General features: G+C 41.8%; 1 protein-coding gene across 1 annotated transcript; it reads right to left on the reverse strand.

Moving 5' to 3' along the window:
• Window positions 1-29699: 29699 nt before the first annotated feature.
• Window positions 29700-60746, reverse strand: TM2D1 (TM2 domain containing 1; the record flags this gene model as incomplete). The annotated part of the gene is made up of 6 exons (XM_080692370.1): window positions 29700-29810; window positions 39013-39086; window positions 41963-42054; window positions 50828-50936; window positions 58025-58098; window positions 60571-60746. The coding sequence occupies 6 exons, from the start codon at window positions 60744-60746 to the stop codon at window positions 29700-29702; spliced, it is 636 nt and encodes a 211-aa protein (XP_080548496.1).
• Window positions 60747-69519: the final 8773 nt, after the last annotated feature.

Genomic DNA, 69519 nt, shown 5'->3' on the forward strand with positions numbered 1-69519 from the left:
ACTCCCAGACCTATTTTTACATTTTCATTTTGGAAACAGGGTCTCCTAAGCCAGCGCGCGCGGCTGGCTTCAAACCTGCGCGATCCTCCTGTCTCCGCCTCCCAAGCGCGGGGATTACAAGTGTGCGCCACCACGCCCGGCTTTATTCTTTATTTTAAAACAGCTAGTATTTCCCCTTCAATATCTGGAGACCCACTGGTATTCTTTGTGTTTCCTAGTTTGGGCATATTAGAGGAAACATATGTATCTTCTTCTTCTGTGCTTGGCTGATCTCACTTAACATTATGTTCTCCAGGGCTTTCCATCTTCTTTCAAATGATATAATTTTGTTCTTCTTTATGGCTGAATAGAATTCCATTGTGTGTATTTCCCACAGTTTTGCTATCCATTCATCTGTTGATGGTGATCTGGGTTTAGATGGTAAGATAGGAGAGGAGGAAGGCCGGTCTTGATTAATAAGGGTCTACACTTGAACATGTGTAAAATTATGAATAAGATATGGTTAACCTGGACAACCATTGGTGGGAGGGGGGAAGGGAAAATGGGGGCGGGGGGGGAGAGGGCACCAAATATAGTGTAAATGTATACTATTTATGTTCAATAAAAAAATTGTTAAAAAAAAAAATAAAAAAAAAAATAAAACAGGGTCACACTAAGTTTGAAGGGCCTAAGTAGCAAGGCCAGCGATGAACATGTAATCCTTCTGTTCCAGCCTCCCAAGTACTGAGATTACAAGTGTGTTCCACCATACCTGGCCTAGACCTGGGATTTTCTTTAATGAAAGTCTTTTAATTGCTGTTTCTTTGGCTTGCTATTGGTCGGTTAAGGTTTTCTATATCTCCTTGGTTTGATTTAGGTAGGTTGTATGTGTCTAGAAATCTGTCATTTTTCTCATATTTTTCATCTTATTGGAATATAAATTTTCTTTTTGTTGTTGTTGTGGTGGTGGTGGTGGTGATTTATTTTTTAAATATATTTTTATTGGAGCATTGTAGTCAAACATCACAATGGAATACAAGACTTGTGAGGATATACAAGCACACATCACTCAATTAGCCTTTATCCAATCCCCATCCCATTCCCTACCCCTTCCTCGATCCCATGCTTGATTTAGTGATTGAATTTGATATATTTAAGTACATCATATGCTTTTTTTTTTTTTTTTTTTGGTGGTACTGGGGTTCCTGGAAGCCCTTCTACCTCCGGTATACACTCCCACGGGCTACACTCCCAGACCTATTTTTTAACATTTTTATGTGGAAACAGAGTCTCTTAAGCCAGCGAGGCTGGCTCCGAACCAGCGCGATCCTCCTGTCTCCGCCTCCCAAGTGCGGGGATTACAAGCGTGCGCCACCACGCCCGGCACATCATATGCTTTTAAGAGATTCCATCTTCCCCCCTCCCATCCCCTCTGATAGGTCACCTTAATTACTCCTCCATAGGGCCCTTTCTTCAACTAGATTTCCTCCTATTACCCATTTCTTCCTAGTTTTTGCATATTGGGGGAAGCAGAAAATTTTTTATTTTCTGTGATATTTCCCTCTGGATGCCACATTGCAGGCTCTGATCCCACTCTTGAAGGCCCTAGCACTGGCCTCGCCTCATGGCAGGCTCTGATCCTGGCCTTGCTGGCCCCAGCACCGGCCTCGCCTCCTGGCAGGCTCCAAACTTAGCCTCAGAGGCCCCAGTACTGACCTTGCCTCATGGCAGTCTCCTATCCCAGGCTCACAGGCCCTGGTACCGACCTCGCCACATGGCAGGCTCCAATCCTGTTCTTTGGAGGCCCCAACACTGGCCTTGCCTCATGGCAGGCTCTGACCCCAGACTCACTGGCTCCGGCACTGGCCTCACTGCATGGCAGGCTCTGATCCTGACCTCAGAGGCCCTAGCACCAACCTTGCCTTACAGCAGGCTCCGATCCTGGCCTTGCTGGCCCCAGCATCAGCCTTGCCTTATGGCTGACTCCTATCCTGGACTTGTTGGCCCCTGGCACCAGCCTCACCACATGGCAGTTTCCTATCCTGGCCTCACTGGCCTGGCACCAGCCTCACTGTGCTGCAGGCTCTGGTCTCTGTCACTGTGAGCAGGTCGTCTACAGATGTTCCCTTTTTTCTCCATTTTTTTTTTTTTAATATGAGAAAGCAGTACATGTCTTTTGCAAAAGCTGGGAGCCTGAATACCTGGTGGCAATGAATTTTGTCTCCCCTCCAAAGGCAGAGGTCCACAGCTTCACTACAGAGAGTAGGCTCTGCTGTTCCTCATGCACCCTGGCCTCCTGCACTACGCAGAGGAGCTGGTGGCCATGAGGGCCAATGTCTCCCAGAACACACAGCATGGTGGCCCAACCCGGCTTGCGGGGCTCCCTCTGATGCACCTCAAACATTTTTACCACGAGCATGGGGGGCAGGAGCAGTCTACTTTTGGGGAGATTTCCTCAAAAGTTCAAGGAGGATTGGACTCGATCTGCCTGTCTCTCCAAACACTGGTTGCTGCTGCTGCCACCACCACCACCACCATCTCGGCTCTCTCCTGAACACCTTACCCACACAGCATGTTTTCCAGAATTCCTGAGCATGTGTAGGAGTAGCAGTCTACCTTTGGGGAGATTTCTTCAAAAGTTTAAGGTGGATTGGATTGGATCTCTGCCTCTCCCAAATACTGGCCACTGCTGCCGCTGCCACTGCCATCTTGGTTCTTTTCTGAGCAGCTTTTTCACACAGCATGTTGTCCGGAATTCCTGAGCATGTGCGGCGGTAGCAGTCTACCTTTGGGGAGATTTCTTCAAAAGATCAAGGTGGATTGCATCAGATCTCTGCCTCTCCCAATTACTGGCAGTTGCCGCTGCTGCTATCACCATCTCGGTTTGCTCCCAAACACTTACCCCACACAGCATGTTGTCCAGAATTCCTAAGCATGCACAGGGGTAGCAGCCTACCTTTGGGGAGATTTTTTCCAAACTTTAAGGTGGATTGGATTGGATCTCTGCCTCTCCCAACTACTGGCCACCGCTGCCGCCATCTCGGTTCTCTCCCAAACAACTTTCCCATACAGCATATTGTCCAGAATTCCCAAGATTGCGCAGTGGTAGCAGTCTACCTTTGGGGAGATTTCTTCAAAGGATCAAGGTGAATTGGATTAGATCTCTGCCTCTCCCAACTACTGGCTGCCTCTCCCAAATACTGGCTGCCGCTGCCACCCCTGCTGCCATCGCCGTCCTCCTGGTTCTACCCTGAGCACCTTCCTTACATGGTATGATGTCCAGGATTCCTAAGCATGTGCAGCAGTAGCAGCCCCCCTTCCCAAAAATTTTTTCCAAAAGTTCAAGGTGGATTGGATAGGATTTGTCTGCATTTCCTGAAAACTGGCTGCCGCCACCGCCATCTTGGCCCCTGTCCAATATAACTAATAAAAAAAAAACAGTATGTGTATTTTGAAGAGGTTGTGAGATCGAGCACTCAGCAGCAATGAATTTTATCTCACCTCCAGGAGCAGAGGCCCACAGCCTCACCATGTAGAGCAGGATCTGCTGTTCCGAGCATATCATGGCTCCTAGCGCAGCATAGAGGAGTGCTGCGGCCAGGTGTGCTGAGTTCCCTGGGACACACAGCTGGGCTTCCCGTCCAGCACAGCTGGGCTCCCTCCACCACACCCGGATCATTTTTCTTACAAGGTATGTTGTTAAGAGTGCCCCATTATGTGCGGCTAAAGCGGTCTTTTCTCTAATCTCTTCTGGGATGTTCTTCCAAAATGCACTTTTCTTGCGTGGTTGGCGCCTCGGTGTCATCTTGCTTCTAATATCCACTCTCTCTCCTATATTCTAGATAGTAAGTCACGGCTGGAAATGCCTACTAAAGTTGTCCCAATCAGATATTAAAACAAAATCTAGTGTCCAGGGCTTTTCTGAGGAATGCATGTCCTATTTGGCAGCTGCCATCTTGCCCCTCTCATTCTGGAAAATAAATTTTCAAGTACTTTCTTTCGCCGAACTGCGCGTAGCACGCCAGACCCCTGGAGAACTGGGCCCAGTAAGACACTGGGTTCTGGGCAGGGGTCGCGCCCAGCACACGCCAGCGGGGCCTGGGTTGCGGGACTCTAGGCCCCGGGCCGAACTGCGTGTAGCACGCCAGACCCCTGGAGAAACCGGGCCCAGTAAGTAGCTGGGTTCTGGGCGGGGGTCGCGAGGAGCACGCCAGCTGGGGCCCGGGTCGTGGGACCCTGGGCCCCAGGCGGAGTAGGGCAGATCACTCTGGACCCATGGGGAAACCGACAGGGTTACAGTGCTACTGAGTGCCTGATCCCACTACCTCCTCAAACCACATATACTGTCTTCTCTTATTTAAAAAAAAAAAAAGGAACAGAAAAAGAAAAAGAAAAATATCAGAGAGGAGGTAAGAAGGCCGTTATGGATGCCAGGACGCTGGAGATGCAGACAAAACTTATCTAAATGCACTGGAACTTATGGAAAAATTTGCCGTGAAAGAGGACTGCTATTCCTCTATATTGTTAAGAATCTCAAATATCACCTGTAAGGAGAGAGTTTAGCGGAGACCAAGGAGAAATGCGGTGTTGAAAGAGTTCTCCGCGATGGTGGTGGAGACTTGTATTCAGGAGAAGCAGAAATCGGATCCTACCAACTTTATTTTTTTGGAGAAATTACACCAAATGTCGAATGCTACCATCACGCATGCTTAGGAACACTGGACAACATTCAGAGTGGAAAAAGAGCCTGGGAAGGATTTGAAATGGTGGAGGCAGTGGCAATGCCAGTGGCCAATACTCAGGGGAGGCAGAGATCTGATACATTACACCTGGAACCTTTGAAATAATAACCACAGATACAGTGATCGGAACCTGCTGAGGGGTTAGGCGGGCGCCCGGGCCAGTGGCCGACATCGGAGCTTGCTGTGAGGCAAGGCCACTACTGAGGCCTCCGTGGCCGGGATTGAAACCTGCCGAGGGGTTAGACCGATGCTGGGGCCAGTGAGGCCGGCATTGGAGCCTGCCATGAGGCAAGGCTTGTGCTGGGGCCTCCGAGGTCGGGTCCGGAACCTGCTGAGGGGTTAGGCCGGTGCTGGGGCCAGCGAGGCCGGCATCGGAGCCTGCTGTGGGGCATGGCCGGTGCTGGGGCCTCCGAGGCCAGGATAATAGCCTGCCGAGGGGTTAGGCCGGTGCTAGGGTCAACGAAGCCGGCATCGGAGCAGACCGTGAGGCAAGGCCGGTGCTGGGGCCTCCGAGGACAGAACCGGAGCCTGCTGAGGGGTTAGGCCGGTGCTGGGGTCAGCGAGGCCGGCATCAGAGCCTGCCATGAGGCAAGGCCGGTACTGGGCTCTCCGAGGTCAGGATAAGAGCCTGCCGAGGGGTTAGGCTGGTGCTGGGGCCAGTGAGGCTGGCATTGGAGCCTGCCATGAGGCAAGGCCAGTACTGGGGCCTCCGAGGCCGGGATAAGAGCCTGCTGAGGGTTAGGCCGGTGCTGGGGCCAGCGAGGCCGGCATCGGAGCCTGCCATGAGGCAAGGCCGGTGCTGGGGCCTCCGAGGCTGGGATAAGAGCCTGCTGAGGGGTTAGGCCGGTGCTGGGGCCAGCGTGGCTGGCATCAGAGCCTGCCGTGAGGCAAGGTTGATGCTGGGGCCTCCGAGGCCGGGATAAGAGCCTGCCGAGGGGTTAGGCTGGTGCTGGGGCCAGCGAGGCTGGCATCAGAGCCTGCCATGAGGCAAGGCCGGTACTGGGGCCTCCGAGGCCAGGATAAGAGCCTGCCGAGGGGTTAGACGAGTGCTGGGGCCAGCGAGGCCAGCATTGGAGCCTGCCATGAGGCATGACCAGTGCTGGGGCCTCCAAGGCAGGGATCGGAGCCTGCAGAGGGGTTAGGCCAGTGTTGGGGCCAGCGAGGCCGACATCGAAGCCTGCCTTGAGGCAAGGCCGGTACTGGGGCCTCCGAGGCTGACATCGGAGCCTGCCTTGAGGCAAGGCCGGTACTGGGGCCTCCGAGGCCAGGATAAGAGCCTGCCGAGGGGTTAGGCCGGTGCTGGGCCAGCGAGGCCGGCATCAGAGCCTGCCGTAAGGCAAGGCCGGTGATGGGGCCTCCGAGGCCGGGATCGGAGCCTACCTTGAGGCAAGGCAGGTACTGGGGCATCCGAAGCCAGGATATGAGCCTGCTGAGGGGTTAGGCTGGTGCTGGGGCCAGCGAGGCCGGCATCGGAGCCTGCCGTGAGGCATGACCAGTGCTGGGGCCTCCAAGGCCGGGATCGGAGCCTGCAGAGGGATTAGGCCGGTGCTGGGGCCAGCGAGGCCGGCATCGGAGCCTGCCTTGAGGCAAGGCCGGTACTGGGGCCTCCAAGGCCGGGATAACAGCCTGCCGAGGGGTTAGGCTGGTGCTGGGGCCAGCGAGGCCGGCATCGGAGCCTGCCGTGAGGCATGGCCGGTGCTGGGGCCTCCGAGGCCGGGATAAGAGCCTGCCGAGGGGTTAGGCCAGTGCTGGGGCCAGCGAGGCCGGCATCAGAGCGTGCCATGAGGCAAGACCGGTGCTGGGGCCTCCGAGGCCGGGATAAGAGCCTGCCGAGGGGTTAGGCCAGTGCTGGGGCCAGCGAGGCCGGCATCAGAGCGTGCCATGAGGCAAGACCGGTACTGGGGCCTCCGAGGCCAGGATAAGAGCCTGCCGAGGGGTTAGGCCGGTGCTGGGGCCAGCGAGGCTGGCATCGGAGCCTGCCGTGAGGCATGACCAGTGCTGGGGCCTCGAAGGCCGGGATCGGAGCCTGCAGAGGGGTTAGGCCGGTGCTGGGGCCAGTGAGGCCAGCATCGGAGCCTGCCTTGAGGCAAGGCCGGTACTGGGGCCTCCGAGGCCAGGATAAGAGCCTGCCGAGGGGTTAGGCCGGTGCTGGGGCCAGCGAGGCAGGCATCGGAGCCGGCCGTGTGGCATGGCCGGTGATGGGGCCTCCGAGGCCAGGATCGGAGCCTGCTGATGGGTTAGGCCAGTGCTGGGGCCAGCAAGGCTGGCACCGGAGCCTGCCATGAGGCAAGGCCAGTACTGGGGCCTCCGAGGCCGGGATTGGAGCCTGCCGAGGGGTGTGGCCGGAGCTGGGGCCAGTGAGGCCGGCAATGGAGCCTGCCATGAGGCAAGGCCGGTGCTGAGGCCTCCGAAGCCGGGATCGGAGACTACCTTAAGGCAAGGCCGGTACTGGGGCCTCCAAGGCCAGGATAAGAGCCTGCCGAGGGGTTAGGCCGGTGCTGGGGCCAGCGAGGCCGGCATCGGAGCCTGCCATGAGGCGAGGCTGGTACTGGGACCTCCGAGGCCAGGATAAGAGCCTGCCGAGGGGTTAGGCCGGTGCTGGGGCCAGCGAGGTCGGCATCGAAGCCTGCTGTGAGGCAAGGCTGGTACTGGGGCCTCCGAGGCCAGGATAACAACCTGCCGAAGGGTTAGACCGGTGCTGGGGCCAGCGAGGCCGGCATCGGAGCTTGCCGTGAGGCGAGGCCAGCATCGGAGCCCGCCGTGAGACATGGCCAGTGCTGGGGCCTCCTAGGCCGGGAACGGAACCTGCTGAGGGGTTAGGCCGGTGCTGGGGCCAACGAGGCCGGCATTGGAGCCTGCCGTGAGGCTAGACCGGTGCTGGGGCCTCCGAGGCCGGGATTGGAATCCTGCCAAGGGGTTAGGCCGGTGCAGGGGCCAATGGCCAGCATCGGAGCCTGGTGTGAGGCAAATTCACTCCTGCGGCCTCCAAGGCCAGGACCAAAGCCAGCTTAGGGGTTAGACCGGTGCAGGGGCCAGCGAGACCAGAACTGGGGCCTCCCATGAGGCAAGGCCGCTGCTTGAGCCAGCGAGGTCTGGATCAGTCCACTGAGTAGCCAGGCCACTACTGGGACCGTCAAGAGTAGGATCGGTACTTGCAACGCAGCATGCACAGAGAAATATCGCAGAAAATATAAATCAGACGCTTCTCTTAATCAGCAATAACTAGGAGGAAAAGGGCAACAGGAAGAGGTTGAGCTATAGAAAGGGCCCTATAGTGAAGCAACTAATGTGACCAATCAGAGGGTATGTAATACTGGAGGACGGAGCCTCTTTAAAAAGCAGGAGGTACATAAACAAATGTATCAAAGTAAATCACCAAAGAATCGTGGGATGGAGGGAGGGGGAGGGAATGGGATGGGGGCTGGAGGAGGGCTAATTGGATGATGTGTGCTTGTATATACTCTCAAGTCTTGTACTCCAATGTGATTGATATATGACTACAATGCACCAATTTAAAAAATAAATTAATAAAAAAAATCCCTGAGAGCCATAAGGAAAGGGGAAAGGAGAATGTATTCTTAAGAAAAATTGACAGCATCATTTTAAAGATCTTTCTGAGTCTATGCTTATCATCAAATAAAGATGTTAATAAATCCTTTGCTCTCCATACTGATACAATATAGGAATTATTTTTCCTTTAAGCTTAAAAAAAAAAAAGTACTTTCTTTCTTTCTTTTTTTTTTTTTTTTTTTTTTTTTTTTTTTTTTTTTTTTGGTGGTACTGGGGTTCCTGGAAGCCCTTCTATGTCCGGGCTACACTCCCAGACCTATTTTTCTATTTTTATTTGGAAACAGGGTCTCTTAAACCAGCGAAGCTGGCTCCAAACCAGCGCGATCCTCCTGTCTCCGCCTCCCAAGTGCAGGGATTACAAGCGTGTGCCACCACGCCCGGCCAAAATTATTTTCTGATGATCTCCTAGATTTCCCCACGGTCTGTGGTGATGTCTCATTTAGCTAGGGTTTTGTCACTCTTGTTAATCTTTTCAAAGAACCAGCTTTTTGTTTTGTTGATTCTTTGGTTTTTGTTTTTGTTGTTGTTGTTGTTCTCTATTTTATTTGTTTCTGCTCTGATTTAAATTATCTCCTGCCTTCTGCTGGCTTTGGGATTAGACTATTCCTGTTTTTCTAGATCCTTGAGGTGTATCATTAGTTGTTTATTTAGTGACTTTTTATTTTTTTTATTTTTTTTATTTTTTTATTTTTTTGGTGGTACTGGGGTTCCTGGAAGCCCTTCTACCTCCAGGCTACACTCCCAGACCTATTTTATATTTTTGATACAGGGTCTCTTACGCCAGCGCGGCTGGCTTCGAACCTGCGCGATCCTCCTGTCTCCGCCTCCCAAGCGCGGGGATTACAAGTGTGCGCCACCACGCCCGGCCTGTTTTTATTTTTAATGTGGGCATTCAGTGCTATAAATTTTCCCCTTAAAATTGTCTTTAAAGTGTCCCATAGGTTTTGGAACATTATGTCTATATTTTTGTTTAACTCTAGGAAATTTTTATTTCACCCTTATTTCTTCTCTGATCCAATCTTCATTCAAGAATGTATCATTGAGTCTTAATGTATTTCTGTAATTTCTTTTGGCCTTCCAATTGTTGATTTCTACTTTCATTCCATTGTGCTCTGAGAAGATGCAGGGAACTATATTACATTTTTAAAAATTTGCTGGTACTTGCTTTGTAGCCCAGGATGTGGTCTATTTGGGAGAAGGTTCCATGAGCAGCTGAGTAGAATATGTATTCAGCTGTTATTGGTTGAAATATTCTGTGTATGTCTCTTAGGTCCACTAAGTTTATAGTGTTTTTTTTTTTTTTTTTGGTTTGAAGAGTCTTTTGCCTGGAAGGTTGATCTAGTGGTGAATAATTTGTTGAAGTCTCTCAATATTATTATATTTGGATCTATTTAAGACCTGTTGTCCTGAAGAGTTTGTTCTACAAAAGTGGACACACCCATATTTGTGGCATAAATGTTTACATCACATCTTATTGTTAAATTGTTTCTTATATTAATAAGAAGTTATCTGCTTTGTATCTTCTGACATATTTTAACTTAAAATCTGTTTTGTCAGGTATAAGCATTGCTACCCTTGCTTGTTTTCAGTGTCTATTTGCATAGTATCTCTTTTTCCATCCTTTCACTTTTAGCCTATGAATATCTAGCTGTAAGATGTGTTTCTTGCAAGCAGTATATACATGGACTATATTTTTTAAATCCACATTGCCAGTCTGTCTTTTTTTTTTTTTTTTTTTTTTTTTTTTTGAAGGTCTGGGGATGGAATCCAGGGGCATTTGACCTCTGAGCTACATCCCCACCTCCTTTTTTTTTTTTTTTTTTTTTAGTGGTACTGGGGTTCCTGGAAGCCCTTCTACCTCCAGGCTACACTCCCAGACTTATTTTTACATTTTTATTTGGAAATAGGGTCTCCTAAGCCAGTGCACGCGGCTGGCTTTGAACCTGCGTGATCCTCCTGTCTCTGCCTCCCAAGCGCGGGGATTACAAGCGTGCGCCACCACGCCTGGCTTCCCCACCTAATTTTTATTCTTTATTTTAAAACAGGGTCTCGCTAAATTAGAGAGGGCCTCACAATTAGCCAAAGCTGTCCATGAATTGTGATCCTTCCTGTCTCAGCCTCCTGAATGCTGGGATTACAAGCATGTGCCACCACGCCCAGCTTCAGTCTATGTCTTTTAATTGGGAAATTAAGAATTTTAACATTTAGTGTTATTGTGATATGACTTTTGTTTCTTGTCATTTTTAGTTCTATTTTCTATTTGATGTACTGTTATTTCTCCTTTGCTTAGTTCCCCATCTAGTAAAGTCTGTTCCTTCTCTGGTTCTGGTTCATCTTTTTTTTTTTTTTTTTTTTTTTTTGGTGGTACTGGGGTTACTGGAAGCCCTTCTACCTCCAGGCTATGCTCCCAGACCTAATTTTATACTTTTTATTAATTTGGAAACAGGGTCTCTTAAGCCAGCACGGCTGGCTTTGAACCTGCACGATCCTCCTGTCTCCATCTCTCAAGCGCAGGGATTACAAGTGTGCGCCACCACGCCCTGCTCATCCTTTCTTTTTCCTTGTGTCCTATTTCTTTAAGTATTTTTCTCTAGTTCTGGCTTGGTAGTCATGAATTTTTATTGTTTTAACCATGAATGTCACCCATTCTTTTGTTCTTGCTGCTTTTTTCTTTCCTTCTATTTTAGTCATTTTGGTTATTATAGGTCACAGAGAAGTCCTTTTTTGATCTTGTCTTGATGATGTTCTGAATGTCTCCTATACGTGCAAGTCCAAGTCTTTTTCTGTTTTGGAAATTCTCTGAAATTATTTTTCTAAAGAGGTTTCTGATACCCTTGGTTTGTGCTTCTAGACCTTCCTCAACACCTATTATCTGTAAATTAGGAAGTTTTATATTGTCCCATATGAATTTAATGTTCAAGTTGTGTTGTTGTATTGTCTCCTCTTTATTGTTGACCCTGTTTTCAGGCAAAAATGAACTGTCTTCCAAGAGTGATACTCTGTTTTCCATATGATCTATCTTAGCAGAGGTGGTTTCTATTGTGGTCTTAAATTCACTGACACCTTCATTTCACTCAAAGCCTCTTTTGGGGTCTTTATTAAAGGGCCCCAGTTTCTCTATTGATATGCTCTTTCTTTCCTGTACACTTTCTGTGAGGTCTTTTATTATATTTAAGATTAAAATTCAGAATTTTTCTTGTGGCTTTTTTTTTTTCAGGTCTGGGGATGGAACCCAGAGGCATTCGCCTCCAAGCTACACCCCTTTCCCTATATTTTATTCTTTATTTTGAAACACGGTTTCACTAAGTTATGAAGTGCCTAAGTAGCTGAGCCTGTCCCTGAACCATGATCCTCTGGTCTCAGCCTCCTGAATGCTGGGATTATAAGCATGCACCACCATGCCCAGCTTTGTGGGTTTTTTTTTTTTTTTTTTTTTTTTTTTTTTTTTTTTTGTTGTTGTTGTTGTTTTGGTGGTACTGGGATTCCTGGAAACCCTTCTACTTCCAGGCTACACTCCTAGACCTACTTTATACTTTTTTTTTTTCTTGAAACAGGGTCTCTAAAGCCAGTGCGGCTGGCTTCAAACCTGTGTGATCCTCCTGTCTCTGCCTCCCAAGTGCAGGGATTACAAGCGTGCACCACCAAGCCAAACCTTTGTGGAATTTTTTAAAGATCAGTATCAGTGATCTCCCTTGTTGAGTTGTGGGAGTTTATTGTTGCCTTGCTGTTCTTCATTCTTATACTTTCAGAGTTCTCAAGTTCAGATTTCTGTTGTATTGGCATTTTCTTCCTTTTTGTGTGGATTCCTGTGCCTAATTGTTATTCCTTTAAATAAAGTCTACGCTGGGGGTATACATTTGGCTCTACCAATCTAGCTCATATAATCAAACTTTTGAATTTGTCCCCCCAGAGCATCTTTAATAAGATATAGCTCTTAGTACAGGTGAACAGGAGTCTCTAATGGCTGCAGGCCATCATGCTCTCTAGGTCAAAACTTCACATGGGCAGAGACTATGATCTTCTTTTTAGAGCCTGCAGCCTGCTGTTTGGGATTTAATGCCCCCACAGACACAACTATTGTTCTGGTGATTATGAGCCTGTGAAATTGCAGAGCGCTGCTCTTCGGCCTTTGTAGTTGGTGGGCTTAAGCTCAGCAGGTCCAGTAATTGCTATGTTCCTAGCTTGTGGCCCCACTTGCTGAGTATGCATGGCCCCTGAGACACCACTCCTGATCTGCTAGTTACAATCAAATAGAACGCTGTCAGTCACTGGTAGACATGCATGTCAGGCATAAACTCTGACACCTGGTGAGTCTGTTCATTGCCACAAAAGTCCCTGTGGTCACATATGGAGGTCTCCCTGCACTGGGACAGCTTATCAACTCATGGTATTGATGAGTGCTACTTGGGTTACTGAAGGCAGAGATGGGTTCAGATGCAACTGCAGCTGCAGGATATAGCTGGGTGTCTGGGTAGTTGGGTCTTTGTCAAGCATGGAGAGAAAAGTCAACTGCTTTAGACAATGGTCTGTAGTCACTGGCTTCACAAAAATCTGCTGCTTCTTTGCTGTAGGTCTCTGGCCATGATGGCACCATCATTGCCACTCTCCACTCACCAAGCAAGATGCAGGGAGCTCTTTATGGGCCTCTGCAATCTCTTCTGCCTTTAATTTCACTGTATTTTGACTGTCACTGTTTTGTTCAGTGTTGGCTGCTTTTTTTTTTTTTTTTCCTTGTCAAGAAGCAGTCAGCCCGTTGGTTGAGTTCCAAGTCTTGGAGCACTTAAAACACCCTGTCTCCCTCTATTCTGCCATCTTTAATCTCTATAGGGATCTTATGTTTTATTTTGAAACAGGATCTTAGAAGTTGCTGAGGCAGGTCTTGAACCTGCAATGCTCATGTCTCAGCCTCCCAAGTATTGAGATTAGAAGTATGTACTACCATGCCTGGCTTTAAGTTCTGCATTTATACTAGAATGTTTAGAGCAACCATGAAAAAAATATGTGTGGTATAATGCTCAAAACATTACAAATTAAGAAAAACTGTTTTATTTTAATGTTCAAGTAATTCCCAGAAGGAAAAAAGAATGAGAAATAGAGAGAAAACAAGTAATAAAATGGCAGGTTTAAGCGCTAACATATTAGGGAGGGGTTTAGGAAGTAGCTTAGTGGTAGAATACTTGCCTATCATGCATAAGACACTTGATTCAATTCCCAGCACCACAAATATATAAATAAAATAAGTCCTAAAATACAATAATTAATTTCAATTCCAATAGTCTAAAATACCAGTTAAAAGAGACTAGTAGAATGATTCAGTGATTCAGTTTGTTAAAATACTTAGTTTGAACATAACAGCTATACTAGTTTTCTATTGCTGCTATAACAACTTACCATAAATTTAGTGGATTTAAGCCACACAAATTTGTTATTTTATAGCTCTGGAGATTATTCACCTTAAAAAGGTCTTACTAGCTGGATGTGGTGGCGCACATTTGTAATCCCCGTGCTTGGGAGGCAGAGACAGGAGGATAGCGCAGGTTCGAAGCCAGCCTAGCTGGCTTAAGAGACCCTGTTTCCAAAAATTAAAAAAAAAAGGTCTTCCTAGGCTAAAATAACAGTATTAATATGACTCTGCTCCTCTGCAGGCTCTGGAGGAAAACCCAGTTCCTTTCTTTTCCAACTTCTACAGACTATCTACAGTCCTTAGCACATGGACCTTTTTTCAGACTTCAAAACCAGCAGCACAGCATCTTTAAATCTCTCCTCAGCCAGGCATGGTGTCACATGTCTGTAATCCCAGTATTTGGGAGGCTGAGACAGAAGAATTGCAGAATGACAGAAGGATCTCATCAACCTAATGAGATCCTGTTTTAAAATAAAAATATAATAAGGTTGGGGGTATAGCTCAAAGGTAGAATGCCTCTGGGTTCAATCCCAGTACCAACATAAATAAACAAATTAATTAATCTCCCTCTGACCTCTTCCTCAGTCCACTTTAACACACATACTAGTGATCATATTGAGCACTCCTAGATAGTCCACAATACTCTCCCCTTGTCAAGATCTGCAATTGAACCACATCTGCAAAAAACCCTGTTGCAGATGTGGCTGCAATCCACAAACCCTGAAAACCCTGTCACTACCACGGTAATGAACACATATGTTCAGCTTCTAAAGATTCATATGGGAGTATCTTGAGTCGGGGTTACTATTTTGCCTACAGAATTCTAGGTAGAAAAGATAGCAAGATCAAGGATCCTTTTCCAAATATAAGCTCAATAAGTGAGGTGTAGGCTGATGTTTCATCAGACATTCATGGAGCTAAATCTTCTCTAGGGACCTATGTTCCATGGGGATGTAAATAATGGACATTTCCAGAAACCACTGTTCATTGGTATGAAGCCACTCATGCCTTCCAGGGTCTCTCTTGTATTGGCCCAAAGTTTGGCTCAGATTGAACCTTCAAATAGCATATTTTATCTCAGGCAGCAAAAGCAGTAAGGGGCTCATACTTTTAAGTGGGGAAAATCTGAAAGAAATGTCCGATATTCTTATATACTGGTTGAAAAGCCCAGTGTAGCAAGGAAATCATAAAAATTTTCATTTGCGCAATAGGAAGAACAACAAATAAAACTGTGTAACTGTGTGTATGTGTGTGTGTGCAATGTGTGTATGTGTGTTTATACAATGTAGAATGTGAAATAACTAATTCTAGGAAACAACAAACTAATCTTCCAACAAGATGCCAATCTGGGGATTGGGCAGGTCAGGTCATTCCAACCTTTCAAAAGAAATCTGGCATTGTTTTCATAGGAAAAAGCAATGCCTTTCATAACTAGTGGAGGAATTCATGCAAAGAATCACACAGGGCAAGGCACCAACAACTTCTAGAAAATAAAGAAGAGAGCTAACTTAAACATTTCTTCCAGCTAAATAGTTTTGATAGTCCAGTCTTTGAGACAAATAGTGTTTTAAGATGGGTGCAGTAGCACATGCCTGTAATCCCAGTACTTGGGAGACTGAGACAGGAGGATAGCAGGTTCAAGGCCAGTACATGGTAACTTAGTGAGATCCTGGTTAAAAATAAAATATGGGTGGGGGTGTAGCTCAAAGGTAGAATGCCCTTGGGTTCAATTTCCAGCACCAAAAAGAAATGTTTTATGTAGATAGACTCACAGTTTTATGAAGCAAAATACCTTGATAGCAAGTGTTAACTTTTTTTTTTTTAATTGGGAGGACATCAGGCTGGGATAGCCCCAGAATTTTATACTCATATGTAAACACCATGTACATGCACCAAGATGAAACTAGAAGTTACCAATCATAATTAGCCAACTAACCTTTATTTTATTTTTATTTTATAATTGTACTAGTGCATTATACATCATAGAATGATACATTTATATATGCATACATCAATTGATGTGTTTCCCTCAAGAAATCACCTGGTCCCCTCCCCTGTCTCCTCCTACCCTATGAGATTGGAGTGATATCTTCATCTATGAACATAGCACTATTTGATCTACACTTTTAATTATTTATTTATTTATTTATTTATTTTAGTACTGAGAATTGAACCTAGAGATGCTCTACCACTGAGCTGCATTCCCAATCCTTTTTATTTTTATTTTGAGACAAGTTTCTTGCCAAGTTGCCAAGGCTAGCCTTGATGTCCTCTTGCCAATCCTCTCAGGTAGCTGGGATTACAGGCATGCACCACTGCACCTGGCTTAAATATATATTTTTTTTATTTTACTTCTGTATTTTACCTTTAAAAGCTTGATTCCCAAGCTAGATGTGATGATACATACCTGTAATCTCAGTTTCTCAGTTATTTGGGAGGCTGAGACAGGAGGATTGAAAGTTTAAGACTAGCATGGGCAACTTAACAAGAACCTGTCCCGTAATAATAATAGTAATAATAATTATTATTAGTAGTAGTGGTACTAAGGGTGGGACCTAGAGGCTTTCTACCTCCGAGCTATACTCCCAGACCTATTTTATATTTTATTTGGAAATAGGGTCTCACTAACTTACTGAGAGACTCACTAAGTAGCTGAGGCTGGCTTCAAACCTGTGCAATCCTCCTGTCTCAGCCTTCCAAGTGCAGGATTATAGGCATGCACCACCATTCCCGGCTCCAAAGTTATTAATGTCATCAAACTTCTACTGGTTTCCTTCCTTCCTTCCTTCCTTCATTCCTTCCTTCCTTCCTTCCTTCCTTCCTTCCTTCTCTTACCTCCTTCTCTCTTTCCTGCCTTTTTTCTTTGAACAAATGACTTTTATTTTTATTTTATAATTTTACTACTGCATTATACATCATAGAATGACACATTTGTATGCATACATCACTTGATGTGTTTCCCTCAAGAAGCCACCTGCATCCCCCCGCCCACCTCCTCCTACCTTACTAGTGAGATTGGGAGTGATACCTTTATATATTAACAGACCATTATTTGATCTCTTTCCTTTCTCAATTCTCCTTTTTCCTCTCCCTTCCCCCTCTTCATCTCCTCCCACTATTCTGCTGGTCTCCTATTTATCTGAAGTCCCTTTTCTTTCTTATTCTCTCTAGCCACCACATATGAGAGAAAACATACTTCCCTTGACTTTCTGAGAATGGCTGATCGCTCAGCATAATGTTCTTAAGTTCTGAGTGCTTACAAATTCATGAAACCTCTAATTCTCAAATAATCACTGTTAATTTATTCTGTCTAAAGTTTCTTTCAGCACAAGAGACCCCTCTAAAGTGATGTGGTAAATGGACTGTCAGCCTTTGCATAAACCTCTTGGTGGCAGAGAGAGATCCTATTCATGAACAATCAAATGGTAAGAGACACCTCCTGTGCTGAACTGACACTGTGCTGCAACTTCCACCTACTGGTGTTTTTCCTCTTTAAGCCACATTGACAGCTTCGTTCCACCATCTTTAAAGAAGGGAAGCCAGCTAATGTAAAAAAGCCTAGCAATCTCAAGTGTCGATGAGGATATAGACTACCTAAATTCTCACATTTTGGGGTAAGGATGTATAGTTCATGGTAGAATATTTTCCTAGCATGCTCTAGGCCCTAAATTCCAACCCTAGCAACACACACACACACACACACACACACACTCCTGTATCTTGCTGATGGGACTGTTAAGTGATTAAATCACTTTGAGATATTGTTAAACACATTGTGTACTAAAGCTAAATTATTGCTTACAGTATGATCCAAAAATTCCAGTTCTGCACAAATATGCAAAAAGGAGCGTAGGTCTAACAAAAGACATATACAAAGAGGCCCATAGAAACTACTCTTAATAGCTCCAAATTAGACACAAACTAGATGTCTGACTACAGAATGAATAATTTTGCATATTCAAATAGTGGAATACTAAACATAATGAATAAAAGAAGCCAAACACAAGAGAGGTATACCATGTGATTCCATTTGCTTAAGAAGTTCAAAAACAGGCAAAACTAGCCTGGCATGGTAGCCACCCCTGTAATTCCATATTTGAGAGGCAGAGAAGGAGGATCACAGGTTCAATACCAGCCTTAGCACTTAGTGAGATTTTCAGCAACCTAGCAAAACCCTGTTCAAAACAAAAATAAAAAGGGCTCGGATGTAGCTTGGAGGTAGAATGCCCTTGTATTCAATTATCAGTACCACAAAAACAAAATAATAAAAAGGCAAAAATAATCTGTGGTGATAGAATATGTCCCTAGGTTCAATGCACCTGGGTTCAATCTCCAGTACCACAAAAACAAAACAAAACAACATCAACAAAAAGGCCAAAATAATCTGTGGTGATATAATAATAGAAGAAAGATTATCTATGGGGGGCAGTACCGACAAGGAAAGTACCAGTGAACCTTCTGATCCAATCTGATACAATCGTTTTTAGCTTAAAGTAGGTCATGGTTAAATAAGTGTATGCTCATGGAAAAAATTCATCCAACTTTAGAGTTAAGATTTGGGCATTTGCCGGGCATGGTGGTGCACACTTGTAATCCCCACGCTTTAGAGGCGGAGACAGGAGGATTGCACAGGTTTGAAGCCAAATGCGCTGGCTTAAAAGATCCTGTTTCCAAATAAAAAGTATAAAATAGGTCTGGGAGTGTAGCCCAGAGGTAGAAGGGCTTCCAGGAACCCCAGGACCACAAAAAAAAAAAAAAAAAAAAAAAAAAAGATTTGGGCATTTTAAGCTCAGCATGGTGGTGCACTCTTGTAATCTCAGCATTCAGGAGGCTGAGACAGGAGGATTATGATTCGCAGACAGCCTAAGCTACTTAGTGAGGTACTCTGCAACTCAGTGAAACCCTGTTTCAAAATAAAGGAAAAAAAATAGGGCTAGGTATGTAGCTCAGACATAGAATGCCCCTGGGTCCCATCCTAGTACTGCAAAAACAAACAAAAAAAGATTGGGGCATTTTATAAATACTTTAATAGAACTTGTAAAAATGAGACCATTTTAGGCCTTTGCAAATTTGTCTTTCCTTTCTGATTAAAAAAAAAAAGCAACTCCAGCAGGACAGTTATAAAAGAGAAAGATAGGTATATAGGCAAGTTGTCCACCTGAAGCTGGGTGTGGTACGCACCTGTAATTCTGGTGCTTAGGAAGCTGAGAAAGGAGAATCACAGGTTCGCAGTCAGCCTCAGCATCTTTTTGAGGCCCTCCACCACTTAGAGCCTGTTTCAAAATAAAAAAACAGAACTGGAGGTATAGTTCAGAAGTAGAATGCCCCTGGGTTCAATCTCCACTACAAAAAATAAAAAGACTAGATATATTCATTAAACTTGTGTCTTGTCTCTGATGAACAGTTCGCCTCAATCACAGAACACATAGAGAAGATATACTATTTCCCCCAAAGTTTCTATGCTGCAATAATAAATGGAGTTTATAATCCACTCATACATTTAGTCAAATTGTGAGTTTTTTTGAGAATCAAAGATGGGACGTTGAGCCTTCATAATTGTGCCCTCTAAGTGCCTGGTATGGTGGCACACACTTGTAATCCCAGTACTTGGGAGACTGACACAGGAGGATTGCAAGTTTATGGCCAGCCTCAGATACTTAGTGAGACCCTCTGCAACTTAATGAGACCATATTTCAAAATAAAGAATTAAAAAAATAGAGCTGGGGGTATAGCTCAAAGGTAGAATGTCCCTGGGTTCAATCTCCAGAATAATAACAACAATGACAACAACAATAATAATAACAACAACAACAATAAAAACAACAATCATACCCTCTGAAATATAAAATTTGCTCATATGATTAAAGGTTCCAAACATTACACTTTCTAAAGGGTTCTGGTAAAACGATGTTTTTCTTTGGAGTATGCAGTCCAAATAGCTGTACCCTCAATCATTTTTCAAGTTTTAATCTCCACATGCTTGGCATATTCTGATAACACTGACAGGTTAAAAGCAACATTGTGTTGTGTACATAGTGATTGCCTGCAATTAACCATAATTTAGGCTGAAAGTAGACTGATCTGCTGCCTCAAAGAAACATTTCTAAACTTATTAGATAAATATCTGCAGAGAACTCCAGACTAAAAAGCAGCAACAAGATGTGCAACATTTCAGCCTTCCTCCACCTAAGGATAGTCTTAAAAGAATGGAGTTGCCGATAAGACTAATTCTTGAGAAAAGAGAGAAGTTTTGGGCCCTTATTACACCAACTAGCTGCAGATAAGAATAATGGAGATAAGAAAATAGAGATAAGAAAAGCATAGGTAAACAATGTCCAAAGAACGGTCTTTACCCTCCTTCTGTAAAAGGGTTTTGAACCCAGTGATATATACTAGAGGGTTATCCACAGGAGTCAGTGTGAAGAATCACACTCAAGTCTGGCGTGGTGGCACACACTTGTGATCCCAGTACTTGAGAGGCTGAGACAGAAGGATCCGGTTCGAGCACAACCTCAGCTACTAGTGAGGCCCTCCACAACTTAGTAACACCCTGTTTCAAAATAAAGAATAGAAGCTGGGGACTTCCAGGAAGATGGCGATGGAGAAAAGCAGGGCTTATGAGCCCCGCTAACAACCAATCTCTATTACCACAAAATCAGCGCCTTTCATAGCCAGAAAACACCATCAGCAGAGAAACAAAGAATGTAAATACAAGGGACAGAGAAAAAGAGGGCTGGAAAAACAAGACACCAGAAAGAAACCAGACTGCAGTGCTGTGGCTGGAGGCGAGGGCACCATCTTCCCTTAGAACACCAGGCCCCATGGAGGAGGGGAACTCAGAACGGAGCTTAGAGCCAGAGAGGAGATACGCCGACCTCACAGCTGAGGACGCGGCAGCAGTGCCATACTGCCAACAGCGCAGCAAGCTCACCGGACAGCACCAGACCAACGCACTCAACAGCCCACCAGGCTCCAGAGAGGAGCAGCGGACAGCGAGCCGAGGTGAGCAGCTACAAAACAGCCGGTCGGAATTCGGCAGATTTCTAAGCACAGGGAGCGTCTAAAGCTCTAAGGGGCTGGGCTCAGCACACACTGCAGGGGCTCAGAGCGGAGCTCAAAAACAGAAAAGAAATACGGCAGCCTCACAGCTGAGGGTGTGGCAGCGGCGCCATATTGCCACTGGCGGCAGCAGCAGCAAATTCACCGAGTCCACTACAGCTCCATCAGTGCACTCAGTAACAGTGAGTCAAATTGCGGCCCCTAGAGGAGAAATCCCAGTACTGTACTCCCAGGGACTTGACCCAGTGGGGGAGTGGTGATGGAAGAGATATCACACCATAGGAGAACGCCCAACCTGGCACCCCCCATGGTCTAAAGCAGCCTCGATTTAATCCCTGGGTCTGAGACTTTGCGATACAACCCAGTAAAGGAGTAGTGGGGACTGAGATACCACAGACTCGAGATCCAGAGCACCTTAAGTGAAGTCATAGTGACCCAAGGGAAGAACCCAGAGAAGGTACAAACTTCCGAAATCATGGGAAAGAGGAATAACAATGGAACAATGAATGCCTACATCCCCACAACATCAGAACCTGATAAAACAGAAAATCAGAGATTTCTAGAAGATCAAATCAGGAAAATAACTGTAGAAATAATAGAGGTGTTTCAAAAAGAATTCAGAGAGCCAAAAAGAGATAAAGGATGTAATCAATGAGGTAAAGGCCTCAATTCAAAGTATAAACAACCGATTAGAACACATGGAGAATAGAATCTCGCTCCTAGAAGATGATCACTCCAAAAAGGAACGCATAGTTTCTAATCTAGAAAAAAAAATACGACAGCAGATATCTGACATTTTAGAAATATGGGCCCATTTTAAGAGAGCCAACCTAAGAATAATTGGAATAGAGGAGGGAAAAGAAGGTGAAACCAAAGGGATCAACAATCTCTTCAAGGAAGTAATAGCAGAAAAATTTCCAAACATAGAGCAAGAGGTCCAGGAAACTTATAGAACTCCCTTTAGACAGGATCGGAGAAGAGGATCCCCACGCCACATAATTGTCAAAATGACCAATGTGGAACCCAAGCAGAGAATCTTAAAAGCAACAAAAGCAAAAGGCCAAGTGACATTCAGAGGCAAACCAATTAGAATCACTCCAGACTTCCCAAACCAAGTCATGTAAGCCAGAGGGCTTGGAGTAACATATTCCAAACTCTGAAAGAAAACAACTTCCAGCCAAAAATTTCCTACCCAGCAAAACTTTTTATCAAATTAGATGGGGAAATAAGAAGCTTCCATGACAAACAGAAATTGAAGGAATTTATGTCTTCAAAACCAGCGCTAGAGAAAATACTCAAAGAGATTAACTAAAAAAAGAAATAGGTAACACACACCAGAACCAGAGAAACAAGATTTTCCATCCAACAGACAACTAAGATTGGTTATCTATGGAGATTCATTATTTATGTTAGTCTTTTACCTATCTCTAAAGTGTATTGTTTGCTTTTATTATTGCTAATTTTTAGGATTTCTATTTGGAATATTAATATACCTTCAGATATAGCATTTGGAAATATTTTATCCCATTTTATCAGTAACTTTTAACTCTGTTTACATTATCTTTGGATATACAATATTTTTATTTTTTAGGGAGTTTGTTTACCCTTCTGTTGCCTGTGCCATTGAAATCATATCCAAGAAATCACTGCCAATTTCAATGTTGTGAGGTTTAATGACCCAGATTTTCTTCTAAAGTTATAGTCTTAAGATTTATATTTAGGTCTTTTATCTATTTTGAGCTAATATTTGTATATGGTGTTAGGTAAGGGTCCAATTTTATTCTTTTTCATGTAATTATTATTTTTCAACAATATTTAGTTAAAAGATTATTTTTTCCACCACCAAATGTTCATGGAAACCTTGTCAAAAATAACTTGACAATATATGGAAGAATTTAGCTCTAGGCTTTTATTTAACTCCAATGGTTTATATATCTGCCTTTATAACAGTACTACACTGTTTCAATTATTGTAGCTTTATAAGGTTTGAAATCGGAAGATATTCATCTAGCTTTGTTCTTTTTCGAGATTGTTTTGGGTATCTAGAGTTCATATTTCATATTAGGATAGATTTTTCTGAAAAATAAATAAATAAATGTATGATAGTTTCACCTAAAAAAAAATATTCTCTGGTAAGAAAGAAAGCAAAAAGAAATATTGAAATGTTATCTTTAAGTCATCAAAAGCTTGGTATCAGACAAATGAAACTGTTAGTGAGATTATCATTGTTAATTTTGGATAAATTGGTATAATACTAGATGTCAACCACTAAGCCAAGCATGGGAAGGAGGGATGGGGAGGGAACGGGGTGGGAATCGGGTAGGGGCTAACTGGGCGATGTGTGCATGTATGTCTACAAAAGTTTTTTTTTTTTTTAATCCCAATACAATGTATGAATACAGCGCACCAATAAAAAAAATTAAAAAAAAAGAAAAATTCAAAACAAAGTTAAAAAAAAAAAGACTCATTGTCAGGAGGTGAGGAAACAGAACAAGACAGAGGCTGTGGTTGCATTGTTAAGTGTGCTAAATTATAAATGGTTACATTTATGTTATATGCATTTTGCCTGAATAAAAACTATTTAAAAAAAAAAAAAAGAATAGAAGCTGGGCGTGGTGGCGCACGCTTGTAATCCCAGTATTTGGGAAGCTGAGACTGGAGGATCGCGGTTCGCGGACAGCCTCAGCTACTTAGTGAGGCCCTTCGCAACTCAGTGAGACTCTGTTTCAAAATAAAGAATAAAAAATAGGGCAGGGGGTGTAGCTCAGAGTCAAATGCCCCTGGGTTCCATCCCCAGACCCACACAAAAAAAAAAAAGACTAAAAAATTGGGCAAGGGGTGTAGCTCGGAGGTCAAATACCTCTGGGTTACATCCCCAGACACACAAAACAAACAAACAAAAAAACCTAAAAAAAAAATAAAGAATAAAAAATAGGGCTGGGGGTGTAGCTTGGAGGCAAAATGCCCCTGGGTCAATCCCTAGCACCACAAAAAAAAAAAAAAAAAAAAGTAATCTCTCCCACATTATAGATGGACCTCACCACCACCTGATGACATCATCCCACCCCTTTAAGCTATGCTTAGTCAATGGCAACTATTATCTATGTCCTTTCACCTCTCACTATTACCTTGTGTTGTTAAGCTTATCTAGAGAGGACAGAGGAGTTCAGAATAGTTGTACACTCAGTCACAAGTGACAAGAGGCAGGCTGCACATGCAGGACTCCTGGATTCCTAACTGCTATTCCCATGGCAGCCTGAATGTTAAATCTGTTACCATTGAATTCTGCCTTTTTCACTTAAATGTTATCTATAGCTATGTCAGGATCCTGGCAGAAATCAGGGAGTGTGTATATTGGGGAAGGAGAGGAAGAATAGCTTAAGGTTCTCTTGGGTCCCTTTTTCTAGCTTACTCATATTATTTGTTGTGTCAAAAAATGCATACAAATAATGCAGCTTTACTGTAGAAAAACTAGAAATTTCAGATAAGCCAAAGGGAGAGTCAACTGCAAACCTGGGTTCCACCCCCAGTACCACCACCAAAATAAATAAATAAATAAATGTATTTATTAAGATAGAAAAATCTTTAGTTAGAAGCAGGCTACAAAATAGTATGCATAATGTATCACTTTGTAAAGAAAAATGTACTTACATGGATTAAACTACCTGAAGGACATACATAAAAACCACTTTTTCTTTGGGCTGTGGGAAATGTTTCTTTTGCACTTTTTGGTATTTTCCCAAAATTTCTACAACAGGCTTGTATGAATTTTGTAAATAGAAAAAAAGCAAAAGAAATGCTGACTTAATAAGAAAAGCAGCCAGAACCTTGGGGACTACCTACCTGTCTAAAAAAGGAGAGGAGCCAACATCTTAGGTTGTACTTTTTCAGAACCAATTTTCTCCCTTGCCAATTCCTCGCAGTTAGATCTGTTTTACCTTCCTAAGCACCTATCAATATTACACCACTCAATTTAGCCTTATGCAGCTAAGTTAAAATAAGGAAGAAAATACCGAACATTTTATAACACAAAACACACCCCCAAATTGATACTTTTTTGTGGCAATGAGGATTGAACCCAGGAGCATTTTACCTCTGAGATACACCCCCAGGACTATTTTATTTTTATTTGGAAACAGGATCTCACTACTTGCTGAGACTGTCCTCAAACCTGTGATTCTCCCGTCTCAGCCTGCCAACTACTGGGATTACAGGCGTGCACCAACGCGCCTGGCTCCAAATTGTTATTTCTTATTGTCGTAGTGGCCCCTGAACAAAAACCTGGTTATAAACATGAGACTTTTTGACATCTTAAAGAGGCCCTTTAGTTAATGTAGTGCTATGGTTTGAATGTGCCCTCTAAAACTTCATGTGTTAAAAACTTAATCCCCAATAATCATAGTGATGGTATTTGGAGGTAGGGCTTTGGGAGGAAGGGTTACCTGATGTCACCGCCAGGGTTCCCATGATAGGATGAGTGGCTTTATAAGAGCAAGTGGCCTGAGCTCAAATTCTTGTTCTCTCTGCCAGTTCATGATGCACCAAGAAGGCTCTCACCAGGCACCTTAATATTGAATTTCCCACCGCAAACTATAAAAAGATCAATCTCTGTTCCTTATAAATAAAAGAAAGAAATGGACTAAGATATACTGTAAGTAAGAAATCTTTCTATATAGAGTACTTCTGGAAATTGTAGCAATCCTTTCAGGCAAAAGTAGTATCATTTGTAAATGACTGCTACAGGCCACTAAATGTTTCTGTACAGCTTAAAGAATCCTTTCTATTCACCCTACAGGGTCTAGGAGTAACTTGAAGAATGGCTGAACTCATTTATCTCACAATTCTGGCCACTTTGTAAAAAGCAGGATTACCATATAAAACATCTGACAGGCTTAACAGAGCATTTATACTCACACACTACTAAGAGCCATATTAATAGAGCTCACAAAGAAAAATAAATACTGACAAATTTAAAAAGAATTTAAATGAAGCCACATGGGCTTATAAATACTAAAGAAACATTTGCTATATCATTACCTATGGCAGATAGCAGAGATTTTAACCGGAAGTATTTTTATCACAGAAATTTAAAAACTACAGTCAAAGTCTAAAGGTTTAATAATGTTTTTGTTTGTTTGTTTGTTTAGGTGGTACTGGGGTTCCTGGAAATCCTTCTACCTCCTGGCTACCTCCCAGACCTAATTTATAATTTTATTTGGAAGCAGGGTCTCTTAAGCTAGGGAGGCTGGCTTCGAACCTGCGTGATCCTCCTGTGTCCGCCTCCCAAGCGCAGGGATTACAAACGTGCACCACCACACCCGCCCTAATAATGTATTATGATGAGATTTTATTTCTTGATTCCATCACCAACTCTGATTTCTAAGTACAGCTTACTTGAAGAAGCACCTGCTTTGAAAGACTCTTCATCTAGCCAAGTTAATGACTGTGACAATTATGTAGAAATCAAGGTTGCTTTTCAAGAATTGAACTTGATGTGACTATGGAAACTTAGGGCTTTTCAAATCTGGGCTCAGATGATCCTGAAGGGAACACCAAAGCACTCTCTAAAACCTAAAGGTATGAGGGAGGACTAGAAAACAAGCTTACCTCTGACCAACAATTTTGCCACTGTAAAAAAGTGAACCATAAGAGAATATGAATTCCTGAAGGGCAGAAAAATTTGTGTGTTCACTGCTGCACTGCACTTAGAACAGTGCCTTCCACAGAGCACATTCAGTAGTGGATGGATGAATGGATGGGTGGGTGGATGGATGGGAGACGTTCCTGGTGTAGAGTAGGAGTCAACCCAAATTCACTTTGTATATCAATATTTAAAAAAAATTTTTTTTAATATTTTTTGGTGGTACTGGAGGTGGAACCCAGAGGCTTTCTACCTCCAGGCTATACTCCCAGACCCATTATATATATATATATATATATATATATATATATATATATATATATATATATATATATATTTTTTTTTTTTTTTTGGTGGTACTGGGGTTCCTGGAGGCCCTTCTACCTCTGGGCTACACTCCCAGACCTATTTCTGCATTTTTATTTGGAAACAGGGTCTCCTAAGCCAGCGCGCGGGGCTAGCTTCGAACCTACGCAATCCTCCTGTCTCTGCCTCCCAAGCGCGGGGATTACAAGCCCGGCATCCATTTTATATTTTATTTGGAAACAGGGTCTCACTTAAGTAGCTGAGAGCCTCACTAAGTAGCTGAGGCTGGCTTCGAACCTACGTGATCCTCCTGTCTCAGCCCCAAGTGCAGGGATTACGAGCGTGCGCCACCACGCCCGGCATCGTATATCAATATTTAATAATATCTCACCAAGAGGAAGCTATTCCTGAATGGCTAACATGCTGCAAAGTTAACTATACTATACTGTACACGGTATAAATAAAATTATGGTTTTTATTCTTCATGACCTCCATGTCAGTTTTGAAATTGTTATGTATATTACTACTAAGAGTAGGACATGGTATGTATGGAGATGTAGCATTTCATGCATTTTCATCTTCTTAGAGCCTTTCTACATGCAGTAAGAAAGCACAGATGCTAACATATAGGTGCTCCTTCTTTCAGACCCTGGTGTGTCACTCAGGCTCCTTGCCAGTACCAACATGCAGTGCCCCAGGTGGAAGGCACTCATCATCTGTTGGTGTCCCCACCTTGTCCATTCAGCGTCCCATGGGACTGCAGTGAGCTAGAGGACTCAGTATCTAGTCTCCCACAGCAAGAGCATCACCCCAAGCAAAACAAGGGAAAAGCTCATGCTCTAGAGGATGAAGTATCATGTTGCCTCAAGTTTCACAGACTCCTTCATAATCTTTAGCTTCCAGGATACAAAGGCAAAGAAAGCTTGAAAGCTGCAGAATCACAGATGGGTTGTCATTCAAATGAGACTGCAACCCTAAGCCCTGTAAATGGTATTTGTTCACACCATGGATCAATTGCTTTGAAGGATCAAAATGCAGAGGGCAGGTATACTCAACACTCGAGAAGGTTTTCTTGATAATAAAACACTAAAAATGTGAGTGAGTTATATAAGTTATATTTTTATTTTTCACAAGAGAAAAGTATAAGTGGCAACCTGCCTTTGTAAAAGACATTAAAGAACATCAGAAAATAAGCTATCCATCTCATAGAGACAGTAGCCTCAGAAAGACTATATAATGCAGTTTTTTAAAGAAAGCCTTATTAAATAAATCAAATAATATACTTTAAATCAACAAATCGAAACAAACACACATGCACACACCCACTCACACACATCATGTAGAACCCAAAAAGTGGTATGGGAAAGGAAAAAGAAAAATCTGGAAATCCACATACTGGGAGTTTTCTATTAAAATCAAGGAGGCTCAAATCCTAAAAGAGAAAAAAGAAACACATTAAAGCACAGAATTTTAAAAGAATCCCATGAGGTTACTGCAGGTGTGTTTCCTTTTCTTTTTGGAGGTGTGGGATCAAATCCAGGGACTCGGCACATGCTGCGGAAGTGCTTTCCCACCGAGCTATATCCCCAGCCTCAGATAGGTATGTTAACACTTCATTTACTCAAGGTATTTTTTATTTTCCTCTTAGAGCAATTTTATACACTATAGAACAATTACAAGAATGGCAGTGCAGACATCTGCCTTCTCGATGTCTCTTCAAATTTCAAATCTGAGTCTGGAATTCCAATTAAATGTTGATATAATTCACTACAGAGAATGGGATCACTTTTTAAATTGCATTTGCTTAATTTTTACACATTATGCTTTTAAAGCTATCTTTATACTTTTAAATGAAATACAATTTACAGTACGAATGAGATGTGAAACTACATAACCCTTATCATGAAGTAAGAGAAACAATTTACAAAATGAAGCTGCCTAATACAAAACAATCTGGTTGGTGGCGGATGGGCTAGGGCGGGAGATGAAGAACCACCATGTTGTAGCATATTAAAGACCTAGATTCTAGTTTCCACTCTGCATTACTTATGTCTCAACTTCCTTAGGTGGTCTTCTGAAAGACAAGGCAGATGGATCTCTAGGCTTCAATTCAATTTTAAAACTCAATGACCCTAGCCAGGCGTGGTGGCGCACGCTTGTAATCCCAGCATTTGGGAGGCTGAGACCAGAGGATCGTAGATCATGAACAGCCTCAGCTACTTAGTGAGGCCCTTTGCAACTCAGTGAGACCCTGATTGAAAATAAAGAATAAAATGTAGGGCAGGGGATGTACCTCTGAGGTCAAATGCCCCTTAAGAACCAAAAACAAACAAAAAAATACTTAATGACCCTTAGAGTTTATAAGAAAGGATTTGAAAAGCTTTTTGAACAATCAGCTGAATAAACATCTCAAATTTAGCAGAGCTTGTCATTGCTCAATCCCATGACAAAAGGCATATCCATAATTTTACTATGAGGAAAAAACTACTTAACCAGCAAAACTATACTTCATATCCTATTTATACACTACAACATAACAAACAAATGTCTATTCTCTTTCTGGCCTCTAGAAGCAGTCAGTGATAAAGTCCAGTGAGAACCCTAGTACTGAGATAGTGGCCAAGGTATCTACCCTGCCTTTCATCCTGGCTGTTAGAAAACAGCTAGATAATCTGGGTGTAGCGGTGCATGCTTGTAATATTTGGGAGGCTGAGACAGAAGGATTGGTGGTTCAAGGCTAGCCTCAACAAGTTAGTAAGTCCCTCCACAAGTTAGTGAGACCCTGTTTCTTTCCTTTTTTTTTTTTTTTTTTTAGCCTCCTGAATGCTAGTTTTACAAGTGTGTGCCACTACGCCCAGCTTAAAAGGACAAATTTATAATACTAGATGATCTCTTAAAAAATTTCCTATGGTTCTATTAATTCTCAAAATTTTACATAAGTAATACACCATAATTAAGATTATATATATATATCACTTACTGTTTCTCTTTTTAGATATTATGGGTATAACTGTGTTTTTCTAAATGTTTCATTAGTAATACTCAATCTTGTAAGTCTGGTTCCATAATAATCTATAATATAACTACTTCCATCTGAAGGTCCAACAATCTAGAAGAGATAAAATTTCAAAATTAACTCATTTTACAAAAGACATTTCACAAACTTTATTTTTCTCAGTTGTTAATAAAATCTCAGTAGCCACAAAATTCGAACTCTAAGTAAAACAAAAATAACTAAGTGGATCATACAGCTGGAAAGAATCCTAGGGTAGCTCACAGGATGGACAGCAGAACTGCAAGAACCAAGGCCTCAAGAACTTCATTCTGTGCTCCACAAAGCGCTTGGGCTGGCCTCCCTGCCCCCTGCTGAGGAAAATACAAGCTTTGTTCTGCTTGTCGTCATTCTGCAGACAGGCTCTTGACTGATCACAAGAAGCTCTAGATTCACATATTCTCACTTTGGCAGCTCTACACAGAAAGTAAAATTTTCTCCCCCAGTGTTTCTATATCAATTCCTGGGCCAGACTCACTGATCTGCTTGGTTTTTAATGCCTATTGCTAGACAAGTTATGGTATCCAAGGAAATATAATTGAGATGATTGGCCAGACCAGGCCCTCTGTGGGAAATGATACAGTGTGACTGACAGCCCTACCAGCAACTCCTGGAATGGAAAAGAAAGAGACAGAAAAAACAATACATGTTCACCACAAATATCGTGTCCACTTAATCATATTTTTGACAATGCAGTTAGCATTTCTATAAATTATCCTTTAAGGTAGCAATCTTCAACTTGTAGTCTTAAGGATGAATAAAGATTTACCAAAGTGTATATGGGCCCAGAGAGTTTCATAAGCGTCAAATCTAGGTTACTTGATTCCCATCCTCTGTAACAGATCTGCCTGACGCCGCATTACAGGGGAAGCAGTATGCTGTTTCCCTTCCCATGTCCCCTCCCACTGTTGTTCTCTCTCTAGTTTGGTCACAGCACAGCATCCCTGCCATTAATGCCCACTGGAGTCTCCTGATGGAAAACCCCTCAAAGGCCAAACCACAGGGAAACACAAATAGTGGACTTGAAAAATCGTCTGTATCCTAAGGTCCAAAAATATGTTTTTCTACTTAATTTTCATTTGTTTGTTTGTTTATTTATTTATTTTTGGGTGGTACTGGGGTTCCTGGAAACCCTTCTACTTCCAGGCTACACTCTCAGACCTATTTTATATTTTTATTTGGAAACAGGATCTCTTAAGCCAGCGAGACTGGCTTCAAACCTGCACGATTCTCCTGTCTCCGCCTCCCAAGTGCAGGGATTACAAGCGTTGCGCCACCACGCCTGGCTCTACTTCATTTTCAAAAGATGCATTTCCAGCCGGGCGTGGTGGTGCAACGCTTGTAATCCCCGCGCTTGGGAGGCAGAGACAGGAGGATCGCGCAGGTTCGAAGCCAATCGCACGAGCTGGCTTAGGAGACCCTGTTTCCAAATAAAAATATAAAAATAGGTCTGGGAGTGTAGCCCAGAGGAAGAAGGGCTTCCAGGAACCCCAGTACCACCAAAAAAAAAAAAAAAAAAAAAAAAAAAAAAAGATGCATTTCCACATTTTACTTTTTTCTTGAAAGTAATTTACTAAATTTGTAACATGTTAATACTCTTTTGATCAATTGTTTCAATAATTTAATCCAGAAATTACAGAAAAAATTTAAATAATTTAATTAAATGAAAAGATTGATTTTCAAGCATAAAAATGTATTACATTAGGTAAAATTCTGTGAGAGGAGAATAGAAATCAAAATTCCAGGAGAAAAAAAAGCAGTGTACAAATTATAATGGTTTGTGAAGTGTTCTTCATGTCTTTTTTAAAAAGTGGATGATATTTAGAACCCTATGCCATTTACAGTCTGCTGGATACATTTAAAAATTGATGTAACAGTTTTATTTAAATATATCAATATTTGAAATTACATCCTTTGCAACTATTTAAATTTATGATGGCGAACTTAAATGTCAATTTTAAAATATGTAGAGCGTACAGACTTTAAAATTTTCTTCTAAGGTTATATAACTGGAGTCTAAAGAAAACTACTATAGAACATTCCTCATTTAAAAAGTGATTTTGGTCTTAAAAACTATTCAACAAAAGCCAAGTGGTATGGAATGCACCTGTAGTCTCAGCTACTCAGGAAGTTGAGGCGGAAGCCTTAAGCCTAGGAGTTAGAGGCCAGTCTGAGCAACATAGCCAAAACTCATCTCAAAGACAAAACAGCAACTATTCAACAAACATTCAATCTCTACAATATTCCAGGTACTGTGCTAGGCATTATTCATATAACAGTGAATAAGAAACATAAGATACCATCTCCCCCAACAGGGGAGCTTATTCTAGTGAACTATGTCTATTAATATTCAGCAAACACACACTTGGGTGCCAGATACCCTGTCAGGTGCAATTACGCACGTCAACTTATTTTCTAAAGATTAAACTGACTTAGCTTGACATTTATGAATGTTACTTATGAATTTAAGCAAAATTTAAAACATCTGTGACATCTTTAGTGGCTAAGATCACAGAGTACATTACTATTAGCATAAGCCAAAAAGGAGAAGAATGAGTAAATAAAAGTACAGTAAGTTTTGAGGCTACATTTGGGGGAATGAAAAGGTGAGAGAGAGAGAAAGCATGCACCAACTAGCAGAAATAGGTCAAATAACAGAATAGAAAATTCCCTAGTTTCTGTGAATGGACTGGAACCAAGCCTTTTGTACGATTATCTTTCTCTCCCTTTTCTTTTGATATTAGGGCTTAAATCCAGGGATATTTTACTGCTGAGCTACATCCCCCACCTCTTATTTTTGGTTTTGAAACAGGGTCTCCCTAGGTTGCTGAATCTTGCTAAGTAATCAAGGCTAGCCTTGAACCTGTGATCCTCCTGTCTCAGCCTTTCAAATACCAGATTACAGGTGTACACCACTGTGTCTGGACCTATTATCTTTTTTTTCCTGATAACATGTCTCCTGACAACTTTGTTTACTTGTGTTGGAGAAAAGCACCCAAAAATTAAAATTAAGGTAAATATATGATTGGGTGACCTTTTGTGCATCTCTCTCTTTTTTCAGTACTGGGATGAAACCCTGGGGAGCATCCTACCTCCGAGCTACAGGTCAGCCCTATTTGTTATTCTTTATTTTGAAACAGGATCTCACTGAGTTACAAAGGACCTCACTAAGTAGCTGAGGCTGGCAGAGAACCATAATCCTCCTGTCTCGGCCTCCCAAATGCTGGGATAACAAGCATGTGCCATCATGCCAGGCTGCTTTTGTGCATTTCTAATAAGCCCACTGGAAGTTCATTTTATTCTTTCAGAAAATATAACTTATTAAACTAAAAACAGATTAAAGCCCACATGTAACATAATTTTTCAAACTGGCAGCTAACTAGTAGAAAAACAAAGTATTGCCCCTACCACCACCTCCCACCCCAAACCTATAGGTACAGAAGATACCTCTAAAGATTAGTTTTATTGTCTGGCTATACATAATCCAACTTGTATCTAATTTAGTTCTCTTACTACAGTATTTCCTTCCCCTCAGACTATGTTGATTTTTCAATAGCTAGTTCTGACATGATAATTCCACCTCTCTTTCCAGGTTCAATCTTGGAATGTAGTGGAATTCTGGCCAGTCACGTATGAGACAAGTTTATCCAGGGATTTCTTTACTCTTAAGAAGATACGTGTGAGAGGAAACAGGAAACAGGACTTTTTCTGCCTCTGAAAGTGACTACATAAAGAAGTGAGGCCAAGCCATGTGAAGATGACCAAGAAAAAGAAAAGAAGATAGGAAAGAAAGGGGAGAGGGAGGAAAAAGAGGGGGAGAGGAAAAGAAAGGGAAAATTTGGTGTATTGAAATCCTTCATTACATCCTTTTTCTCAGAATTAGTAAATCTTAGAACCACTCATTCTCCTGACTGTTGTATGATACAGTAAACGATATAAAATGTTACTTATGGCCAACAACGCTAGTAATGCACTTGTCTTCAGTATCTTCTACAGACAACTGCCAGACACCCAAAGCACACCGCTGACTACTATTGTCTTCTAAAACAGTTTGAAGAACTGCACAGACAACCAAAGTAAGTCAGTGTGGTAAAGCACTAGTCCAAATGGAAGATTTGGAAGAGAAAACTATCTTAACTAGCTGTAGGGTAAAAGAATTTAATACTTTCTGGATCCATTTTTCTTGTCCATATAATGAGGAACAGAACAAGCTGATGTATTTGGTGCCTTTTTTTTTTTTTTTTTTGCAGTACTGGGGATTGAACCCAGGGGCATTCTACCTCCGAGCTACACCCCCCAGCCCTATTTTTTATTCTTTATATTCTGAAACAGGGTCTCACTAAGTTGCAGAGAGCCTCAATAATTAGCTAAGGCTGGCCACAAACCCAGATTCTCCTGTCTCAGCCTCCCAAGTACTGGGATTATAAGCATGTGCCACAATATCCGACTCTGCGTGGTACTTTTTAAGTTCTAATGTTTTCTATGACTATGATATTTAAGTATGAACAGAACAGCTTAGGCCTCTACAAGTTACCATCAATAAGTTTTTCTACAAAATATCTTATTTAAGAAAAAATTGTGGCTAGGTGTGGTGGCCCACACTTGTAATCCCAGCATTTGGGAGGCTGAGACAGGAAGACTGCAGTTTGAGGACAGCCTCAACTACTACTTAGTGAGACCCTCTGCAACTCAGTGAGACCCTGTTTGAAAATAAAGAATAAAAAATATGACTGGAGGGTGTAGCTCGGAGGTAGGATGCTCCTGGGTTCCAGTACAAAAAAAAAAAAAAAAAAAATCAGAGGAAGAAGAAATTATGCCAGGCACAGTGGTATATGCCTATAATCTCAGCTACATATGAGGCTAAGGCAAGAGGATCTTTAAGTTCAGGGTGACCCTAGCTCAAAACAAAATATAAAAAGAGCTGGGGTATAGCTTAGAGATAAAGCACTTGTTTTGCATGTATGAAGCTCTGGGTTCAATCCCCAGTACAGGAGAAAGAAAGAGGAAAAGAAAGGAGGTGGGAAAGAAGAAAAAGGAATTGTTCGCCCAATTATTTTTAAGAAAACTGTCAGCTATAAAGCTTTCAACTCTGTATTTTCTCAAGAAATTAAAAATACTAAGTATAATAAATGTGGCAATTATGAAATCTTTCATTATGAGGTTGGTGTTGTAAATTATACAACTACATGTTGTTAAAAATATCCCATATTAGGAAACTTTTTACTCACTAAATATGCCCATGTCCACTGGTCCATTGACAAGAGTACAAAAACTAAAATTATGAGTTTATTTTTCTGCTAAGAAATTCCCTGGGGCCGAGGGTGTAGCTGAGTAGTGGAGCATTTGCTTGGCATGCTCAAGGCCTTCAGTTCAATCCCTAATACCAAAAAAAAAAAAAACCAAAAAAAAACCAACCCTCACAAACAAATAAACAACAATAACAAAAATCAACCAACCAAACAAAAACCCTGAAGCCCAAATCTGCAGCATGTGGTGTTTCCACTCTAAGCCACAGCAGATTTCTGAAATCTATGAGGTGAATGAAGACCACCACTTTGAAGCTTCTTTCCAATTAATGAGCCAAGAAACCACTACCAATCTTCATCTTACAAGAGAGCACACAAGGAAGACCACTATGCTCTAAGAATAAATTCTGCATGATAAACATGTCTCGTCTGTAAGAAGACCTAAGACCATGGGAAAGCAACTTCACATCCTCTGTATTACTTTCCTAAGGATGCTATAATAAGTTATTACAATTGTTGTGTATTCAAACTATAGAAATTTACAGTTTTAGAGGCTACCAGTCTGAAATCAACACAACTTCATGCCCTACACAAACCCAGGAGAGAATCTGTTTGATGATTCTTTTAAGTTTCTATTCGCAGCTAACATTCTTTAGCAATGTTTGGTTGTGACTGAGTATCATTCCAAAGATATTTGCCACTGGTTTTAGGGCCCACCTAAGTAATCCAAGACGATCTCATCTCAGGATCCTTAATCACCTCTGCAAACACTTTTTTTCCCCCCAAATAAAATAACATTCACAAGTACCAGAAAATTGATGTGGATGTTTTGGTCTATTGTATTTTCTTTCTATGGAGATGATTGTGGTAGTTTGAAGAAATAAAGTGAAATTTCTTCCTTTGTGTAATTTCTGATTTTTACTATGAAATTTTACCTTTTATATTTTATCTTAAATATAAAAATACTTCACATTCTTTATGTAAATACATAGGCTTTTCTACAGATTCAAAAGTCTATAATAAGTACATAAAATATCTCTAAACTCTAAAATGAGTTACTGTGTAACATACAGCTATATGCCATAAAAGATATTAGAACTTTTTTGAAAAAAAGTCTATATCAGCCGGGCATGGTGGCACACGCTTATAATCCCAGCATTTGAGAGGCTGAGACTGGAGGATCGCGGTTCACAGACAGCCTCAGCTACTTAGTGAGGCACTCGGTAACTTAGTGAGACCCTGTTTCAAAATAAAGAATAAAAAACAGGGTAGGGGGTGTAACTCGGAGGTCAAATGCCCCTGGGCTTCATCCCCAGACCAAAAAAAAAAAAAAAAAATGTCTGTATCAGTAAGAGTATATTAGAGCCAAGCATGGTGGTGCATGCTTGTAATCCCAGCATTCAGGAGGCTGAAACTGGAGGATCGCAGTTCACAGACAGCCTCAGCTACTTAGTGAGGCCCTGTTTCAAAATAAAGAATAAAAGCCGGGCGTGGTGGCACATGCTTGTAATCCCAGCATTTGGAAAGCTGAGACCTGAGGATCTCAGGTCCTGGACAGCCTCAGCTACTTAGTGAAGCTCTCTGCAACTTAGTGAGACCCTGTTTCAAATAAAGAATAAAAAAAAAATAGGGCAGAGGGTATAGCTCGGAGGTCAAATGCCCTGGGTTCCATCCCCAGATCCACAAAAGAAAAAAAAAAAAAAGAGTATGTTAAAAAAAATTTTTTTTTTGTGGTACTTAAGGTGGAAACCAGGGGCTTTCTACCTCCAGGCTACTCCCCAGCCCTATTTTTTTTTGGTTGTACAGGGGTTCTTGGAAGCCCTTCTACCTCCGGGCTACACTCCCAGACCTATTTTATATTTTTATTTGGAAACAGGGTCTCTTAAGCCAGCTCGGCTGGCTTTGAACCTGCACTATCCTCCTGTCTCTGTCTCCCAAGCGCTGGGATTACAAACATGTGCCACCAGCCCTATTTTATATTTTATTTGGAAACAGGGTCTCACTAAGTTGCTGAAAGCCTCACTAAGTAGCTGAGGCCTCCTGTCTCAGCCTCCCAAGTACTGGGATTATAAGCACGCACCACTATACCTGGTACTCTAATTTTATCTGAATAATTTAGAAATGTGATGAATTCCTAATTTCAGTTGCTCATTAAGAAAAGAACTATTTATCGTATATAATTCAGGTATGCATGTACTATAAAGCAGTGACTAAATCAAATCAGCTCTAGAATTTGATATTACTAAAGCTGAAAACCAAAGACACTATCACCAAAGAAAGAAATTAGCCTGGTTGGGGTTCAAAGACACTTTCAATTATAGATACAGTAACTTGAAGAATCCAAATAATACATTAAATCCCTTGGATCCTCAGTTAAAATGAGAAATCCATTTCTAAACATATGCACATATATACCTTAGCCTCTTTATGCCTGCTTATCTGTCCCACAGTTAGAGAAGGCAGGATATTTGGTTAGTCATATGTTTATGAGTAAAGGCAGGAAAATTCCAACTTTAAAATCAAATATTTTCCTTGTTTAATTCTGTTATCTTATTGGTCCATATGCTGCCTCCTCCTCACAGTATGGTACCAAAATCTCTTAGATTTTGACTTTCTTTTAGAGCATAATGATAACATTGAGCAGACAGAATTGAAGAGAAGTAGTACTGGAAGAGAAAGCAAAGCAAAACAGATGATTATCTAGATGCATATGCCACCCTTGCTGAAGACATAGGTGCTGCATTAATGCTTGCTAAGGAGTTGTGTGACAGTATCTGTGGCGATAAGTTCATCTCCTCCTGTAATTTAAGAATCCTCATGAGTTAACTATAACTGGTGGGGGGGGGTACTACTGGGAATTGAACCCTGTGTCTTGTACACTAAGCTATACGCTCAGCCCTACTTCATTTTTATTTTGAGATAGGGTCTTGCTAAGATGCCAAGAATGCACTCTAACTTTTGATCCACCTGCTTCAGATTCTGAAGTAGCCGGGATTACAGGCCTGTACCACCACTCCTGGCCAGCTCAGTATAACTTAGCAAATACATCTGATGGTACTTTTAAGTGCTCAAGGACAGCATCTCATAAGCTGTGCCCACCCTTGTGTCCACTGCAGCAGGAGAAAATTAGGCTAACACAATCAAAGATAAATGCCAGGAGAGTCCCGAATGCCATTAGTTTGTATGAACTTGGCCTTGCTGGAGGATAGGCCTGTTCCTAGACATTCTACAGAGCACTCATACACTCTGATTTTCCTTTTGATATAAGCTTGCTAGAGTTCAGTTTCTGTAACATGCACCCAACAGAATATTAGTATAAAATGGAGTCCACGGCAAAAGAAAATATTATTTCTACCTCCACAATGTTCCTATGTGTATCAGAGTCCTATATCAATGTCCTATAATGATAATTGATAAAATGACTATAAATATCAGGAAAATAAATAGCAAGTTTAAGAAATAATCACAATCCCTCTTAGAGACTCAATATATATTATGAAGATTTTGGAAAGGAATTCAGTGAAGAAATCTCTTTAAACTGGGTGTGGTGGCCCATACCTGTGATCCCAGTACTTAGAAGGCTAAGACAGGAGGAGCATAGCTTCAAAGACAGCCTTGGCAACTTATCAAACAACTATTTAAAAATAAAAAAGGGAGGGGTATAGCTTGGAGGTAGAATGCCCCTAGGTTCAATCAAAGGAAGGAAATAAGGAAGGGAGGGAAAAAGAGGGGAAGGGAAAGAAAAATGAAGGAAGGCCTCTAATAGTAGAGGTCCCATCTACAAATCATATTTGAGTATGAAATCCCTTGTTATGAATGTCTTATATCTTAGAGAACCAATAGTTTGGGAAACACTAGACAGAAGCATGCCCACAATCTGGCATCTGAAGAAAAACTAAAACAAGCATCCCTATTTTCTTCCTAATATATTCAAATTTTAAATATAACAGAAAATCACCATATTAAAGTTTGAATGTAAATTTAGTTTACATTCCAAATTGAAACAAACTTACCTGCATCGAAATAAGAATGAAATCAATTAGGCTCCCAATTCCACAAAATCCTACAGTGCAAAACTTTAATAAACCTAGAAAAGAAGGTAAAGTCATTTATAACCTAGAGAATCGTATTAACACACTTTATCCTTTTTCTAATAAACCATTATAAATACCATAAACTCTTTAAGATTATACAAGTAATGCTTTAAAAAAATAAAATAAAATCAAGCCAGGCATGGTGGTGTACATCTGTGATCCCAGTATTTAGGAGGCTGAAATAGGAGGAGCACAAGTTCAAAGACAGCCTCAGCAAGACTCTCAGCAGCCTAGTGGGGACCTGCTTCAAAATAAAAAGAACAGAAAGGACTGGGAGTCTACTGGGAAGCTGAAACAGGAATATCTCAGGTTTTAGGCCAGCCGCAGCAGCTTAGTGAGACCCTATTTCAAAGTAAAATATCAAATAGGGTTAGGATGTAGCTTAGAGGTAGAATATTTCTGAGTTCAACCTCTAATACAAAACAAACAAACAAACAAAAAAAAAAAAAAAAACAGGGGTTGGAGTTGTAGCTTGGAGAAAGAATGCCCCTGAGTTCAATTCCCAATACCACAAAACAAAAATCTTCAACCAGGCATGGTGGCATATGCCAGTCTATCTATAATCCTAGTACTTGGGAGGCTGAGATAGAGTGATCAGAGATCTGAAGCCAGCTTCAATAACTTAGTGAGACCCTCAACTACTTAGAGACCCACTTACAAAGTAAAATAAAAAGGGCTCAAGGTATAGCTTGGATGTACAGTGCCTCTGGGTTCAATCTCCAGTAGCCACTTCCCTCCTGCCAAAAAAATCAAATCTTCACCTGAAAATATAAAAAAAATTTAAAGGTACTTCATATGTAGAAAAGCCACAAAATAATTTAAAAATTCACTTAAATAAATATTCGTGGGAGCTGGGCGTGGACATGGGCGTGGTGTACGTTTATAATCCCAGTATTTGGGAGGCTTAGACAGGAGGATTGTGGCCAGGCTCAGCTACTTAGTGAGGCCCACCACAACTTAGTGAGATCCTGTTTCAAAATAAAGAATAAAAAACAGGGCTGGGGGTGTAGCTCAGAGGTAGAATGCCCCTGGGTTCTGTTCCCTGTACTGCAAAACAAAAACAACAAAAAATAAATATCAGTGAAAAATTCAATGTAATTTACAAATTTTCCCAAGAGAAAATATGTATAGATATAAATCTTTAAATCTCTGTACACGAGAGTTACTGAACATCTTATACTCCTAAAATCCTTGATTCATTTAGACTCAATACATTGTTATCTAAGTTTCACTATATATTTGGAGTAGAAAGTTCAAATACACACATACACACACACACACACACACACACACACACACACACACACACACACACTGTCATGCCATAAAAAATAATCAGGAAGAAACATTGGCCTTGTAAAATTTCAAAATTTCACTAGTAATCAATTACCTCTAAATTTATTCCCTACTTTTTTCTCCCAAGTATCTTCTGTTTATTAGCAGTATAGTCAAAATAAACTACTCTGAGTATTATATATACCTTTGTCCTTGGTCCCAAGCCTAAAATTAAGATACTAAAATAGGTGATAACAAAGTATCAAATCTAGGATGTACACAAGGATATAGCACCAAAACATGATGATTATAAGAGGGAAAACTGGGGGGTAGCTTTGGGAGGAGAGGTATAAATAATGCCTCTTCGATATTTAAACTTGAGTTTCTTACAAGTCATCCCTTTCGCAATATAATAAAATGGCATGAAGTAAGACTCTTTGTGAAAGAGTAGTTTGAAATATCAACTGGGAAGCCAGGCATGCCAGCGCACAGCTGTAATCCCAGTACTTGGGAAGTTGAGACAGAGAGATCACAGGTTCAAAGACAGTCTCAGCAACTCAGCAAGACTTTTAGCAACCTAGGGAGACCCCAGTCAAGAGGCTAAGGCAGTTGAGACCAGCCTAGGCAACTTAGTGAGACTCTGTTTCAAAAGAAGAAAGAAGTGATGGCGCACGCTTGTAATCCCAGCATTCAGGAGGCTGAGACCAGAGGATCGCGGTTCGCAGACAGCCTCAGCTACTTAGTGAGGCTCTCAGTAACTCAGTGAGACCCTGTTTCCAAATAAAATATAAAATAGGTCTGGGAGTGTAGCCCAAAGGTAGAAAGCCCCTGGGTTCCTTTCTTGGTACCACCAATAGTAATAATAATAATAATAATTATTATTATTATTATTATTATTATTATACAGTAAAAAAAAAAAAGATTCCCACTCCAGCTCATGCTGATCACCAAAATTCCAACACTAAAACTGGTTCTTCTAAACTGGTTCTTTAGAAGTAGTTTCTATTACCATAGGGTAAAAGTTAAAGAGGTTCAGGGAGAGAAAAGTACTTCTGGAGAGGAAGAAAAAAATGCATTTATTCATAAAACCCTTACTGAACGTACATTGTGTGCCCAACATTAGCACTCAGAGTTTGTATATGCTCACACTGTCTTGGGGGTGTGTGTTTTACTAAAGGCAAAACACAAGAAAAGTCAGGTTTTCTTTTTGCAGTACTGAGGATGGAACCCAGGGACATTCTACCTTGGAGCAACACCCCCAGCCTTATTTTATTTTTATTTTTTTGCTCTTTATTTTTAAACAGGGCCTCACTAAGTAGCTGAGGCTGTCCTTGAACCACAATCCTCCAGTCTCAGATGCTGGGATTATAAGTGTGCACCAAAACGCCAAGCTCAGTATTTCTTACTTAACCTGAATGGTAGAGCTAAATAGTAGGTTGAAATTCATAGACGAATGTTGGCTATTCAACTCCAATTATGTGGAACTTTGTAATATGAATAATACGCAGAGATTTTATCAATGAAAATACATATATTTCTGTAAAATACAGGTTTTGCAAGAATTTTTTATTTTTTTTTAATGTAACATACTTACCGAGAGCAGGATATCCAAGGTAAAATCGATCTGCTCCCAACCATCCAAGAAAAAGAGACAATGCAACTGCCACTTTGTATGAATAGCCATTTCTGCAAGGATTAAAATCTCAATATCATATTCATGTCTTTCCAATATGTGAACACTTTTTTAAAAATTGTGAATTATTAGCCGGACGTGGTGGTACATGCTTGTAATCCCTGCGCTTGGGAGGCAGAGACAGGAGGACCGCACAGGTTCGAAGCCAGCCGCGCTGGCTTTAGAGACCCTGTTTCCACATAAAAATGTAAAAAATAGGTCTGGGAGTGTAGCCCGTGGGACTATATCCCGGAGGTAGAAGGGCTTCCAGGAACCCCAGTACCACCAAAGAAAAGAAAAAAAAGTGAATTACTATTTATTTTTTAGTTGGCTAATTCATTCATTTGTTCATTCCACTGATGCTTTTTTGGGAGGAACTTTTCTAAACTATTGAGACATAGTAAATAAAAGGTACAGAGATCTCTTTCCTTAAAAATCTTACCACTTAGTGGCAGTAAACAAAAACACAAACATATTTAAAAAGCTAATCATGTCATTTGTTAGAAAAGCATACATGTTATGAAAAATGCTATGAAGTAGGATGTACAGTGAATTCCAAATGCCAGAGGCCACTAAAATGGGATAATTAGGTAAGCCTCAGTGAGAAGGTAATAACTGAGCAAAGAAAGGAGAGAAATAAATGAGTTAGAACACACACATCCTCTGAGAGAAGAGTGTCCCAAACAAAAGAAACAACTGGTACAAAAGCTACCTGGCAGGTTTGGGCTCTATTATGGAGGCCAGAGTAGCAGAAGCAGAGTAAGAAAAGGGAGGAATATTAAGAGATGATGTCAGACAGTTCATGGGAGTGAAGGAAGCAAATCACGCCTTGTAAATCACTATAAATACTCTTTTACTTTGGGAGAATTGGGAAGCTACTACAGGATTTTAAATAAAAGGGAGGCATAATCTGATTTAGATTTTAAAATAATTGCTCTGAGCTGGGCATGGTGGCACATGCTTTTAATCCCAGCATTTGGAAGGCTGAGACAGGAGGATCACGGTTCGTGGCTATTTAGTAAGGCCCTTTGCAGCCTCAGCTACTTAGTGAGGCCCTTTGCAACTTAGTGAGACCCTGTTTCAAAATCAAGAATAAAAAATAGGGCTGGGGTTGTAGCTCGGATATAGAATGCCCCTGGGTTCCATTCCCAGTACTGCAAAAAATAAAAAAAATAAATAAATGAATAAATAAACAACAATAATCATGCTAGCTGCTATGCTGAAAATAGACTATATGAGAATATTCATCAGTTAATATATAACCAGCCTGATGTGGTGGGGCACACCTATAATACTTGGGAGGCTGAGACAGGAAGATCACAGGTTTGAGGCAAGCATCAGCAACTTAGTGAGACCCTGCTTTAAAATAAATAATAAAAAGGGCTGGTGGTGGGTAGCTCAGAGGTAGAATGTCCCTGGGTTCAATCCCTAGTACCCAAAAAGAAAAAAAGTGTCATATAAACAAACCACTCCAAAACTCAGTGTCCTACAACAAAAAGCTTTTCTACTTATGCTTGTAGACTGCAGACTGGCTGTGGCTCAACCGATCCTAGCTGTTGGCTGGGCCACTCTGCTTCAGACTCTTCTCTCTGAGCCTGGATCCATACTATAGATTCAGTTTGTCTGCTTCATTTCAGTGTTTCTAGGGCCCAAACTAACATGTAGCAGCCACTTGAGACAAGTTGTTTAAGGATATATCATCAAAGTTCAAAAGGCAAGCTGAATCCCACAAGCACACTCAGCCTTCTCTTTCACACCTGCTAACATTATATAGACCAAAGTGAGTAATGTAGCCAAGTCCAAAATCAACGATATGGCAAGTATATGCTAGCCGGTTGACAGGGACTGAGAGGGATGAATATTTGCTGAACAAATTCAAATTACCAGAGGGTCAAGAATTTAAAGGCTACTTCAATAATTCAGGAGAGAATAAATAGCTGGACCCAAAGTAAAAGCAAAAGTAGCAAAAGTAGTGAGAAGTGTTTAGATTCTAGATATATTATGAAGTACAACCAAGTAGATTTCTTTTTTTTTTTTTTTTTTTTTGGTGGTACTGGGGATGGAACCCAGGGGCATTCTACCTCCAAGATATACCCCAGCCCTATTTTTTTATTCTTTATTTGGAAACAAGGTCTCACTGAGTTCCAAAGGACCTTACTAAGTAGCTAAGGCTGGCCTCAAACCACGATCCTCCTGTCTCAGCCTCCCAAATACTGGGATTACAAGCATGCGTCACCACACCCGGCTCCAACTATATATCTTGATGTGTTCAGTTGAGTGTATAAAAAAGTGAAAGGAGTGATAGCACAACAATTCTATCCTAAGCAACTAGAAGGATAAAGCTAGCATTAGCAATTGAGGAAAGACTGAGGATGGACAGATTTTGGAATAAAAATCAGGACTTCAGATTTGAACATGTGAGTTTGAGATTTTTATCAAATATTGAAATAGAGTCATCCAAAACACAGCTGGGAGCCAGGCGTGGTGGCGCACACTTGTAATCCCAGAGCTTGGGAGGCTGAGACAGGAGGATCGCACAGGTTCAAAGCCAGCCTCAGCTACTTAATGAGGCACTCAGCAACTTAGTGAGACCCTGTTTCCAAATAAAGTATAAAACAGGTTTAGGAGTATACCCCATAGGTAGAAGAGGCCCTGGGTTCCACCCGCAGTACCATAAAAACAAACAAACAAAAAAGCTGTATTTTACAAGTCTGAAGTTATAGAGAGGAGTCTAGGCTTTCAATTTAAAGTCAAATCTGGTCAGGTCAGAACCCCACTGATAACCCTGTTTATCACAATGTACTCAAAATTAGGACATTTGTGGGAGGCTAAGGGAAGTGGTAAGAAACCAAGAGATCCTCCTGTTCATGTCCATCTTCAGGTGGACAGAAGTGATGTTCCATCTACTTAGGAATGGTGCACCAAACTAGAGATAGAAAAATATATTAGGAGGCTTTGCAAAAACTCAGGCAGCAATCTAATAAGTAGCAGCAGGAGAAGGAAGTAAACAAAACTGGTCTGGGAATACAGCTCAGTGGTAGAGTGCTTACCTAGTATGCACGAGGCCCCGGGCTCAGTATTGGAGGGGGTAAAACACACACACACACACACACACACACACACACACACACACACACACACACGAAACTGGTAAATATTAGGAAACAACCATACTAAATATACATGTGAGGAATGAAGGAAGAGGAGGATGATTAAAGTTTCTGGTTAAGAAATTAGAAGCAGAACATGTGGTAAAAGCCTGTAATACCAGCCTCCACAATTTAGCAAGGCACTCAGCAAATTAGTGAAAATCTATTTCAAAATAAAAAGTAGAAAGACCTGGAAGCATAGCTTGGAGATAAACCCCCCCCTGGGTTCAATCCCCCTTACCAAGAAAAAAACTTGGTAGACAGTTGCAATTCACGAAGACTAGGGAGAAATAATTTGAAGAAAAAGGTAACAAATGCAATTTTGAACTATATAACATATAAAATATCTATAATACCTTATATGATGAGAGAAGCCAAATGGGAGAGGCCAGATGGGTGGATGGATCAAGGAAAAAATAGGATCAAGGATTTAACCCTGAGGTTGTCAAGGCTTTCAAGACTTAAAGAAAAAGCACAGAAATCAAAGAAAAAAAATGCTTTATACTAGAAGTCAAGAAAATTATGATTATTATTATTTTTTTTGTGTGTATGTGGTACTGAGGATTGAACCCAGGGGCATTCTACTTCCAAGCTACATCCTCAGCCCTATTTTATTTATTTATTTAGTTAGTTAGTTAGTTAGTTAGTTAACTTATTTATTTTTTGCAATACTAGGGATGAAACCCAGGGGCATTCTATCTCCAAGCCATACCCCAGCCCTACTTTTTATCCTTTATTTTGACACAGGGTCTCACTGAGTTGCAAAGGGCCTAAGTAACTAAGCTATCCATGAACCCTGATCCTCCTTTCTAAGCCTCCCAAATGCTGGGATTACAAGCAGGTGCCACCACGCCCAGTTTTATTTCCTAATTTGAAAGAGAGTCTTACTAAGTTGTGGTGGGCCTAAGTAGCTGAGGCTGCAATTGGTATCCTACTGTCTCAGCCTCCCAAGTACAGGGATTACAAGCGTGTATCACCATGCCCGGCTTTTATTTATGTTTTTGGTAATGGGGATTGAGCCCAGGAACATTCTACATCTGAGCTATACATTCAGCCTTTTTTTCTTTTTTCTTTTTTTAATTCTAAAGCAGGGACTCACTGAATTGCTGAGCCTGGCCTTGAATCTGCTATCTTCCTATCTCCACCTTCCAAGTATAAGGATTACAAATGTGCCACCATACCAGGCTCAAGAAAAAATAAAATTAGCCAATACTGTAGGAAGATTTATAATATGGGCTGTAAATTTCATTTGATACAATAGCAAAGATTACTGGGATAGAACCCAGTAGGATTCTACCTCTGAGCTACACCCCCAGCCCTATTTTTTATCCCCCCCCCCTTTTTTTTGCGGGTCTGGGGATGGAACCCAGGGGCATTTGACCTCCAAGCTACACCCCCCTGCCCTATTTTTTATTCTTTATTTTGAAACCGGGTCTCACTGAGTTGCAGAGGGCCTCACTAAGTAGCTGAAGCTGTCTGCGAACCGCGATCCTCCAGATCTCAGCCTCTCTGGAATGCTGGGATTACAAGCATGCGCCACCACGCCCGGCTTATCCCTTATTTTGAAACAAGTTCTCAGTGAGTTGCAGAGGGCCTCACTAAGCAGCTGAGGCTGTCCACAAACCACAATCCTCCCCATTCTCAGCCACTCAAATTCTGAGATTATAAACATGCGCCACCGCCTCTGGCTCTTACTGGTGAATTCTGATATAGTTAAAAGCCATACTTCATTAGACAGAAAGTTTCAAAATCAGCAGGGTGTGGTGGTGCACCCTTGTAATCCCAGCATTAGGGAGGCTGAGACCCGGGGATCTTGGTTCACAGACAGCCTCGGATACTTAGTGAGGCCCTTTGCAACTTAGTGAAACCCTGTTTCAAAATAAAGAATAAAAAATAGGGCAGGGGGTATAGCTAGGAGGTCAAATGCTCCTGGGTTCCATCCCCAGACCCCCCCCCCAAAAAAAGTTTCAAAATGGAAAAGTAAGCAGGGCATGGTGGTGCACGCTTGTAATCCCAGCACTTGGGAGGCTGAGACAGGAGGATCGCACAGGTTCAAAGCCAGCCCTAGCTACTGAGTGAGACTCTCAGCAACTCAGTGAGAACCTGTTTCCAATTAAAAAAAAAAAAAAAAAAAAAAAAAGAACAAAAACAAAAACAAAAAAAAGAAAAACAAAAAAAACTGCCGGGCGTGGTGGCGCTCGCTTGTAATCCCTGCTCTTGGGAGGCTGAGACAGGAGGATCGCACAGGTTCAAAGCCAGCCTCAGCTACTTAGTGAGGCTCTCAGCAACTTAGTGAGACCCTGTTTCTGAATAAAGTATAAAATAGGTCTGGGAGTAGAGCCCAGAGATAGAAAAGCCCCTGGGTTCCACCCCCACAATAAAATAAAATAAAATAAAATAAATGGAAAAGTAATTATAGAAACTATTTCAAATAAATAATAATTTAACACTAGTGGTAGAGCAGAAACTTTCTAGTTATTCACCAAGTTACCTCTCTTTTTCATATATACAGCTAAACTATATTTCCCACCCAGCCTTGAAGCTCAGAATAGTTTTAACTGCATTTTGGCTAATAGATTAGACAGAAATATATACCATTTCCAGATTTGGCCCATCAAAAGAGCTCCCTCTCCTCTTTCCATCTGTTGACTGAATGGAAAGGACTGTAAGGACTAGAGGAAACAGAGCTAGAAGAAGAAAGGGCTAAGCAGTATGTCTTCATGAAACAAACATCACTGCTCATACTGCATCCCCAGACCACCAAGCCTACCCCATAGTAACCCTGAGATGAATTAGAATTTACTGTGTTAAACTAGACATTTGTTACAGTAGGTACCTGCTCTACTAATATAAGTAGTCACTATAAACAGGTGAGTGGCCTTGGCAATCAATCAGACATGATTACCAGAGTTGTTTCTGGAGCATATACTACAGAATATATGCAATACTGCCATAGAACTTTAATCAAGTATTAATATTACATATAACTTGAAAATAAAATATGCTAACAGGAGTAGAAGGAAAATATGTAAATTGCAGAAGAGAAACTCAGTGAATGAAAATTTGTTAAGGAATCTATAGCTAGCTAGCTGGCAGCTGGCCTTTTGGTAGGCCTACACTGAATATCCTGATAAAGGAAAATGATGTATCAGGTCATCCTTAGTTTTACAACTCTTACCACTAAAAATGTCCATCAAATGAACTCCCACAATTCTGATTCAATACAATTTTGGACTTAGATTTTAGTATAAGAGGGATATTAGCTGGACAGTAGACCTGGAGAATTGGGTTTCCTTGACGGTGACATTCCTTACCACCATCAGTGTCTTGTGAAAATGATCAGTGAGCTCAGTCACAATGAACCTGTCTCCTCTGACATACCACTAAAAAAAAAATCAGCATTAACTTGGAAACTAAGTAGCAGACCACTGTGGTATTATCATAATAGGTAATGAATCTGTAAGGTCAAACATGAATGGGCAGCTGTTCTCAAGAGATGATTTTCTTAACTGTTGTATTATAACCGAAAATATCTTGCACCAGCACTTATTAGTTATTTATCATGTCTAAAATAGAAATACCGCCGGGCGTGGTGGCACACGCTTGTAATCCCAGCATTCGGGAGGCTGAGACCCGGAGGATCACAGTTTGCGGACAGCCTCAGGTACTTAGTGAGGCCCTCTGCAACTCAGTGTGACCCAGTTTCAAAATAAAGAATAAAAAATAGGTCAGGGGGTGTAGCTCGGAGGTCGAATGCCCCTGGGTTCCATCCTCAGACCCGCAAAATAAAATAAAATAAAATAAAATAGAAGTACCAATTTATAACTTAGAAGATGGCTAAATCATGCCTAAATACTTTGGAAATAATTCCTCTTAACAAGTTTTACTTTGATAACAAAAATTTTTAAAATGCAAGATTAAGTGACTGGTTTGGGATTATACAGCAAGATGGAAACAAGAAATCCTCATTAACTCAATGAAGTATGATTAAAAGAAAAAATAGGACTCTAAGAGTGCTCTCTAAGGTTTCAGGAAGAAGCAGTAGAAAGAGCAAAGCATAGTTATTTCTTGATACAACTGTAAATAGGCACCATCAAATAAAGTGCAACCATATACAATCATAAGGTAAAAATATAGTGCCAGCAAATAAGAAAATGGGTAAAAAGCAAATCATGCTTTTAGTACAAAGCAGAAATAAAAGAATACGGTATAAGCTTTACTATAGCAAAATAAGGAGGTACGTAGTAAGTATTTTTACTATATAGCAAAAGTAAAAATCGAATGTAAAAGTGCTTCAAAGTAATAATATTCCTAACAAAATAAAAACCATTTGTCTTACAATCCTAAACTGATAATTTCATATCTATTACCAAAAATGGAAGCAAGTTTCAAAATGCCCTTAATGTGCAAATGATTAACAGTAATTAGCATTTTTCTGATACTCTAGATATATACCTATTTGTATTCTAGAGAGCCCCCCAATTTTCACTGGGCATGGTGGTGCATGCTTGTAATCCCAGTACATGGGAGGCTGAGAAAGGAGGATCACATGTTCGTGGCCAGCCTCAGCAACTTAGTGAAACCCTCTGCAACCTGATGAGACTCTTAATTTAAAATAAACAATAAAACAGGGCTGGGGGTATAGTTCAGAGATAGAATGCTCCTGAATTCAACCCCCAGTACCAAATTTTAAAAAATCTCCCAGATTTTGAAGTCAGAATTTTTTCTATAACATATAGTGGCATAAACTGATTGTCCTGAATCAAGAAGGCACAGGGCCATTTAGGGTCTTTATTTACCCAACACAATGAACTCAGCTCTATTTGGTGAACTATACACATAAAAACATATGCAGACTTTAAAATATAAAGATTTTCTAGCTTGGTGTGGGAGGCTGAGACAGGAGAATCACTGTGTGTGTGTGTGTGTGTGTGTGTGTGTGTGTGTGTGTGTGTGTGTGTTACTGAGGGTGGAACACAGAGGCTTTCTACCTCTGGGTTATATACTTTATTTGGAAACAGGGTCTCACTAAGTTGCTGAGAGCCTCACTAAGTAGCAGAGGCTGGCTTTGAACCTGTGCAATCCTCCTGTTTCGGCCTCCCAAGCACGGGGATTACAAGTGTACACTACCATGCCCAGCTGAGAATCACAAATTTGAAGACAGCCTCCATAACTCAGTGAGACTGCTTCAAAATAAAAAAGAAAATAGGGCTGGGTTGCAACTTGAAGATAGAATGCCTCTGGGTTCAATCCCCAACATCAAAATCATCATCGACATCACCATCCAGCTGTGGTGCATGCCTGTACTCCCAGTACTTAGGAGGCTGAGCCAGGAGGAATGCAGGTTCAAGAACATCCTCAACAAGTACTGAGACTCTGATCAACTTAGCAAGGCCCTGTTCTGAAATAATAATAAAAACAGGGTTGAGGAATAGTTCAGAGGTAGAACACCTCTGGATCCAATCCTTAATACAATCAATAATCAATCAATCAATAATAAAGGTCTTCTGCCAAAAGCAAAAAGTAAATATTACATTTGCAGAATTTTCCCTATAAATTATCTTATCTCTTCATTCATGGAATCAAGATACAACATAGGCAATTCATCTGAAATTTTAGGTTTTAGTAATATACTTACACATTTCGGCAAGATATAGGCTTGAGAAAACCAACTTCTTTTCCAGTAAAATGTGTTTCATTGCCACTGATATCCTTACAGATTATGTTGGGTGCAGGAAAACACTCAACTAAAGGCAGAAAAAGTTAAAAAACTGTCATTTTTTTTCTGTAGAAAATGTTATATCATAGTTTTTTACCTGAGATTGACAAACCACAGAAAATGTTACACAACTTCACAATGCAACATCTGAAAATGTTACACAACTTCACAATGCAACATCTGACACACAATTTTAATTTAGATAGGAAAAGTATTTTGTTTGTTTATTTTTTTTTTCTGGTGCTGGAAATTGAAGCCAGGGACATTCTACCTCTGAGCTATACACCCTCTGCCTGATTTTTTATTCTTTATTTTGAACAGGGACTCACTACATTGTGGTGAACCTAAGGGAAAAGCTACTAAAATAAGACTTGGAATATAGGTCAGAGGTAGAATGCCCCTGGGTTCAACCTCTAGTACTACAGAGAGAGAGAGAGAGAGAAAAGGAAGGAAGGAAGGAAATTAACTAGAGCTCAAGTTTAAAAGGAAAACACTATTTTCTGTCTATAAGTATCTTAAAGATTCCAACAAATTATTGTTCTTTTTCAGGTCAAAATAGTATACCAAGTAGAGTAAATGATGCCAAAATAAAGGGGAAAAAACCCTATGATGACTTTCTTTTTTTTTTTTTTTTTGGTGGTACTGGGGTTCCTGGAAGCCCTTCTATCTCCGGGCTACACTCCCAGACCCATTTTTACATTTTATATTTGGAAACAGGGTCTCCTAAGCCAGCGCGCGCGGCTGGCTTTGAACCTGCGCGATCCTCCTGTCTCTGCCTCCCAAGTGCGGGGATTACAAGCGTGCGCCACCACGCCCGGCTATGATGACTTTCTGTACCAGTTTGCTGGAATCTTGATAGTTCAAATTATATCATCCCATTATTTAATGCATTTAAATTTCTAAAACAAGGTGATAGTTAAAACAAAAAGCAAAGGTTCAGTACAAGAATAGTTTAAATAAAATGAAGGAGAGGGGGAGAAGAAATAATCATAGTAGTATACTAGACCTTTAAAGGAAGACACTGAGGATTGAACCCTAGGATGCTCTACCTCTGAGCTACATCCACAGCCCTATTTTTTATTATTTATTTATTCATTTATTTATTTTTGGTGGTACTGGGGGTGGAACACAGAGGCTTTCTATCTCCAGGTTACACTCCCAGACCTATTTTATATTTTATTTGGAAACAGGGTCTCACTAAGTTGCTGAGAGCCTCACTAAGTAGCTGAGGCTGGCTTCACACCTGTGCGATCCTGTCTTAGCCTCCCAAGTGCTGGGATTACAAGCCTGTGCCACCAAGCCCAGCTATTTTATTTTTAAAGAGGTCTCAGTTGCTGAAGTTGGTCTTGAACCTCCAATCCTCCTGTCTCAATTTTCCAAGTGTTGGCATTACAGGAGTGTGCCACAACAGGAGGCTCATAAAGCAGAATTCTATTACTGAATTTTGAATATTTTTTCTCTAAAAGTATTACTTTGTACTTGCTCAGTTTAAAACTCATTTTCTTGCCTTATAACCTTGTTAGGTCTTTCTGTAGATTATTTAAAACCAGGGGGGAAAGACAGTTGCAATATAAAACACTACTTATTTTACTGCAGTACTGGAGACTGAACCAAGAGTTATTTCTGAGCCACACCCTCCCCCAGCCTTATTTTGTCCTATAATTTTTTTTTAAGGTACTAGGGATGGAACCCAGGGGCATTCAACCTCCGAGCTACACCCCCTGACCTTTTTTTTATTCTTTATTTTAAAACTGGGTCTCACTGAGTTGCAGAGGGCCTCACTAGGTAGCTGAGGCTGTCCACGAACCACGATCCTCCAGTCTCAGCCTCCTGAATGCTGGGATTACAAGTGTGCGTCACCACGCCCGGCTTGTTCTATTATTTATTTATTTATTTATTTATTTATTTATTTATTTATTTATTTATTTTGGTGGTACTGGGGTTCCTGGAAGCCCTTCTACCTCCGGGCTACACTCCCAGACCTATTTTTACATTTTTTTTTTTTATTTGGAAACAGGGTCTCCTAAGCCAGCGTGCACGGCTGGCTTCGAACCTGCGTGATCCTCCTGTCTCTGCCTCCCAATCGCGGGGATTACAAGCGTGCACCACCATGCCCAGCTTGTTCTATAATTTAAAACAGGGTTCTCACTAAGTTGTGGAGGACCTCATAAGTTGCTGAGGCTGGCCATGAGATTCTCACCAATCTAGCAAGACCCTCTTTCAAAATAAAAATAGGGCTGGGGGGTGAAGCTTGGAGGTAAATGTTCCTGGATTCATTCCTCAGTACCATAAATACATACATACATACTAAAAAAAACTTTTTTACTAGATACCATCAATTTTAATATTCCATATTTTGACAGTCTTTGTTTTTAATATTTTATTTATTTATGTATTTGGTACTGGAGATTGAGCCCAGGGTCATTCTACCTCCAAGCTATGCTCCCAGTCCTTTATATCTTTTATTTTTACACAGGGACTTACTAAGTTGCTGGGGCTACCCTGAACCTGTGATCCTCCTGCCTCAGCCTTCTAAGTACTAGGCTTACAAACGTGTGCCACGGCTGTATTTAGTCATTTCTATTAGCTGCTGTATACTAATGTGAGAAAAGATGAAAAGGAGAAAAATGACCAATGTTTTAGGCTTAGAACCTCAGTAAATATAGAGAGCACCTTTACTGTGCTTTACAGTGAAGGAAAACCACACTGAAGGGAAAAAAACACACTGCTACAACGATTCTGGAGTTTGGCAAAAGTGTGAGCTATTTCTTTTTTCTTTCTTTCTTTCTTTTTTTTTTTTTTGTGGAACTGGGGGTTGAACCCAGGGGCATTCTACCTCCAAGTTACTCCCCCAGCCCTATTTTTTATTCTTTATTTCGAAACAGGGTCTCACTAAGTTGCAGAGGGCCTCACTAAGTAGCTGAGGCCGGCTGCAAACCTGTGATCCTCCTGTCTCAGCCTCCCAAGGACTGGGATTACAAGCGTGCATCATCAAGCCCAGCTCTGAGTTATTTATTTCAAGAGATAAAATTACTAGTACTATATTTCTTTTCTTTTTAACAAATAGGAAAACTGAATTTCCAAGAAAATACATTAGTTGACCAAAGTCTCATAAACAGGTAATATTCTGTAGGTCCCACACTCACACTCCTTACTCTTAATCAATACTGTTTCTATTATATCATAAAAATTCCACACTAACACTGATTTCAGCAAAAAGCAAGAATAAATCAATGTAACCAGGCATGGTGAAACACGCTTGTAATTTCAGCATTCGGGAGGCTGAGACTGGTGGACAGCATCAGCTACTTTTTTTTTTTTTTTTTTTTTTTTGCAGGTCTGGAGATAGAACCCAAGAGCATTCGACACCCCCTATTTTTTTTTTATTATTTTGAAACAGGGTCTCACTAAGTTGTGGAGGGCCTCACTAAGTAGCTGAGGCTGTCCGTGAACTCCGATCCTCCGGTCTCAGCCTGCCGAATGCTGGGATTACAAGCGTGTGCTAGTGAGGCTCTCCACAATTTAGAGAAACCCTATCTCAAACTAAAGAATTAAAAAAAAAAAATAGGGCAGGGGGTGTAGCTCAGAGGTAGAATGTCCCTGGGTTCCATCCCCAGACCCACAAATAAATAAATAATGTGACAAGTTAAAGAAGCCAATTACCAATAAATGATAACTAGTAGACAAAACAAAGTAACACGCAACAAGCCTAAAAACTATCCAGTTGCAATTTCTTGCAAAAATGTTTAATTATGACCAATATCTAGGATTTAGATGTCATTAGTTCAAGCCAATCACCATGTAGTATTTCTCCTCTATAAAAGCAACACTGGCCTGGGGATGTAGATCAGTGGTAGAGTGCTTGCCTCCCAGGTTTAAGGCCCTGGGTTCAATCCCCAGCACTACAATGCTAAACTAGAGATCTCCCAGCCACCAATGCCTCACTCCACTCCAACCTGGCAAAACTCTTCAGCCCTAAGAAGCCTAAGTGGTACGTCAAGTTCCTGACTGCTCTTTCCCAGAAGTATGCGAGAAAGAATTGGAACAACTATATTCTCTTCAAGTAGTTTCTAAGTTTCATAAATACAGAACCACCTGCCTTCAGTAGAACCAGGATATGAGTGCCCTTGACTGCATGGTGAGGAAACGGGGGCTTAACAGTGATGAGCAGCTGGATGTCTAAGAATTTCTTAATGTTACTGGGAGTTTGATTATGGCCTGCCATGACCTCTTTATCAAGGATTCCTAGTCCCCTAAGCATTTCTGAGGCCACATGGGACACCATGCATGATGACAAACAAGAATGCCAAACAGCTTCAACACACATTTACCTGCCTCCCCCCAGAACATATACCCTCTAAAGGAAGATTAAACAGGGAGCAAGTTATTCAATCTCATCAGGCATTATACATTCTTTAGAACAACAAAAATTCCCCAAAATCATTAGGCTGAAGGTGTTATCCATTATCAAAACATCTAAGAAAATACTGATGCATACTCAGAATGTACCTAAGTACAGCCTGGCGTGGTGGTGCATGCTTGTAATCCCAGTACTTGGGAGGCTTAGAAAGGTGGATTGCAGGTTCGCAGCCAGCCTCAGCTACTTAGTGAGGCCCTCTGCAACTTAGTGAGAACCTGTTTCAAAATAAAGAATACAAATAGTGCGGGGAGTGTAGCTCGGAGGTAGAATGCCCTTGGGTTCAATCCCCAATACAGAAAAAAAAAAAAAAAGAAAAAAAAGAATGTACCTGTGTACATGATACGAGTCTAAAAGATGGATGATGTAATTTCTCAGTGTACTTCTCATTTCAAGTTCTTTATCAGTAATTTAAACTCTAACCAAAGAAGTACTTTACCTAACATAGGTAGGAAATAAAAAGCTGTAAATGTTTGAGATAGATATGTTTAACCTGATTTAAACATATTATGTATACATATAGTGAAACACCACATCATAGCCCATAAATACATACAATTCTTGGTTTTATACATTAGTTATAAAAACAAATTTAAATAAAAATAAAGAGAGCTATATAAACTGATTTTAAATTTTTGTTTTGTTTTGCGAGTCTGGGGATGGAACCCAGGGGGCATTCGACCTCCGAGCTACACCCCCTGCCCTATTTTTTAGTCTCTATTTTGAAACAGGGTCTCACTAAGTTGCGGAGGGCCTCACTAAGTCGCTGAGGCTGTCTGCGAACCACAATCCTCCAGTCTCAGCCTCCCGAATGCTGGGATTACACGTGTGTGCCACCATGCCTGGCCTGAATTTTAAAATTTAAAATAAATACTGAAGACAGGTGTGGTGACACACACCTGTAATCCTAGTACTTGAAAGGCTGAGAGAGGAGAATTGCAGGTTCCAGGCCAGCCTCAGCAAGTAGTGAGGCATTCATCAACCTAGCAAGACTGTTTCAAAACAAAAAATTTAGAAACGACTGGTAATATAGCTCAGAGGTAGAATGCCTGTGAGTTCAATCTCTAGTACCACCAAAAAGTATATATCAGGAGTGGTGGTGAATGTCCGCAATCCCAGTATTTGGAAGACAGAGACAGGAGGATTCCAGGTTCTAGGTCAGCCTTAGCAACTTAGTAAAACCCTGTTTCAAAATAAAAAATAAGTCGGGCATGGTGGCACACGCTTGTAATCCCAGCATTAGGGAGGCTGAGACCGGAGGATTGTGGTTTGTGGACAGCTTCAGCTATTTAGTGAGGCCCTTTGTAACTCAGTGAGACCTGGTTTTAAAATAAAGAATAAAAAACAGGGCAGGGGGTGTAGGTTGGAGGTTGAATGCCCCTGGATTCCATCCCCAGACCTGCAAAAACAACAACAAAAATAATAAATAAATAAATAAATAAATAAATAAATAAAATGGGACTGAGAATGTTGTTCAAAGGTAGAATGCCCCTGGGTTCAATCCCTAGTACCCTAAAACACATAAAAAGTCTAAAAATGTTTAATTTGTATACTGGGGTTGGGAGTGTACCTCAGTGATACACCACAAGCTTAGTTTATGTGAGGCCCTAGATTCAGTCCCCAGCACTAAAATCAATTAACTTAGTAATGACAAATGCTAGCCAGTTCTCCAAATTAAAACCGTCCCCAAAACTAATTAAGAATGTATAATTAGCTAGGCGTGGTAGCCCAGGCTTGTAATTCCATCATTTGGGCGGCTGAGACAGGAGGATTGCATTTATTTATTTATTTATTTATTTATTTATTTATTTATTTATTGCCAGGTCTGGGGATGGAACCCAGGGGCATTCAACCTCTGAGCTACACCCCCTGCATTATTTTTTAATTCTTTATTTTGAAACCGAGTCTCACTGAATTGCAGAGGGCCTCACTAAGTAGCTGAGGCTGTCCGAGAACCGAAATCCTCAGGTCTCAGCCTACCGAATGCTGGGATTACAAGCATGTGCCACCATGCCCAGCTGGAGGATTGCATTTTAAGGATAGCCTCAGCTACTTAGCAAGCCCCTTTACAACTCAGTGAGAACCTGTTTCAAAATAAAATATAGAATGCCGGGTGTGGTGGCGCACGCTTGTAATCCCCACGCTTGGGAGGCTGAGACAGGAGGATCACACAGGTTCGAAGCCAGCCTCAGCTACTTAGTGAGGCTCTCAGCAACTTAGTGAGACCCTGTTTCAAAATAAAAATATAAAATAGGTCTGGGAGTATAGCCCAGAGGTAGAAGGCCTCTGGGTTCCACCCCCAGTACCACCAAAAATAAAAGAAAGAATAGAAAATAGGGCTGGGGGTGCAGCTCAAAGGTAGCGTGCCCCTGGGTATAAAAGCACAACTACTTTTAGTGATCAAATACTGACCTATGAAATAGTTAATATTTTACTTACTTATATTATTTGTTTATTTACTTATTTATTATTTATTTTTTGTGGAACTGGGGATTGAACCCAGGGGCATTGTACCTCTGAGCTACACCCAAGTCTCACTAAGTTGTGGAGATCCTCACTAAATAGCTGAGGCTAGCCAAAACTTGTAATCCTCCTGACTCAGCCTCCCAAGTACTGGAATTACAAGCATGTGTCACTATGCCCAGCTATAGTTAATGTGTTAAAAATTATCTTTAAAGACATAATTCTGGAAGTCTTACCATGAGCAGTATAGTTTGTACAGTTAACTGGTTCTTGCGTAGCATCATTTATTTTTGGATTTTTACAAATATATGTTTAAAAAAAAAAGTTAAGGAAAGATAATCTATCCAACATTAAAACCACATGTAAAAAAAGGCTGTTAGTTTCAAAGTCAACAAGCACAGGTATAAAAATACTTTTAGTGTTCCTAAGTAATAGCTGAACATTAACTTATTATAGAAAAAGTAATATCTCTATGTCTAGCAAATAATTTTATCTTTTTTTGGTGGTACTGGGGGTGGAACCCAGAGGCCTTCTACATCCCGGCTATACTCCCAAACCTATTTTATATTTTATTTGGAAACAGGGTCTAAGTAGCTGAGAGCCTCACTAAGTAGCTGAGGCTGGCATCGAACCTGTGCGATCCTCCTGTCAGCCTCCCAAGCACAGGGATTACAAGCATGCGCCACCACGGCGGGCGAGAATTTTATCTTTAAAGAAAAGCAGTCATGATATAAGCAAAAAGCAAAAATTAAAATAAAAACCTTTACTATATTATTGTTAAGAGGACTTCAGGTTAAAGATAAATCAATTTCCAGAAACTTGAATTAATTTGCAGGACCCCTGGAATTACCATACACTAAATTACCTAACACAAATGTATAGAAGGTAGATACGTGATGCTAAAATTTCCAGCAGCTTATCCAGTCACACAAATAATTGGTAGTAAAATCAGGTTTTTTTTTTTTTTCCAGTACTAGAGATGAAACCCAGGGGCATTCTATCTCTGAGCTTTATCCCCCACCCCATTTTTTATTCTTTATTTTGAAACAGGGTCTCACTGAGTTGCAAAGGACCTCACTAAGTATCTGGACACGAACTACGTGCAATCCTCCTGTCTCAGCCTCCCTGATGCTGGGATTACAAGAGTGCACCACCACGCCCAGCTTCAGATTTCTTGATTTCACACCTAGAACAGTTTCCTTCAGACTGAAGAAAGATGGGTATTTTTTTTTTTTGGCATGGTCACTTCACCAGGATTTTAATTTTTTAAGAGTATAATAACCCTCCTATAATGGGTGCTCAAAACACTCAGAAAGGTGGTGGTTCTGTCTCTTAAATTATTTCATTGTTGACACTACACTGGGAATACTACTTATATTCACGAGCTGTCTCTGGAGAAAGTGTGACTCATTTAAAACTTCTCCATCACTATTGGAAGCTCCATCTTTGTGCCAAGAATAAAAGGCATTTTCCAGTTGTCATCACCTCATGTTTTACAGGCTCAGTCTCTCCATTCCAAAGTTTAACTCTTTTTTTTCTTTTTCTTTTTTTTTTGCGGGTCTGGGGATGACATCCAGGGGCATTCGACTTCCAAGCTACAACCCCTGCCTTATTTTTTATTCTTTATTTTGAAGTCAGGTCTCACTGAGTTGCAGAGAGCCTCACTAAGTAGCTGAGGCTGTCGCAAACCGTGATCCTCTGGTCTCAGCCTCCTGAATGCTGGGATTACAAGCGTGCACCATCACACCAGGCTTCAAGGTTCAACTCTTCATGATTCCTGATTATTTTCTTAAGAATCATCCTTGTATTTCTTCCACTTACAAAGTCGGGGATTCTCAAACTCAAAGCATAATGATATTCAGCAAGTGAGAGCCTTTATAGCTGTTTCTCTCCAATTCATATAAAGACACTACAGCATTTTCCTAGTTTTGAGATTTCATAGACTCTTTCTTGTACAGGTTGAGTATCCTTTAGACAAAATGTTTGAAATGTCATCCCATGCTCAAAATATTTCAGATTCTGGAACATTCAGGATTTCAAAATTATGGTTTACAGATATTTATTCTGTATCTCTAGCTTGTTTTTACTGTACTTTAAATATAACTCCCATTTCATTTGTTCCTCTGATTATCACAAAACTGTTAATACTGAGGTGACCCACTTAATCCTAATTCAGCCATATTTTCCTCTTTCTCTGTAAATAAATAGGTAAAAAGCACAGTACTTACTACTCCGGGCACTGTTCTTACCAGTGCTCATTTAAATATCACAACAGCCCCTTAAATTGGTGCCATTGTTATCCACATCATCAGTCATTTTAGAAAACAGCGCTCAAAAAATTTGCCCAAGTGGAGCAGGGATTCGCCCTGCAGTCTAGAATCTCAGGATGACTTGAGATAATACATATAAAGTTAATAATAAATGGGTAACACACATTGACTGGATCTGGAGTAAATACTTGTCTCCTCCTTGTTGGCAAACTTTTCCAGGGTAATCTATCAATATTTACATTCATAGTGCCTAGATCAAGACCTGGCAGTTTGTTGAGCAAGTAAGCACACCCTTAAAAAAAAAAAAAAAAAAAAAAGGAGCACCTACGATTATTAAAATCCTGAGGAAAGCGCAGGCGGTGGCCTTCGCCCCTCTCCCATCCCTCCTCGCCTCCCGGGGCCCTTGGACCATCAGAGCCCAGCGGTCACCGCTCCCTCCTGCACAGCCCCAGCCCGTGCAGAGGGGCGCGACCCCAGATCTACCTCGCCCCCACCGAGGGAGGGCACTGCACAGAGGATATTGTCCCATTCGGAGGTCCTCGCACTTAAGCATCTCGTCGCCCCCAGAGGCGGCAGTGGCAGCAGCACCCCAAGGCCCCGGGGTGGCTGTCGCGAGCCACAGGACGCCGAAAAGCTGGGCGGCCACAGCCTCCGGTGAAGCAGGCCGGGAGACCCAGGCGGCCGCCATGCTGGGCACCGGCGCGCCCCCGCACTTCCGGTTCCGCCGACGCCCAGACCGGCTGGAGGGGGCGGGGCGGGAGGCTCTTAAAGGAGCCGCGCAGTGGCCTGGAGCTGGTTCCTTCTCCAGGTTGGGGCTTCTCCCTCGGAGTCTGCGGAATCACGTGGGAGAACGTTTTTTGAAATGCACTTCCCGGTTCTTTTTTCCCTCCGCAGAGTTTCCGCACGAAACCTTGGAAGGAAATAAGATTGACCTTTGCGTGCTGAAAGAAGGAAAAAAGGCCGGCTTAGAATCAGCTGTCTCCGCCAGCTCTCTTGCGCTAACCTGCGGTGGGCGTTTGGGGCTCCAAAGGTGCGGGAGGAGGCCGGCCTGCGGATAAGCGCGTTCCAAACATCCAGTAGCACTAATAGAGTTTAGATTTACCCATGAGGAGCCAGGCTCAAAGACTTTAGTTACTAGGTGACAGAGTTGGAAGAGTTGATGTTTGCTGGATTTAAAAATCTGTGCTCTAGCTGGGTGTGGTGGCTCACGCCTGTAATCCCAGAATTTGGGAGGTTGAGACATGAGGAGCTCAGCTTCGTCAACCTAGCGAGACCCTGTTTCAAAATAAAATAAAAGCCGGGCGTGGTGGCACACACCTGTAATCCCCGCGCTTGGGAGGCTGAGACAGGAGGATCGCACGGGTTCGAAGCCAGCCTCAGCTACTTAGTGACGCTTTCAGCAACTTACTGAGACCCTGTTTTCAAATAAAATATAAAAAAGGTCTGGTAGGATAGCCCGCAGGTAGAAAGCCCTGGTTCTACCCCCAGTACCACCAAAAAATAAAATAAATAAATAAATAAATAAATAAAATAGAACTGGGGATGTGGATCGGAGGTAGAATGCCCCTGGGTTTGAGCATGCACGTACACACACACACACACACACACACACACACACACACACACACACCTGTTTTAATTATATTATGGTCTCCCTGTTATATTAGATAATGATTTGTGGAAGGCTGCCATTAACAGAACTGAATTCTGTCAGGAAAAGAGGAATAAGGCTTTTGTAATCATGAAAGTAGGGTCAGAGAAAGTTTAGGGAAGCCTATAACAAGAGAACAAAAGTTTATAACAAAATTGAGAGGAGACTTAAATGATTTTTCCTCCATCTCTTTAAAAATCTGTGGGGAACTTTTATGAGAAAAATATTTTTTTAGTTAAAGTTGTCTAACATCTAATGTGTATAGATAGATAGATAGATAGATAGATAGATAGATTTTAACATCTAACATGTTGTCTACTAAAGAGATATAACATCTAATATTTGCATATACACATACACATATATTTTTGGTTTTTTTTCCCCCGCGGGTCTGGGGATGGAACCCAGGGGCATTTTACCTCTGAGCTATACCCCTTGCTCTATTTTGTATTCTATTTATTTATTTAGTGGTACTGGGAGTGGAACCCAGAGGCTTTCTACCTCTGGTCTATTATACTCCCAGACCTATTTTATACTTTATTTGGAAACAGGGTCTCACTAAGTTGCTGAGAGCCTCACTAAGTAGCTGAGGCTGGCTTTGAACCTGTGTGATCCTCCTGTCGCAGCCTACCAAGTGCTGGGATTACAAGTGTGGGCCACTACACCTGACTTTTATTCTTTATTTTGAAACAGGATCTGGTCTCACGGAGTTGCAAAGGACCTCACTAAGTAGTAGCTGAGGCTGGCTGCAAACGGAGATCCTCCTATCTTAGCTGAAAGACCCTAACAAGAGCCAAGCCAAAATTGTTTAGTGTTAATTCTCCTCCCAAGTTTTTCAGGAAGTTAAAGTAACAACCTGCCTACCCTATGACAAATGTAGCAAGCATAGACTAACATCCTGCCTGCTCTATGGTAAATGTAACAAGCATAGACCAACATCCTGGAACACAGCCCCACTCCAGACAAAGTTGCACTTTTGTCAGACAATAACTATGGGCTTCCCCCCTACCCTCAGTCACCTGTGCTTGGCTTTTGCCTTTTAAAAATCTCTTAAGTTCAGCTCTTGGTCACAGTTCTGGACTGAGTGCAGGACTGCATCCCTAGCCTGGCTAGTCTTTTTTTCCGTGGTTAAATAAACTCATCTTCCAAGTTCGGTTGGTGCTTTCTTTCTCTGTTCCTGTGACATCACCCTGGGCACAACATCAGCTTCCCAAATGCTGGGATTACATGCCCTGGCTCAAATACATTTTTTAAAGAATTTATTCTACCGGGCGTGGTGGCACACGCTTTTAATCCCCGTGCTTGGGAGGCGGAGACAGGAGGATGGCGCTGGCTTAAGAGACCCTGTTTCCAAATAAAATATAAAAAATAAGTCTGGGAGTATAGCTCGGAGGTAGAAGGGTTCAGTACCACACAAAAAAAAAAAAAAAAGAGAAAAAAGAATTTATTCTAAGTCAAAGGAAAGCTTCTGTTAATTTGACAACACAAAAATGTGAAGAGAATTCGATTAAATTTGAGTTAGTTGATGGAGATGGATGCTTGCTGAGGTGGTCAGGGACTCCACTTCTCACAAGTGAGACTTGAGTCAAAGCCCTGGAGGAAGGGTAGGGCCGTGGTACATTCCAGGCAGGGGAGAGAGGATGAGTAATCCACAGAGAAGCCACTGAATGGCGGTTCCTTTGATGTGGAGTAGACAAGGTCTGGCCAGAGTACAATCTGGAGAGGTGAAATAAATACAGGATTAGGTTGAAGAGTCAGCAAGGAGGGCAGAGTTCCCAGGGCATGAATGCTAAGATAAGAAATTTGGACTTTGAAAGGTTCATGGTTAAGTCAAAGGTGCATTTTTTTGTTTGTTTTGTTTTGGGGAACTCAGGATTACATAATCAAATATTAAAAGTAAAAAGAGACCTGGGGGCTGAAGATGTAGCCCAGTAGTAGAACATTTGCCTCGTTTGTGCTAGGACCTGGGCCCTATCTCCACCCCCTAAAAAAAACAAAAAACAAAACAAAACAAAACAAAAAACACCCAATGTTTGTAGAATGATGATGATTTGAGATAATTGGTCTCTACCATTTCTTTCTTTTTTTTTCTTTCTTTTTTGTTTTTGAAGTACTGGAAATTGAACCCAGAGGCATTCTATCTCCAAGCTGCATCCCCAACCCTATTTTTTGTTTTAATTTTGAAACAGAAGCTGGGCATGGTGGCAAGCACACTTGTAATCCCAACATTTGGGAGGCTGAGACAGGAGGATAAAATAAAATAAAATTCTTTGTTTCAAAATAAAGAATTTGAAACAGGGTCTCACTAAGTTGCTGAGGGCCTCATTAAAAAGCTAAGGCTGGCCATGAACCCAGATCCTCCTGTCTCAGCCTCCCAAGTACTGGGATTACAAGCATGCACCCCCACCCCCAGCTTCTACCCTTTATGTTGTCCTCCCCCTACACACACACTTGTGAAACACTGGAAGCATTTCCTTCTCCACTTTGCTTAAGTAAATACCAAACACCTGCTTAGACCTGTTTTAAATCCTAAAGAATGCTCTCAATAAATAAACACAATAGGTTTCTTATTTCCTGAAGCTTTTGAATTCCTCAATGGTTTTTTTTCCTAAAAAGCAGGGGCCATGCTGATATTGTGTGTCTTTTTTTTTTTTTTTTTTTTTTTGGTGTGGTACTGGGGATGCAACCCTGGGGCATTCTACAGAGCAACACCCTCAGCCCTATTTTTTTATTCTTTATTTTGAACAGGGTCTCATAGAGTTGCAAAGTATCTCAGCCTCCCAAATATTGGGATTACAAGTGTACACGACCATGCTCTGCTGTAAGTTGGTTTTTATATTTGGTAAAAGACAAATGGTTCAAACTGGTTGTGATGGCATATGCTTGTAATCCTAGCATTCGGGAGGCTGAGACAGGAGGATCGTCATTCACCAACAGCCTCAGCTACTTAGCGAGGCCCTTTGCAACTCAGTGAGACCCTGTTTCAAAATCAAGAATAAAATCTAGGGCTAGGGGGTGTAGCTTGGAGGTAGAATGCCCCTGGGTCCCATTCCCAATACCGGAAGAAAAAAAAAAACAACCCATAAATGATTCACTTCACTGTTTTGCCTATGGATAATTTTGACAGAGTTCTTTTTCCAATAGGTTTTTGGAAAGCTTGTCAAAGATCAGTTAACTGCAGATAGGTAGATTTTTGGGCTCGCTATTCATTTCCACTAGTTCATGTGTTGGTTTTAATGCCAGTACATGCTGTTTTGGTTTCTATAACTTTGTAGTATATTTTGAAGCCAAGGATTGTGTCCAGCTTTACTATTTTTTGCTCAAGATTCCTTTGGCTACTCTGGCTCTTTTGTGGTTCTATATGAATTTTAGAATTTTTGTAAAGAATGTCATGATGAGGATTTCATTGAATGTGTATATCCCTTTGCTAGTATTGTTAGGATCCGAGAGTCGCCCCTTCCCCAAATAACGAAGAACACACCAAGGATGTAAATCACAAGCAGAGTTTATTGTGCTGCAGCTCTTACTGGAAGGCCAGGGTCAAGACTCCTTCACAAGCCTAAGTGTCATTCAGAGGAATTGTCCAGCAGCTACCAGAGGAATGCTTCCTTCTGGCCGGGCTAATGTTCAGCCTCTTAGACAGCAGGCAAGTGGTTGGAGCTCGCCCTTGAGCCCCAAACAGACCTTACATTTATAGTCCCAGAAGGGGCATTCACATTGGGATACAGCCAGTAGGTTTACAAAGTAAACAAGTGCATCCATCTTAACAGAAAAACAAGTTCCAGACACTTTGGAAACATTCTTAACAGAAAAGCAAGTTTCAAACAAGTTCCAGACACTTTAACTTACTTCTATATCCTAATATTTTAATTTTATAAGGTGAGTGGGATGGCCCTCTCAATACTCTTATATTCCTAATTTTATAAGGGGAGTGGGATGGCCTCAATACTCTTATATTCCTAATTTTATTTTATTTTAATATATTTATTTTTTGGTGGTACTGAGGTTCCTGGAAACCCTTCTACCTCTGGGCTACACTCCCAGACCTATTTTTACATTTTTATTTGGAAACAGGGTCACCTAAGCCAGCGCGTGGCTGGCTTCAAACCTGGGTGATCCTCCTGTCTCTGCCTCCCAAGCGCGGGGATTACAAGGGTGCGCCACCACGCCCGGCCTATATTCCTAATTTTATAAGGGGAGTGGGATGGCTCTCTCAATACTCTTACAGTATGGACGTGTGTGTGTGTGTGTGTGTGTGTGTGTGTGTGTGTGTGTGTGTGTGTAGTACTGGGGATTGAATCCAGAGGTATTTTACCTCCAGGTTACACTGTTATACTCCTGGCATCATCATCATTATCATTGTTATTTTAACTTTTGAAACCCAGACTTGTTAAAATTCTGAGCTGGCCTTGAACTTCCAATGCTCCTGTCTCAGCCTCCCAAGCACATGGATTACAGGTATACATCACCTTGTTGGGGTGAGTCCTCAGCTCAGGAACTCAGGATCTGCAGGGTCCTTGGCTAACGTGCCAGAAAAGAATTTCAGCATGGGCCAGAGACATAGAGATTTATTTGGGAAAAGGGGAGGAAATACACATTCAAGAAAGAATGCGGGGCCCTCAAGATGAGGAAGGCATTTTAGGGAGTTCAGGGTTCTCTTCTTATAGGGGACTTTCGTGAGGGATGGGCTAGAGATGGTATATGAGGATGAGCTCAGTCTGGTAGTCCCAAGGCGGTTTATGGTGGGCAGGTGGTCTGGCAGCCTTAGGGTGGATGATCTCAGTCCAGTAGTCCTGAGACGCTTCCTGATGGTCTGTGGTCTGGTCAGCCTTAGGGTGGATGATCTTGGGTTGACTGGGGTCCTCATTAGTTGACTGACGAATAAGCTGGGATATCCTAAGTTATAGGTTTTCTCGGAAATATTGTTAACTCTAGGATCTACAGGTTTCCCAAGAATTTATGGTAGAGTCAGGCCTGGGAAAGAGAACTGGTTTGTGGACTAGAGGCTGAAGCATTTCAGCTCCAGGTTCTTATATTAAAGTTATATTTTTACTTTTCCTTCCTGTCTGTCTCCTTTCTACCTACTTATTTCTTCTATCCTACATCAACCTCACCCCCCACTGCTTTTATTTCCTTCTCTTGCTTTACTACTCTGGCTAAGACTTCAAATACTGTGTTGAAAAAGATGGTAAAAGTGTGGACATTCTTATCTTGTTCCTGATCTTAAAGGCAAATTTTCTATCTTCTTACCAGACTTTCTGAAACCAGAAAAACAAAAAAACAAACACTCCACAAAAACAAAACAGGGTGTAGTATGCTTGTAATTCCAGTACTTAAGGAGGCCAAGACTAGAGGATCAGGTTCACAGCCAGCTTTAGCAATTTGGTGAGGCCCTTCACAGCCTAGTGAGACCCTGTTTCCAAATTAAAAAAAAAAAAAAAAAAAGGACTGGGGGGTGTAACTCAAAAGTAGAATGCCGGTGTTCATCTCCAGTACCACAAAAACAAAAACAAATAAAAAATAACAAAACACTGGCAGGCTGTTGTGCCCAGGCGGATGTCACAGGAATGGAGGAGAGCACCAACTGAATTTGGAAGATCAGTTTATTCAACAGCAAAGTGGGTGTGTGTGGGGGTACAGACTAGTCAGGCTAGGGATGCAGTCAGACACTCAGTCCAGAACTGCGACCAAGAACTGAACTTATAAGGGTTTTTTAAAGCCAAAAGTCACACACAGGTGGCTGAGGGTAGGGGGGGAGGCCCACTGTTATTGTCTGACAAGACTGCAACTTTGTCTGGAGTGGGGCTTGGCTTTTCCGGATGTTGACTATACGTAAGCAGGATGTTGGTCTTTGCTACATTTACTATAGGGTACCAAGATGTTAGTCTTCGCTTGCTACATTTTCCATAGGGTAGGCAGAATGTTACTTTAACTCACAGAAAATCATGAAACAATTTTGGTTTGGCTCTTGTTAGGGCCTTACAGGGGGTGGTGGCGCATGTTTGTAATCCCAGTACTTGAGAGGCTGAGACAGGATCACAGGTTCGATGACAGCCTCAGCTACTTACTGGGTCCTCTGCAATTTAGTGAGAACTTGTTTCAAATTAAAGAATAAAAATAGGACTGGGGATATAACTAAATTCAATCCCCAGTACCAAAAACCAAAAAAAAAAAAAAAAAAAAGGAAAAAGAAAAAAAAAGAAAAAAAAAGAAAAAGGAAAATGTTAAAATGGATAGCAAAGTCTTCATTGTATTTAGAGTAGAAAGACGAGCCCCAAACTTTGAGGCAATTAACCTACCAGGTGCGAGTTGTTTTTTATTTCAGTAAGCGCGAGATTTGTTTCTTTAAATAAGATACAGCCGGGCATGATGGCGCACGCTTGTAATCCAGCGCTTGGGAGGCTGAGACAGGAGGATCGCGCAGGTTTGAAGCCAGCCTCAGCTACTGAGTGAGGCTCTCAGCAACTTAGTGAGACCCTGTTTCTAATAAAATATAAAAATAGGTCTGGGAGTGTAGTCCAGAGGGTAGAAAGCCCCTGGGTCCCATCCTCAGTACCACCACCAAAATAAATAAGATAAAAACGTCCTCAGGATATTTTAAGTCGTGTCAGCAGATACATAAAACATCTGGAGGGATGAGAGAGGGGAAAGGCAGAGGGTGAAAGGACAGGCGCTAGGCGGCTTGACCCGGGGGGTTTCATGCATATGGGCCATCAGTTCCCAGGGCTCGGGTGTGGTCTGCGCCCGGCCCTCCGGCCACACCTGGCCGGCCTCTCCCGGCCGGCCCCAGCCTCACCTGCGCGGCGCCGCGCCCGCCCCGCCCGCCCCGCCCCGCCCGGGCAGAGGCCGCCGCCGGCCGGGCCGCAGGTGAGGCTCGGGTCGCCGCGCACTTCCGCTCAGGTAGGCGCGCGGACGCGGCCTGCGGGGCCGGGCAAGGGCTGGGCCGGGCGGCGGGCGAGCGTCCCGGGCCGCGCAGGCAAGGCCGCGGCCGCCCTCCAGGCCTCGCCCGGCCGCGATCGCCGCCCGGAGGGAGCGGGGCGCCTGGGCCGAGCAGGAGCAGGGCCGCGGCCGCGGGACCCGGGGACCGGCGGGGTGCGGGGCCTCCGGCCCTGGGGAGGGCGCAGGGCAGCGGGGCCCAAAGGCGCTGCCCGGCCCGGCCGCCCGATCTCTGCGCAGCGGGTTCCTTGTTGACGGGGGTCTCTGCTTTTGGGGTGAGCCGTTCCGGGCCTGATTTCTCGGGGTTGCTTCGCTCCCGCATGGGGGAGGGGGGCCGGGTCTTTGCAACAGGTGTTTCTAGCAAAAGCTTTTGAAAATCTAGAAGGAAAGGCTCTGTTGAGGTTGGTGGACCACATTCTGGGCGGACGAACTTCCTATTGGCCGCCGATTCACTTACATTGTATCTGTAAAAACTCAAATCTGTCTATTTGCAGAATCAGAAAATGTTAAGTGAGGCCGTGAACTTTGGCTCAAATGAGCTTGATGGTTTCTAGGACCCTAATGGTGTTTTTTTTTTAATATAAGGATTATTAAAGTTGAAAGTTAACTAGAAAGTTGGTAAATATGAAAGTGCAAGGTAATTAATGGTTAGAGTTTATAAGATGAATTCCTAAGATATTTAACCTTAGTAGATTATTAGAGGCCGCATATATTGGCTTGCCATTAGAAAAATTGTTTTTGTTTGAAGTTGAAAAAGAAATCGTATTAAACTCTTGTCTGTGATTTAAGAAGTCTTAACAAGTTCAAATCACGTATTGGTGGTGGTGGTGGTGGTTGTGTTGGGGAATGAACCCAAGGCTTCATCCATAATGAC

This window comes from Muscardinus avellanarius (assembly GCF_963383645.1).
Source record: "Muscardinus avellanarius genome assembly, chromosome: 3".
NCBI classification, from domain to species: Eukaryota; Metazoa; Chordata; class Mammalia; order Rodentia; family Gliridae; genus Muscardinus; species Muscardinus avellanarius.